Genomic DNA, 57,500 nt, shown 5'->3' on the forward strand with positions numbered 1-57,500 from the left:
CTTGACATAAAGGGATAAACTGTAAGAAGAAAAACCGGAGCAGAAACTTGGTTCCCAACAACACTGCACACTGTCGAGCTTCTGTGTGGCTAATGGTCCAGACGCCTTCTCCATTTATTAGCGCTCCCTCCTGCAGAATGGACATGCTCATCATCCTTTCCCATTTCCATAACATCATGGCCTGTCTCAGAAACAGGCCCCGAGCAGCAGCGGATTTCTGAAAGTGGACATTACGAGGCGTATTCGTACACGGATGTTGTCCAGTGAAGGATGATTTAGTCAGGCACTTTTACCTTTTCTATTACCGCACTCGTTTGTGCTATGTGATTAGTCGTTATTGCTATCTTTAACACACAGATAAGTAATAACCTACACTCCTGTTCATTTCCACGCTGAGTGAAGTGGAAACGGAGGCCAATATGGGTTCTGCGCAAAGCGGAACGCAGTTAGCCTTTGATTAAATACATCATCTCGGTGAGATATACAGGAGTCTATAACACACAAAACAACCGCCAAGGTGTAGTACAGGGAAATAATAAACATCAGGGTGATATGAGCAGGTATACAGGAAGGTGTTTTACATTGGGGGTGCTGCAATTATTATTATTATTATTATTATTATTATTACAATTAATCAATTAATTAATTATTATTATTTTAAAAATCAATTAATCAATTAATCAATCCACCACACCGTCATAAAATGACTGGTCTGGACTCAGTTTGCCATTAACCTTCACACAAACCTGAGCTGAATCGCTCTCCCTCAGTAAATATATAGATATATACAAAGTGTGTGTGTGTGTGTGTGTGTGTGTGTGTGTTATACAACCTCATTTTGCTCTCTTTCTCCCTCCATCTTTTCGACCATCACACTTTTCATTCTTTTTTCATTCCCTATTATTCTCTCTCTCTCTCTCTGTCTCGCTCTCACTCTCTCTCTCTCTGTCTGTCTGTGTCTCTCTCTCTGTCTCTCTGTCTGTCTGTCTCTCTCTCTCTTTCTGTCTCTCACTCTCTCTCTCTCTCTCTCTCTCTCTCTGTCTGTATCTCACTCTCTCTCTGTCTGTCTGTCTCTCTCTCTCTCTGTCTGTCTCTCTCTCATGCACTTTGTCCTCTGTCAGTCTCTCTTTTTTTTCTTTTTGTCATTTCCGATATTTCATATTTTCAACTTTCACTCGTTTCCCCCTCTTTTTCTGTTTCTCTTTGTCTTTCTTAATTTTGTCTTTTTCCCTCAGCATTCTTTTCGATCCTCTTTTTATATTCTTTCTTGTTTCATTCTGTCTCTCCATTAGATGTTCACAGGAAAGAGACAGGAAGAGAGTATGATGGAGTTTAATGAGTGCAGTTTTCTTCTTTTTATTATTCACCCAGCTAATTAAGCTGCATTCTGTCTCTGTGTGTGTTTTGTTCTGTGTTTCATCTGGATGCGAGTTGTATTTATTAAACAGAAGACCTGCGTGTCTTTCAGTCTCTCCCTCTCATTGTTTTTGTCTATCTTTAACACGTGTTCTACAGGGACATGTTTCTGTGATGGGCGCGAGACTAAAGGCTAAGCAAACCTACATCAATAAAACGCTGCATAAACACAACCATAATGAAACACACACACACACACACACACACACACACAGGAGGAGATAAGACACACACCATTATACCATTTCTCAGCCTCTTCTCTGAATTCAGACGTGTTAATGAATGCTGAATGAATGTTTAATTAATGTGCTGTTTATTTATCCCAGGAGCTTCATATGTGACCGCTTGTGCCTGCCTGAAATGATAAAAAACCAAACAAAAAAACAAAAAACAAACAATAAAAAAACAATAGAGCATCTCCTATCTGTATTTGCATTGAAAAAAAACAATACATGTTTGCAGCTTGGAGCAATGTTCTCTCAATGTCCTGTATAACATCTACGTGTTCTGTTGTAATATATCAGACCCCTGCACGCTTCAGTGATCTTCAGTCCCTCCAGCGTCTTCAATTTTACAACTAACAAGCCAAGACCTGTTATTTCAGAGGCTGAGAAAAAAACCAATCCTGGAAACCTTTTACACTTCTGTGTATCTTTCCCATTTCCACTCGATGATGCTGACTGATGCAGTGTCTATGTCTCTCGTTGTACGGTACCAGACGAGGGAGCGGAGTCTTTCAACCCCGTCGGCTGGATGTGAATAATGTCTCTAAAGAAAGGTTGAATTACTAATCAGTGAGTTCCTTCGTCAAATGAACCAAGATGCTTAAACTCTGTTGGGACATTTCCGTAGTCGGGTTGATAAAAGTGCAGCAGGGTCTGAAACACGGCTCAGGTGTCAGGACTTTAAATGCTTTTAACTGAAGTGCCAACATTTATCCAATCAGAGGAGAACCTTTGTTTTTTTTGGTTTCATGTCCGTATTCTGTGAGAAAGCCAGTCATCTGAACTTTCTATGCATATAATGATGATGGAAAGTTTCTGCCGTCTCTGGTTATTATATCTGGATACAGCACTTGATCGGGGATGAACTGGATAAGAAATACTCATATCTGAGGTTGAAAACAAAACTGGCTGGCTTGGAGATGAGCTAAAATTAGTTAATGATGAAGAATAGCACAGCGCTGCTGAATTCTGGATTGTGATTGGTCAGATTGGTTGTTGAGTAGTTTACTATAACAGTGGCTCTGACGGTAGTGCAGCTGCACATCACAGGTTTATATTCATGCGCAGTTCTAATATGTTATCGTTTCTATAGTAACAGCTCATTCACAAGGCCAATGCTCCACAAATAATTATTTATTCATTTATTTTATTCAATGTGTGTTGATATGGTGAGGTTTTCTGTGAAGAGACATTTATTCAACATGTATGGAAGAAGACGTCGGCGTCAGCCGCAACGTTAGGTTTTCAATACCCGATATACAATTTGCGGTTTTGATTTGTCTTACTAACTTCAAGAAAGGAAGAAAGAGCAGCTGGTGATGGAATGACTGTTTAAAGCTGCTATAACGTGACTGAGAACGGGAACTAACTTGTAACTAAGAATGGATAAAAAGTATGACTATCATTCTTTTATAAACATATATTTTAATGAATTGCTGTGGTATAAGAGGAATAAAACACAAGAGTAAGAGAGACAGAGAGAGACAGAGAGAGACAAAGAGAGAGAGAGTGTGTTGTTAAAGGAAAATATTCAACTTCAGAATAGTACCAGTAAATCCATCCATGCATCTTCTATACCGTTTATCCTACAGGGTCTTGGGGAACCTGGAGCCTATCCCAGGGGGCACAGGGCACAACGCAGGGTGCCAATTCATCACAGGGTACATTCACATACACATAAATGGATCCTTTCCCTTTCAGGTATAATACATTTCATATATAAGTTATAAAGATGTGGTTTATTTATTCAAAACCTATGAATAATGGATGCTTTAAGATGAAAGATGCTTTGGGGATGCACAGTACAGAGGGCTTATCGGTGAAGGTGGGATGAGGGGAAATCTTTGGTCTGTTTCACCCGAATAAAATACTAAAAAATGAAAACAAAAATTAACAAAAGATTTCTCTGGATATATAAATAACATCCTACTTATCTGCAGAAATAATAATAATTTGTGCTATACTGTGTTAGTAAAAACAAACAAACAAACAAACAAACAAATAAATAAATAAAAAAAAATCCTGGCAAAGAAACATAACCATGTATTTTTTTTAACAAAAGTTACGTTGACCTTATTTGTCTACAAGGACCTCAACTAGGGCGCACGGTGGCTTAGTGGTTAGTTAGCACGTTCGCCTCACACCTCCAGGGTCGGGGTTCGAGTCCCACCGTGGCCCTGTGTGTGCGGAGTTTGCATGTTCTCCCCGTGCTGCGGGGGTTTCCTCCGGGTACTCCGGTTTCCTCCCCCAGTCCAAAGACATGCACGGTAGGCTGATTGGCATGTCTAAAGTGTCCGTAGTGTATGAATGGGTGTGTGAGTGTGTATGTGAGTGTGGCCTGCGATGGATTGGCACCCTGTCCAGGGTGTACCCCGCCTTGTGCCCGATGCTGGATAGGCTCCAGGTTCCCCGTAACCCTGAAAATGATAAGCGGTATAGAAGATGGATGGATGGATGGACCTCAACTAAGCAGGTGCAAGATCTTCCAAGTATTTACATATATATATATATATATATATATATGAGAGAGAGAGAGAGAGAGAGAGAGAGACAAGAATGTATTATAGAAGAGACAAAAAAATAGGATGCCTTAAGGTGTTTTATTCCTCTTATACCACGGCAATTCACCAGTGATGATTTGTTTATTTATTTATTTATTTATTTTTAAGGTAGCCGTATTGTAATTTTTGTCGGTTTTTAGTTACATTAAATGTTGTAGAATGTCTGTAAAAAAAAAACAATAACCCAGTTTGTTACTGTTATCAGGTACAGTACGTAACAGTTGCTGTAAGAAGTTGTTCCCTCATCAGCCTTTCTTTTTTTCTCTTTGGTCTGCACTTATATAGCGCTTTTTAATCTTAGCGGTTCTACAAAGCACTTTACACTGGTTTCTCATTCACACATTCATGCTAGTTCCTGCCATCGGGAGCAACTTGGGGTTCAGTGTCTTACCCAAGAACACTTTGGCATGTGGGGGTTACGTGGGCCGGGAATCGAACCGTCAACCCTACGATTAGTGGACAACCCGCTTTACCACCTGAGCCTTCGCGTTGATGAACTGGATAAAGAATCTGAACAGTTGGACCATAGTGTTTGAACACGGCGTTTAAGATCTTCAGCGTTCCATGTGTGTACTACATGATCTGAAACGTCTGATGGCTGGTCAAACACACACGGTAGAATCTGACCACGCCAGCATGAATCTTTCTCTTTTTAGGCATTTATGGCCTAAAGTCGTTCGGTGTGAAATTACCATCGCGGAATTATTCTCTCCTCTGGAAATCTGTTCTCGGTTAAGAGACGGTCCTGGTTAAGAGACCTCGCCTCGTGAACTTTCATTTTGCGTCGTTAAAATTCAGCTAAATTGCCGTACTTAATGTATCCGTACTCTCTATGGTCTGTAAACATGCTCGCTGTGATCGTAAATGATAATAATCTCATTATCTGGAGAGCTGGGACTGAAGACAGGCGCGGTCCAGGTGAGCGAATAGGAGAAGTCTTTTGGGAAAGCATGGGCCAATCTGGAATATATCATGTGTAGCACGTCTAAAATGACCGCCATTACACGGGAAACCGGATCGTGACTTGACTGTGAAGATGCGCAGAATGGGCGGCGGTGTAGCGTGTCTCTGTTGTAAGCAGTGTTTGATAAAAGCGTCAGTCAAATGAATAAACATAAGGAAGGAATCTTAACTGAAGTGTGTGGTGCTGCTACAGTAAAACACTGAGTGATGAAGCTACAGTATTACTACTACCCTGAAGCTGGTTATTTTCCAACAGCATGTTCCCAAGTGTTTTATTCCATTTATACCACACCTTTTAAAAACAATTTCGGTCCATTTTAAAAGTGCATTAGATAAGAATGGTCTTTTTTTAAAAAAAAATTGTAGCCTAACTTTAGCTCTTAGATTAGCATCTCCTCCTAGCGGGTGCTGATATATTGTGTTTGGCAATTAATGACATTTATATTTAAATTATTTTGAGGCTTTATCATCTTATCGTGATACAGAAGTACATTTAGCTAAACCCCACTTCGGTGTTCTAGTGATTGAACACATTTAGAGTTTTACGATATGTGGCCGACACCCAGAGTGACTTACTTTATCTCATTACCTCAGCATGCCTTGCTCAAAGGACCAGCAGGTACAGTTTGACAGTGCTGGGATTTGAACTCACGGCCTTTCGATGAGAAGTCCAATGTTTTAACCACTTCCACACCAAGTTCCACACCAAGTTCCACACCAAGTTCCACACCAAGTTCCACACCAAGTTCCACACCAAGTTCCACACCAAGTTCCACACCAAGTTCCACACCAAGTTCCACACCAAGTTCCACACCAAGTTCCACGCCTAACCCTAACCCTAACCCTAAGTTCCACGTCAAGTTCTTTATATGAATAAAAGGGGGTTGGGAATGTCTATAAAATTAACTGATAAGCGGCCCATCCAAATAATTCCAGTTAATTTGCAGTTTTGTTAGCCACATGATACACACATGCTGAGGCCATGGCTTAAATTACTATTATTATTATTATTATTATTATTATTATTATTATGTACTGCATATTGTCCAGGTCACTGTACATTTTCGAAGGTAATAAGACATAGTCATGTGCTTGTCATGTGACTGACTAACCGCAAATCAAACCCTTTTTGTCCTGTAGTCTTTCACACAACAGAAAACTTTAAAATGACAGCTTTACCTCTGAACGCTGCACAGCGCGCACACTGGAGACTCCTTCCATAAACGTTCAATAAACACCTCCTAAGAGAAAACGTCACTGTATTAATGACTACATACGTTTTTGAATCTGTTTGTGTGGAGCATCTGCTGTCCTGTTAATGAGTGGTTGCTATAGAAACGATAATGTGTTCGAATATTAGCACGAGTGCATGATTTGCAGCTGCACTAATCTCAGAGCTGCTGTTCTAGAAAACAAAATCAACACTGATTAGAATCCAGATGTTTGACAGGGCAGCATGAGTTATTAGTTAGTAAAATATAGCCTTACAGTCGTTAGAGTCGCACGTCCGATCTGACCACATGACCTCGAGACTTAGCCTCACATAACTTCGATGACAACAAAGGTGAAAACAAGTCAGTGCTGTGAGAGCCTCCAGACGGAGTTCTGTAAACAAAACCCGCCCCTGTCCCCGCTGAGGAAGTGTCTATGTGACTTTAATAGGCACTAATGTGTAAACAGCGGCTAAATCTGGCTACCGTCGACATTCCATGTAAAATTAATGAGAAGGCGTACGTCTTACAATGGGAGAGCTCTGTTCGTACGGCCTCCAGGTCACGTTTCGAGTGTGTGTTTGTGTATGAGGAGAGTTTACAGAGCATGTCACTTGTTTCCTGCACGGTGGAGGTGGGCTTCACGTCTCTAAAGGGGCACAGATGGAATTTAAGTGGGATTTATTTCTGCTCAAGATAACCGATTGTAACTGGAATTGGCTGGAATCCAAGCTCCCGTGTGTGTGTGTGTGTGTACAAGTGTGTGTTCAGTGTTCTCTAAGTACCCATGATTTATGATCCAGACCTCTTCAGTGACCACGTAAAGTCTCCCAGTGCTGCACATGTTTTAGTAATCATGATAAATCACACACGTCCTTAACCGAGTCACATCTTTATAATGTTATTCATATTTTCTCTTCTTTTTCAGTTCATTAACAAACAAACGAAAAAGTTTGTCACAGCTTATATGGCATGTCCTTGTCAATAAAACACTATGAGACACTTATAAGAAAGCACACACACATACACACACACACGCGCACACATACACACACAACATCAGCGATAATGAATACTTTTGGCACATCACCTACACTTTAAATAACGATACAGTGAGCACCAAGTTTCAACCACATACAAGTCCAAAAGTCCCGAGCAAAGAAGCTTTTTTTAAATTTTTGTTCCTGTTCCCTGCAGCGTTGAGGAATGTCAGTCTCACATATCCATCGGAGAGTGAAGTATTTAAAAAAAATAATAAAATACACACAGGACATTGAGTTTGGATTCTCTCAGGAATGTCTTTCCCATCCTGTGTAATTTATGAACTGGAATGGCACACTGGAGAAAAGAGAGAGAGAGAGAGAGAGAGCATGTGTGTGTGTGTGTGTTGGCATTCATTTCATAATGGAGACCTCATCCAGTTCACAGCATTATGAGGACCTGAGAGGACAAAATCTTGGTTCGTCTTAGGGAAATTTGATTAGGACTAGCATTTGACTTATGTCTTAAGATCAGGAATGTTTTTCTCTCAGGGATGCTGTGAGTGTAAAGGAGTAGCTGCCACCCTTAAAATAATCCCTGCCACCCCTGTTTTCACCCCAATCTCTTCAGGTTAAATACACCTGTGCAATTAAAAAAAAAAAAAAAACAAGAAAAAAACTTACAAGCTGCCAATATACAACGTTATGTCACTATTTACATATGAGTCGGTACTTACATAAATGTTCTGCAATTACATGCACTTTTATATATTCGAGATACTCAATTTAGGGACTCTTTGCACTCCTATTCTTTATTAGCTTATTTATTAATATATTACTACTACTACTATGTTTAAGGTTGCTATGTTTAGTAGTAGTAGTGATTTATAAACTGTTTACCGTCTCGGCTCGTTATGTTCCGCATGGACCTTTTCAGACACCTACCTCATGAGGAGCAGGAACACTGTGGGGACGAAAATGCATCAGAACATAAGGTGGCGAAACTGATCAAGTGATTTATGATCATGATGCATATAAAAAAAATTTATAGAGAAGAGCGACAGCTTTTTTTCTCCTCAAAGCTCTTGGTGGTTACAATTAAACCCTGTACAGCACATACAGTATGTCACAAAAGTGAGTACACCCCTCACATTTTTGCAAATATTTGATTATAACTTTTCATGTGACAACACTGAAGAAATGACACTTTCCTACAATGTAAAGTAGTGAGTGTGCAGCTTGTGTAACAGTGTACATTTGCTGTCCCCTCAAAATAACTCAACACACAGCCATTAATGTCTAAACCGCTGGCAACAAAAGTGAGTACACTTTTGTGTACTGAGTGCTGCCAGCACTGGGGAGCTACAGTTCATTGAGGGAACCATGAATGCCAACATGTACTGTGACATACTAAAGCAGAGCATGATCAGTATGTAGTATTCCAGCATGATAACGACCCCGAACACACCTCCAAGACGACCGCTGCCTTGCTAAAGAAGCTGAGGGTGAAGGTGATGGACTGGCCAAGCATGTCTCCAGACCAAAACCCTATTGAGCATCTGTGGGGCATCCTCAAACAGAAGGTGGAGGAGCACAAGGTCTCTAACATCCACCAGCTCCGTGATGTCGTCATGGAGGAGTGGAAGAGGACTCCAGTGGCAACCTGTGAAGCTCTGGTGAACTCCATGCCCATGAGGGTTAAGGCACTGCTGGAAAATAATGGTGTCACACAAAATATTGACACTTTGGGCTCAATTTGGACATTTTCACTTAGGGGTGTACTCACTTTTGTTGCCAGCAGTTTAGACATTAATGGCTGTGTGTTGAGTTATTTTGAGGGGACAGCAAATTTACACTGTTACACAAGCTGTACACTCACTACTTTACATTGTAGCAAATTGTCATTTCTTCAGTGTTGTCACATGAAAAGATATAATCAAATATTTACAAAAATGTGAGGGGTGTACTCACTTTTGTGACATACTGTACATACATACATACATACATGTCAGTTTATAGCACTGTGGACTTGACCATGATGTCTGAATGTGTGTGTGCGCGCGGACTCCCTTTTACTGTTTACTCATCATGGGCGCCTTTGTTTGGCCAACAAAACCCAAAGGACATTAAAATCCGGTTCTGAAAGGGACTATTTTTTTCCCCTTTGTGTGCAATTTCTGACTGTAATGATGCACCGAGTGTGTGTGTATGTGTGTGTGTGTGTGTGTGTGTGTGTGTGTGTGTGTAGGTTGTGTTTTCATACATCAACCTCAAAGGTACCAGAGACAATTTGGGAACAATAACATATGACCTCATAAATGAAATGCATTAAAACATTACACTAATGAGGTACATCACACGAAGCCAACTCGTTTCCGCTTCGGCTGACGTTTCCATCCATGTGGAAGGTTTGTTCGGGTCCTCGTAACGTCAGCAATACGCAAACGTACGGTATGCGAGGTCACTTTTGAAATCTAATCTTGCTATGAAGGTTTTCAGCTGTCTGCTGCTTGCTTGGGGCAAATACAAAGCCGGTTTCGTCAGTGATGGAAACGGGGGTGGAATGCCAGCGTGAACATCTGTTTGTTTGCTCCAAGTCATCGTTATCGAGTCTTGAGATTTTTCCATAACGCACTGTGAGCGTTTATTGGTTTTAACATTAAGAAATACCTTCGACCTTCGAGACAACTCGTCTGAGCGTGTTGTGACATTTTGCGTACTACTGAACTACATAACGACCCAGCGAGTTACTCAATATCTACTGAATTGTCTACGATAGCTTAAGGTTGCGGCGTTCTCTTTTCTATTTACATCAAGCCACAAGTTTACACGCATATGGAATAGAGACAAGTCGAAATTTACTGCAGTGTGATGGCAAGTGAACGTCAAAACACACACTGTATGTCCACCAGGAAGTCCCTGCCCCCTTGCCTTTTAACAAACTGGGACGCTGTTCACAGTATGCACCATTTTGTTTAAAAAAAATTGTGTATATGTGTCTTTTAGTGTGTGTTTATTGACCACATATTTCATAATTCTATCATTAAGAAGCTGTTTTTAACCCTTTTTTTTTGGAACACGTATCATTAAAAACCTCGAGAGGTCAAAGTTTCCTCAGACGTGACATTCTTCAGTCCCAGCTCGATGGTCCGAGTTGTGAACTCGCTCCTCTAAGCAGATGTCCTCTGTCAGAGAGCTGCAGTTACTGGTACCCTCTTGCAGCCCCGCCCTGCCTGCCCCCTGCGCCAGTCCTGTTCCATTCCGACAGCTAATCACGAGCCGGCGGCTCTCCTCCGGGGCTGACGCTACAGGTTCGGGGGTGTCTGAACGTTCTGGCGGTGAAGCCACGTTGATGCTAGCGCTCTTGTTATGAGCCATTTGGCTGTGCGTGTTGCGGTATTCCTCCTCGATGTCTTTCCCGAGCTTCCAACGCTTCCATCGCTTGAACATCTCGTTCTGTACCTAGACGGAGACAAAGGTTATGGAGAAACTAATGAATTCTGGTGAAAAACGTTGTTCACGTGAAGGTCTTCAAATCGAACGTGGAGTTCTCACCTCTTTGTTGACAAAGCAGTACAAAATGGCCACCAACAAGCCCTGTGTGTGGAGAGATTGACGTTTTAGTCGTTTTAGTTAGTTAGCATGTCAACGTAGTAGCATGTCAGTCAGCTAAGTAAGCTAGCTTAGAATAACCACCTGCAGTAACTCTGGCTAGTTAGTTAAATTGCCATAACCAGTACATTTTAACTTGAGGGCAGATTTTTACAACAAGAGCTACGTCAACATGCCAGGAACCACCTGTGCTAACTTTGTCTGGTTAGCATAATCGGTAAATGTTAATTAAGGGCAGATTGTTACATCGATCTTGAAGTTGCTAGCATTTAAGCGTAATGTGTGTCTGTGTTCTTGTGTGCTCACGGTTCCAAACAGATCCTTCTCACAAACTGAAAAATTTCTTCTCTAATTCCAGACTGCTGGGACTACGGCTGCTCCTAAGGCCATACAGACTTCATATAAATCCATAATGAACTTTTTCACACTATCTGTTGTTACCCAGATGAGGATGGGTTCCCTTCTGAGTCGGGTTCCTCTCAAGGTTTCTTGCTCTTAAAACATCTTAGGGAGTTTTTCCTTGCCACCGTCGCCACTCAGTGGCTTGCTCAGTTGGGATAAATTCGCACCTTTAATATCTGTATACCATGTTGATATTTCTGTAAAGCTGCTTTGAGACAATGTCTATTGTAAAAAGCGCTATACAAATAAAATTGAATTGAATTGAATTGAAAAAATCCCCCCTTTGGTTTCTGACCTGGAAGGAGCTGAAGAACAGGTCATAGAAGAGGCGAACGAGCCGCAACAGAGATTCTCTGTTCACGGACTCATCGATGACGAAGGTGAAGAGGATGGCGTGAATCCCCAACAGTGGAATCAGTGTAAGTGTGGATTTAGCCAATCTGAAAAAAGGAGATTTTATTTTAAAAAGTTATCAAATATAATACGGTATTTATCCTTGAATGTATAACATTCCCGAATCGAACTACACGCGCAACGTGGGACATGGTGAATCCATTACCTGAACTTATAATCCGTGTACCTCATCTGATGACCCTTAAGTTTGGACATCAGGATCTTTATAATTCTAATAAATATAAAGAAATTAATCTGAGAGAAAGAGAGAGAGAGAGAGAGAGAGAGAGAGAGAGAGAGAGGTGGGAGGAGGGAGAGAGTAGAAGAAGAAGAAGAAGAAAAAAGGCTGTTTGTAAGGCACATTATTCATGCAAGCAGAACAAATTGTACTCTTAAATAAAGGCTTTGGCATTTGAAGGCCATAATTAGGTGTGCACTCGGTATGAGGAATAAGTGTGTGTGCTGTGTGAACCTGTTAGCACATGTGTTAGCAATCTGTTAGCTAGTTAACACTGTCCAACTGGCGAAAATTGGAGAACACACACACAGACACTAACAACGGGGGAGCTTGTAACTGGTTATTGAACTGAGAGCAAACTTTTGTTTTCATGCCGAAACGAAAAACCCAATCTGGACGTATCAAATCTGGTATCTGTAGTTCACACCATATTGTGTGTGTTGACCACAGACCCTGGATTTTTTATTTTTATTGAAGCAAAAAGTTATCCAACACCTATCACCCATGTGAAAAACAAATTTAAACTTAATATCTGGTTGTGCCACCTTCAGCAGCAATAACTGCAACCAAACACTTCCAATAACTGGAGATCAGTCTTTCACTTACTTCTAGGACTAGCGCTTGAGTTGCAACTTACAGACTGAAGACCGGACATTCTCCTTTAGGATTTTCTCTTAAAGAGCAGAATTCATGTTTCCCTCAATTACTGCAAGTTGCCCAGGTCCTGAAGCAGTAAAGCATCCTCACACCATCACATTTCCACCACCATGCTTGACCGTAGGTACATGTATGATGATCTTTTTGTAGAATTCGCTGTTTGGCTTACGCCAGATGTAACAGGACTCCTGTCTTCCAAACAGTTCCACTTTCGATTCATCAGTCCACAGAACCTTCTCCCAAAAGGTTTGAAGATCATCAAAGTGTGTTTTGGCAAAATTCCAACGAGCCTTAATGTTCTTCCGGGTTAGCAGTGGTTTTCACCTCGAAACTCTTCCATGGAGCCATTTTTGCCCAGCGTCTTTCTGACCATATTGTGTGTTTACCCGGGTTGCCTTTGTTTTATCTTAGCAATTATGAACCTTGTTATCTTCTTTCCTAGTTTCTCCTACTATTGGTTGCTAGGTCATTGTTCTAATTTTTTGTCGTAGTTTACAAGTTACTTGTAAGTTATCTAGTTTCCTTTTTACACCCCTGCTTGCCTGGGTTCCACGTCAGTGGATGGACATGCGGATCTCTCAACATCACCCATATCTTCTTCAATCAATTTTGCATCTACATCCAACCCCCTCTGAGTCAATGTCAACATAATCAACAGCATTATCATTTTAATATTTCATTTCATACATCACTTTTGGGAAACCTTTCCATTTCGGCCAATCGTATTACACTGCCTACTTAAACCAGTTAATCTCGTGACCAGTAGATAATACATGCCCAAACTGTTTCCATTTACTTTCAGAACTCGTAAAGCAGCAAAATAAAGATATTCTCTGTGTCTTACCAGATAGGCGAACAGGATGGGCGAGCGGATGATCCACCAGTAGCCCATGTTTACATTCTTCTCCCAGCATCTGCACACGGAACACAAACGGATCACAAACTGGATTCAACACTGCGGCTGTAAACACATTCCGCAAGTGACTGATTCCAGATCGTACTCTCGTTAATCATTCCATACACACACCATGGTTCAGGTTCTAAGTACACGCAGGAGAACATGAAGACTTCAACTTGTGCTGGTCAGAATGTAGGAGGTATTGGTAGGGATCAGAAACCTTGATGGAATGGAACGATAAGGAAATAGAAACCTTTGTTTAATTTATTTTGATCAATTTTACGACGATCAACTCAACAAACAAGTCCTTGTCATTCCGCTTGTCCCGCACAAGGAACCTTCAAAGGTTCTATATAGCAGCCTATGACTGATTATTCCTACTAAGAAGGGTTCCAAGTAGAACCTATTTAGGATGCTAGGAACCATTAAACACGGTTAAATGTACATTAAAGACTGTTTGAGCCTTTGAGGGTCTCCTAAGTGTCATTCCACTTGTCCGTTTAGAGAAATCCTTAAAGGTTCTATGTGTTGTAGATCCCTGTAACAGTGGGCTTCTTACTAGCATGGATTTCAAACAGAACCTTGTTAGGAAGATAGGAACTCTTAAAAACCCAAAGAGTATTTCAGGGTCCCTAAGTAATGTTCCACTTGTTCATCTAGAGGAACTTTTAAGTTCAACTATAACATTTCCTTCTACAACAACAATTTTTCCCATGAGAAAGGTTTCAATTGGAAACCTGTTAGACAGCTTGGACACCTGAAAAATCTAAAGAATATTTGAGGGTCTTTTTCAAGCTTCCAGAAAAGGTTCTTTAGAGTGATAATGTTATTTGTAGTGCCTTTCAATGGATGACTGACTATTTTTTGAGGCCTGATCCCGATTCTGTCCCTGTTCACCTACCTACACTCCTGTCCTGTTTCGCACACGTATTCCATATATGCCGAATGTTTGGGTTTTTCGATAGCCTTAATTAATCTCACCTGTTGCTTCTTACACCTGATTAGTCTGAGTCACTTCAGAGTCAAGTTTCCTCAGTCATGTTCATTTCTAGTTCCAAGTTTTTACTTTTTTTTCCCCAAGTTTCTTATTTGTTTATTTATTTATTTATTTATTTATGTTGTCTCCCTATGCCTTTGACTCTAGCTGAGAACCATGAATATGATTCTCAGACTAAACCTACTAACTACACTTCATTCCATATCTGCATGTGAGAAAAACTGCTGGAACTGTGAAGAATCTTCACTGATTCCAAACATTACTGACAAAAACTCGTATATTTTTAATAAATACATTTTACACTTTAAATATGCAACCCTATATGTAACATGGAACTGGGGACTATGAATATGAATAACCGTTGATTCTAGGCTGATATTTACCCCTCGTTATCTCAGTTCAATTAATAATTCTACTTATAGAAAGGTTTCTACTTAAAAAAAAAAAAAACATGCCGGAAAGATTTCTCAGTCCTGTTTGGAACGGATATTATCATCGAATGATGGAGTCTTCATGGATATTCTAACAGAACTAATCTAGTTTTTGATGAACGACAGCTCTTCCTAATGGACCTGTTTGCACATTATTTTATCACCTTATAACAAAATCTAAGCCCTGACACGTCCCACACTGAGCAAAGGTTATTCATGTAGGCGGGAAATGATAAAAAATAAAATCCAATTACTTCCAAACCGAAAAAAGCTCTTATTCATTAGCTGGAAACTGAAGAGAAAGAAAAAAAAAAGTTTTCTTACACACAAATGGAGTTCTGAAACGCAACCATGGCAACCAGATCAGGTGATTATTAAAGTGCAGCGAGTATAAACGTAAAAATTGCTACAACATTAATAATAAAGTGTGGTTTTTATTTATTAATTTTTTTATGCTAACATGCACTTTAAGTTCAATTATACACACAACCTGCGATGTCAGTCAAGCAACTAAATCATGCTTGCTAGGTTAGCTTTCGCTCGCTAGATTAACTTTCACTCACTAGGTTAGCTTTCACTCACTAGGTTAGCTTTCACTTGCTAGGTTAGCTTTAACTTGCTAGGTTAGCTTTTCCTCTCTAGCGCTGTTTTAACGTGCTACATAAGCTTTAAGTTACAAGGTTAGCTTTTGCTTACTAATTCATTTCCATGCACTCTTTACTCAGACTCAAACAGAATGTACAGCTGGCATGACCGGCATTCTGGCACTTATACGAGCGTGACCCGAGGTTAGCCCCGCCCACTTTACAATAAAACGAAGGGAACTCATTGCATATAAATGGTCGAAAGCCAATTGTTCAGAAATCAATAACAGATTTAATTATATAATTTCACTGAGTACTTACAGATCATTTTCATACAGATACTTCAGTGTCACCCAGGGCAACACGAATATCACCGGCACACCTGGAATTAAAAAAAGATGAAATCTATGAATATATAATGTAAACATCAATTCAGCCACAGGAGTCACTTCCAATCCGCATCTAAATATACATAATGTAACATAATGCAGAGGTGGCCACTGTACCTGTCAGTACCAGCCCTCAGTTACTACACACGTGTACACACACACACACACACACACACACACACACACACACACACGCACACACTCGCACTCACCCCAGCCGATGCACAGGTACACGTAGAAGTAGTTTCTCTCTGAGAAGACGGTTATGACCAGGAGGCTGTGCAGGTACAAACCCTCCACCAGCAGCCAGTAGTTATTCGCTATCACGCTGTACTGCATCATCACCATGGCGACCCGACAACCCACAGTTATCTGTCGTTATTATCAAACAACAGTTTCATTCATAATAAATAAGCACTAAATAAACTCTATGCACTTTGGGCAACAAAATTAAAATTGCATCACAATACAATTGCGCACACTAACATTAGATGTCATAGAAGGAATAATATGTTAATAATAATAATAATAATAATAATAATAATAATGTTAAATCCATACAGTGACAGCTGAGAGGGATCGATCATAATACAGGATAGACAGATATGATGACGATTATTATTAATAATAGTTATAATAATAATAAACCACAACAACCCTAATAACAAGTAGCCCAATTTTAACTGATTTATTTTTTATTTATTAAACTTATTTACTTTTCTGTTTTTTTCTGTTTTTTTTTTTTTCTTTCAACTGAGCTTCAAATGAAATGTGAAATTGTAATATAATTTTTTTTTGCCTCAGCTTTGCTTCTGAAAGTGGTCAAGTCCTCTCTCTCTCTCTCTCTCTGTGTGTGTGTGTGTGTGTGTGTGTGTGTGTGTACCTTGACATCGAACGAGCTCTGGTCCTGGTAGCGGTATCGTTCTGTCTGGGAGGTGTTGATCAGATCCAGCAGCGCGTCTTTCGCCAAGATGGACACGGCGCGCAGGATGAAGGAGCCAAACAGGTTCATGTGGATGCTGTTCCTCATGCAGTGTAATTTCCTGTAGAATGGCATCATGGGGAAAACACACATACACACACACACACAAGAATGAGCTGGTAGCACACACAGCATGCCCTGACGATTACAATGTTTTATTTATTAAAGAACCACCAGTCATACCTTTTCATCCAGTTATCATTGTGTTTAATGTGAATCACCGGAGGAACAAGCTACTTCCCGTTCTCACTTACGTTATAGCAGCTATAAACACTCGTTCCCTCACCATGCTCTCTCTGTATTCTCTCTCTTGAAGTTAATTACGCTGAAACAACGCAGCTTGTCGTGTTACTGAGAAACCGCAAAGACGCGTAAACTCCTCTGTCCTGAAAATGGCGGAAAACCTAAAGTTACAGTTTCACCTCTGACACTGGAGACTCCTTCCGTACACGTTACATAAACGTCTCCTCATAGAAAACTATCACCACGTCAATGATTACACACGTTTTCATACGAGTCCCTGTGAATGAACTGTTACTATAGAAACGATAACCTATTAGACCGAGAGCGTTAATATAAACCTGTGACAGCACTGTGGTGGAACAGTCTTTAAAATTGAATTGTGAATTTGAGTCTGTGTGTGTGTGTATGTGTATGTGTGTGTGTGTGTGTGTGTGGGTGTATGTGTGTGTGTCGTGTGTATTTTCACCTGAAGGCTGCGAGGATTCCAAGCGCAAGGACCAAAGCTGCCAGAGAGAGCGAGTAACCCACTGTATACATGACCCTGAATTTACTTATAATCTGCCAATACTCTTCCTACACACACACACACACACACACACACACACACAAACACAAACACAAACAAAGGGTCAGATAGTAAAGAAATAGTTCTGTTAAAAAAAAGACTAAAAGTATATTCCACTAATCCCCAATTTAATCGATCAGCCAGTAGCATAACTCTCAGGCCACGCCCCCTTCTTCAGTAGCACAGGTGTTTATATTGAGCTCGAATTTAGAAATGTGTCGTGTTTTATATATTAGTTTGTGTATTTTGAGATTTACGTAGCTTTATGCTGCCAGTCAGACTTTTGGCGACATTAGTGACATTAGCCTCGTAGCTCCAGCGTACAACTTAAGAAGCAAATGTACTGTATGCAAATGAACCATTTAAATTTAAATTATTATTATTATTATTATTAGTTGTAATCCACAGGGATGTGAATCCACATCATCTCACCAGTCCGTCATCGTTCTCGTCACACTCTGTGGTGTTTTTACTGTCGGCCCATCGACCGTCGACACCACACGCTCGATACACTTTACCCTGCTTAACTACACACACACACACACACACACATATAATAACAACAACATTTCTTCTGTATCGACATTTCAAAAGGTACTTCATGCAATAGGAAAATCATTTTTATTTATTTATTTATTTATATTTTAGTTTTATTCTTCATTCACGGCACAAATCCGGTCTGTTTACTTTCCCCGACTCTCCACTACATCCGTGTGTAGAACAGTGCTGTGACAGTCTGTGGTCTCACCTTTGCGATACCACGGCAGATACCACGGACAGGAAACGTTAACGATGGAGCCAGGCGAGCCATCGGGCCAACACGTGTAGTGATCGAAAGTCCTGTTACACACCAAACCTTAAACAACAACAACAACAACAACATTATATTTAACATAGTTTAGATGGCATGAGTGTACAGAGTCCACTGACAATGCACTTTTCATTATAACATTATAGCTATATAGATCGTTTGTTTGTGTGTGTGTGTGTGTGTGTGTGTGTGTGTGAGTGTATTACCTGTAGCAGGTGGGCTGCTGCTGAAACTCTGAATGCACTCATTCCTGTAGATGGCCCATTGCTCCCGCAACTCCTTCAGAGCCTGACAGACCTGCAGAGACGTCACATCCCAAACTGTTACACAGCGTGCACACACACATGTACACACACATGCACATACACACACACACGCATACAAAAGTACCACAAAAAGTATCAAAGGCATCAAAAAGTACCCTCCAGACAAAACTGGGGGAAAAAAGCAGTTTATAGTTACAAGATTTCTAGTGTGTGGGGTTTAATAGATGTTACTTTATTATCATACAGTGGGGGAAATAAGTATTGAACGCATCAACATTTTTTTTTAGTAAATATATTTCCAATGAGGTTATTCACATGAAATTTTCACCAGACATCAGTATTAACTCAAGAAATCCAGAAATATAAAGAAATCCAAACATTAAAGTCCATAAATAAAGTTATGTGTAATAAAGTGGAATGACACGGGAAAAAAGTATTGAACACGCTAAATGAAGTGTATTTAATACTTAGTGGAGAAGTCTTTGTTTGTAATGACGCTTCAAGACGCTTCCTGTATGAAGAAATTAATGGGTTGCAGTATTCAGGTGTGATTTTGTTTCATTCTTCTAAACATATTGTCTTTAAATCTTGTTCAGTTGGATTCGAGTCAGGTGATTGACTGGACCATTCTAACACCTTGATTTTTTTCTCTGAAACCAATTGAGAGTTTCCTTTGCTGTATGCTTTGGATCGTTGTCCTGCTGGAAGCTCCACCCACGTCTCATCATCATCATCCTGGTGGATGGCAGCAGATTCTTCTCAAGGATCTCCCGGTAAAGGGCTTATCGTGTTCAATGCTTTGTTCCCGTGTCATTCCACTTTATTACACATAACTTCATTCATTGACTTTAATGTTGTGATTTCTTTATATGTGTGGATTTCTTGAGTTAACACTGATGTCTGGTGAACATTTCATGTGAATAATCTCATTGGAAATATATTTACTGAAAAAAATGTTGACGCGCTGTATTATTTAATTCCCCCGCGGTAAATAACAACATGTTAAATGGTATGATGTTAATACTGAGAAAAAACAAACAAAATGACCAGTTCTAAAGGTGAAATATTGTTATGCTTTGGATTGCTGTCATGAACAATGATATATTACCTTAATAATAATAATAATAATAATAATAATAATAATAATAATAATTTTTAATTTTCAACTCAAATTAAATTGAGAGTTGAAGTTATTTTGAGTTTAAGGACTTGTCCAATTACCACAGGAACAATCTCTCGCCTTCTACACATCATCACTAGTTGTATTTGCGTCTCATTTCCCCACAGCCGAACAGCTGCATGTGCGCGTATGATTATATATTATTATTATTTCTTCTTCTTCTTCTTCCATCTCTGATCCGATTATAATCCATCGTTCCTTGATCCTTCAAGACGCATACTGTAAACATGCATTATGTGTTCATGTAAAGAACAATCTAATCTAATCTAATCTAATCTAATCATGGTACAGTCTTTTCTCTGTTGCTCTATTTCTCAATTTTTTCCCCACTTCCTCCCTCTCTTCCTGGTTCACTGTCCTCTTCTCACCAGATTTCAGTGAAAAATGTAACACAGGGTGTAGCAAAAGTCTCCGTACATAGGGGGAAATTACAGTATGACTTTTCAGCAAAATCTAGTCCAAATTTATTCATACTTATAGCTTATATCTTTTTTTTTTGGACATAAGAAGAAGGTATTGAAATCGTTCTCATGGCTGGATCGGGAAGGTTGCGATGGACTTCAACAGGAAACATGGCGAGCACATCACACACGACACTGAGCTACCAAACTTAGCAACAAATTCAAAAAGGCTGGAAGTGTTGCGGACCGACCGAGAAGAAGTGGACGTCCACGAACATCCCCTGACGAAGACACGACCGACGTGGTGCTGCCGAACATACAGCACTCCCCTATATATGGAGACTTCTGGGATGGTATTAGTTTTATTACATGCAACGATCATCGTCAATATTTCTGCAGCCTAAAATTAAACCGATACAAATTTTTTTTTTAATTGTCACACTTTGAATCTCAAAGTAAAATATCCAAAAAAAAAAAAAAAAAAAAGGTTTTTTTTTTTGTACATTTACAATGCTAACAGTGCTAACACTCCTGTCATTGAGTGTCATGTTCCTGCTGGAGGACATTTTGTTGTGTAGAAGCGGGTGACAGTCATGTGGTGTTTCCATCTCTGTTTATCTCGTTAACCATCTGCCTGAATGTGCAGGAACGTCTCACTGACCGAGATCTAAAAGAGGTAAAGGGGGAAGAAAATCCTACATTTCTACATTCCTGTATGTGTGTGTGTGCATGTGTGTGCATGTGTGTGTAGGTATGTGTGTGTGTGTGTATGTGTGTGTGTGTAGGTGTTAGTGTTGGATCCCATGATAGCCATTACTCTGTGTAAGCTGCGAGTGTGTTACTGTACCTGTGTGTGCGAGGAGAAGGTTAGCAGGAGCAGGAGCAGCCGCAGGGACATCCCTCAGCCTGGGAGTCAATTCATCACTCTACCACTCTCACATAGCACCTACAGAACGAGGGTACAGGAGATTAGATGGCAAATTGAACTGATTTAAGATATTTTTTACATTTATTCCGGTTGTGTCATCATACAACATGCGATGTTAAATGTACCACAGCAATTCCCCAAGAATGTTTAGTTATTAAAGAATAATACCATGGCATACGTTTTATCCGTTTATAGTTACATTTAACATTGTGGAACATCATGTTCGCTCTCTGTCTCTCTCTCTGTCTCTCTCTCTGTCTCTCTCTCTCTGTCTCTCGAAGCTATTAAAAAACTGTCATGTAATGATACTGTAAAGGAGCGAAAACTCCTCTGTCCTGAAGATGTCAGAAAACTTCAAAAAAGTCACAGCTTCACCTCTGACACTGGAGACTCCTTCCATACATGTTCAACATAAACGCATTTCTCCTAATAGAAAATGTTTGAGCGCACACGCTTATGCGCTTAATCCGTTTACGTGACGCAAGTCCCTGTAAACGAGCTGTTACTATAGAAACGATAACGTATTAGCATGAGCACGCTAATATAAACCTGGATTGCTGTCAGAGCTGCTGTTTTCACACCTAGTTCGTTTCAGCCTACTCCAAACGCTCTCGGAGCGTGTATATGTGAACCAACCAAGTGATCTCAGACTACCCTAAAAGGACCCAAAAGCCCATATAACCGTACGGTTAAGGGCCTTGCCCAAGGGCCCAACAGTGGCAGCTTGGCAGTGCTGGGGCTTGACCTCCTGACCTTCTGCTCAGTAACCCAGAGCCTTTACCGTCAACCCACCAGTTTTTCTTTTGTTTTCTCAAAAATTGAAGGTTTTCAATTTCAATCCCAGATCATTTATGCGTGAATTTAGCGTCTCCCTTCAGATTATCTTAGGCATGAATGCTATAAATAACTCACCTCAAAACGGGGAGTGAGAGATAACTCACCCGTTAGTACATGCACACCTACAGCATTAAAAAGGCTTGTCTTTATTCCCAACACAGGTCCACGCTAACACTATAGCACGAGTTTAACAAAACCACATATACAGCTTTCCTAAAAAAAAAACACATTCACACACAAGCGTTTTGTCCCTGCGCAACAAGCGCACACACAGCGGGACAACAATGAGTGTTATTAGGAATAAAATGCGCTCATTATTGTTCCTTCGTCCATAAATAAGACTGTATGTGCAGCGTATACGGCGTATAATCATCGTTATTATCCTCGTCATCATATTCATGTAATCTCGGTTAACACGGTAAACAGGAAGCGTGCGAGTGGGCAGGCGTGCGAGAGTGTATCTCTGAGGAAGGGAGAAAGTTTTTCAATGTTGACATGAACCCACACACACAAACACACACACACACACACACACACAGGTCTCCGGGGCAAGAACTGTGCGTCATGCTGGTTCAACTGACAAAATGTCATGTGGCATAAAGACGTATTTTTAGTGAGTTGCGCAGCTTTAAAGACGTGTGTGAAATATTCATATGTTTTTATTAAGAACCCGGAAAAAAGCTCCAGAGATCCTACTTCATTTAATTTCGCTAAAGACGAAATAAAACTGACGTTATTTTCTCAGACATCCAAGAAAACACAATATTATTGGTTATTATGTATATTCACACCGCGGCACTGCTGAATTCTGGATTCTGACTGGTCAGAAGGTGTTGATTAGTTTTCTATAACAGCGGCTCTGACAGCAGCACAGGTTTATATTAACGCGTTCTGGTTATCGTTTCTATAGCGACAGCTCGTTCACAGGGGGACCAGTCCAGCAGTCGCTCCACATAAAGAACAACAACAAAAAAAAAAGTGTCATTGTTGATATGCTGAAGTTTTCCATAAAGAAAAGTTTTTTGAACATTTTACGGAAGGAGTCTCCAGTATCAGCGCTTTGTGATGGTCTTTGTAACGTTTGTACGGTAACTTAAAAAAAAGAGAGAGAGAGAGAGAGAGGCTGGTGAAGGAGGAGCTGTTTATAGCTGCTCTAATGTAAGTGAGAATGGGAACTCATTTCAAACAATATTAAATGTAACTGTAAATGGATAAAAAGTATGACATGTCATAAAAATTAGTAAAGTCTTGGCAAGAGAGGAATAAAACACTCTGGGGTGGTAACAGTAACTGAAGCAGCACCAAATAATTGTCAAAAATAAAAATAAAAATCTCGACATTCTCACACAGATTGATTGTCTTCTATGATAACAATGTAAGAAAGTAAGTAATGGTTTAATGCCACATGTACGCACTACAAGCACAGCTACAACAGAATTACAGACAGACTCTCAGTGATGTAACAGTGAAAGGAAAAAGCATTGACAACACAATACAACACAAACTCTACCAATAAACACAGCACGAGTGGTGTTCACAGGTGCTTGGACCCTGATGACTCGCAGCCAGATTTATGTCTGAAGGTGTAAATGTGTAAACATCCGCGCTGGACGACAGCGTGACCTCTGGTGCCCTGTCACAACGGCGCTGATGGAGGCGATGCTCTCGAAGTCAGAGAACGGAACGGAATCTGAAACGTTTCTGCAAAAAACACCTTGAGCCTGGAAACATTTTTTGGCTAAAACGTTTCAAATTCCAGTCTGTTCCACGTCGCGCTCATGGAGGACCGGGTTTCTTCTGATTCCTTCTCAAGTAAGTGACTGCAGTTTGGATGGAGGGCTATATATCAAACACACATACACACACACACACACACACACAGACACACACATTTGCTTGTTGCAAAATAAGGTGTAACAGTATAAAATGCGTGTGTGAGACACATCCAGACTAATTCTCATTAGGTGGAAATCTGTGGTTCTCACAGAAAGATGGGTCTATTCACACACACACACACACACACACACACACACACACCTTGAAATTAGCCGGGTCCCACTGTGCTAATCTAATTTGAAAGCTAGCATCCTGAAGATTACACATGGAAGCAAATTATCTGCTGTGTTGCAGTAATTAACTTCATCTGATCAACAGCCACTATGATCTCTCTCTCTCTCTCTCTCTCTCTCTCTCTTACACACAAACACACACACACAGTCAGCAGATATCAGAAAAGCAGCAGTGACTCAAACTGTGCAATGCGATTGTAGCCGCCACTGATAATGCAATCGATAATGACCATCACACTCTCGATTTCACTTTACTAATACACTGTTCGCTTCGAGAATACACACTTCAGCACAAACCCCACTCCAGAGAGAGAGAGAGGGAGAGAGGGAGAGAGGGAGAGAGAGAGAGAGAGAGACTCCTCTGGCTCTCTGACTGTAGTGCTCTACTGATTTGTTTTTTGTCAGAAAGAAACAGAAGAAAAGAAAGCGACAGATATAGAAGACACACATTATGTAAATATATTTCTGAAGACGTGTGTGTGTGTGTGTGTGTGTGTGTGTGTATGTGTGTGGTTCTCTCATGAGTACTTATAACTGCCATAGGAATGAACGTGTTCTTGTCACCGGAACAATCTGAAATTCCTGCGCAGCTTCCATCTGCATGTATAATTCACAGTTCTGAGCGCATTAGCACTAATGAAATATGGCACAAAGACCAGGTTCAGCCAGCACGGCTAAGACTTATTAGTGCTGACTCTCTGTGTGTGTGTGTGTGTGTGTGTGTGTGTGTGTGTGTGTGTTTCTTGCTGTGTTGAAATAAAATGAGGTGAGTACAGTGCGAGACAGCAATGCTTCATCTGAATGCCGTTATAAATACTCTCATTAAAAGTGTATTAGCGGTCTGAGTGTGTGATTAAGCGGGCTGAGCTTGTGTGAATTAACGTTAATACTCAACACACTTCAGTGACCTCTGATGCTAGTGGTGCTCGCGTTTGAAATCAGTCGTGTCTGTTAAATGTTTGGGTTCTGTTTCATTTCTTACCGGAAAATAAATGAAATAAAACCGCTGGATGAAACGGCACTGCTGGTACAAGTTCATAACATTGAAGTTCGAATGAATTTAATTATCTTTAAACTTTGTAGAGTTTAAAGAGTGTTGTCTGTAATAATTGTATACTTTCTATGATACTTTAAAAAGTGGCAATTGTGCCATCTAACTAGCTTCTGATTGAAATTTTCCTGATTTTTCATGTTCACGTTGTACTGTACAAGAATCTGAAGGATCGAAATTGTTTTTATGGATAAAATCAACTTATACAATAAATATAAAATCCTACCAACTTAAAGTGAGCCGTAAGCGTAGCTTAGCCGTCGATCTGCAGCCATGTTTTCTTCAGAGTGGCGCGTTTAAAATGACCCCCCTCTCCCCCCGAACTTACAATTTCACTACTTTGACAAGTTTAAGCTGTGAATTAAAAGCGTGATTTAATAAAAGCTTCATCCTGCACACACATTACAATTTCACAATCTTTATTAGCTTTATTATTTTATACCGCACGAGGAAGTGTGAGAGCATGAATTTAAATGTATAAATAAATAAATAAATAAATAGAACGTGCTGGATCAAGCGCTATTTTATCACTGTATCACACCGGACTATTCATGCAGCAGTATATCGGCGATACGTTAGACTTCTATTAAGATTTATCTCGCCTTTTTTATTACCTTGTAATACATTTGATGGCAAAGAAAACAAAAAATTTCCGGCTTCAGTCCGCATTTTCAATCCGTATTTCTTTGCATTTTTATTTTTATTTTTCAGGTTTGACGGCAGGTTTAAACTGCTACTGAAGATGCTACACGCTATTTCAGAACCCCGTCTTGGATGCTTCTACTCAATAATACTCAAAAAATATATTTAAATAAAAATCTGGCAACCTTGGAGGAGTGAACTGTATAACTGCAGGTGACTTGTATAAGCCGAACAAGGAGCAGGTGCGTAACACGGCTCTGAATGCTAGAAACTTTCCCTGCATAAACAGTGATGTGACTTTTGACCTCCGCCTACCGACTCAGAATCCGGCCCTAAGCGTGTAGCTCTCAGCTGATATCGCTGAATAGCGAGACATTGTAAAGCACAGCAAGGAACACAACAGCCAGCCTAAGGGGATCGGGATGAAGTTTTGAGGACTATATAGCATGTTGCTTTTCCACCTTCAAGCCCTTCATCAATCTCTTCCCATGGCATCTCACCTATTATTATTATTATTATTATTATTATTATAAAAATGAGTGGTGGTCTGAGTGGTTGTCCCATTCGCTTTTCTTATTTCCACTCCCACCTCCCACTGTGCTAAGACACATCAGCCATCAGGAGGATCTCTGAGCATGGGGAGATCTTCTGGAGCTCAATTTCCATCAGTAATATTTATACTGCTTCTATCTGAGATATAGAAAAGACATATTGGTGATGAACACAACAGGTAGTGTTGGCTTCTCGAAAACAACTTTTTTTTTTTTTAATAAAGTGAGAATATTTATGAAGAATGCAATTCATTGGTGGCTTTTTTTTGGTCTGAATTCTGGATGTTCATCATCGCCTATAACAAAGCTAATATTTGTCTCTCACGTGTGAAATCGGATCTGATCTTGGCCCTGAGATGCAGTTTGGACAAGGATTGAATCAAGGATGAAAAGAAAAGAAGAAGAAAAAAAGCAACAAAAACAACAACAGTCGAATAATCAAGGGCTTGGCGAACCTGTTGCTCCTCACGAAAAGATGGATATTACCGAGGAGAGACTTTCTCTGGACTTTGTCAATGCGGTCAGTGCTCTTGGACACTGTGACCATCCAGAGATGCCGGCCGAATAATAATTAGTAAAGATACGTGATCACGTATAGACAAGAAACGGACCTTTGGGTCTACTGTGATTTATGCATTGGGAAATTCGACTTGATTCGATCGTATATCTCTACATCAGTCTTGTACACAAGAGGCTCTCATCGTGAATTTCAGATCTGTCGATCACACTCAGTGAACTTTTGTTCCAACTCCGTCAGCATTATTCACTGTTATTCTTTTTCGAAATTGTACTCTCAGAAACGCAAAGAACACGTCACATTATTGCTATAATTTGGTCTATAATTTGGTATAATTAGATGTAAATTGGAGGGCAGACTGGAACGAATGACCAGTGAGAAATTTACCTATGACCCCATTGACAAACCAGAAAGAAAACCTCCGTCCTAGAGCACCAGCAGCTGGAGACTGAAAATCCTTTGCTGGAAAACCGTTTTCTGTCATAACGTGACATATTTCCAAAGGAAACAGCACATTACAGGTGAACCTGCCTATTTGGCTTTGGATTGTGAAACATTATATTGGATAATATTATTTTTTCCCCATATATTAAATTTTTTTTCAAAATGTTTAACTGCATTTTGTGGAAGATTACAGAAAACCAAAATAACCGCCTTTTGTAAAATGACTGATAAGCGACAAATTGTGCACAATAAGACCACGGAACGCAAACAAACAATGGTGGAAAACAGTCAAGATTAAATTAGCATTTTTTAAAAAGACAAACACCTGATGTTGTCACTAAAGCCATATAGTGGGTTTATATATACAGTATAAATATATATGTGTCATGTAATGGAGGATCAGACGGACGCAAACGCAGGTAAGCCAGCTTTAATGAAATATCCGAAGCCAAATTGTGGCGCAGAATCAGATAAGGATGGGCGCTAAATTGGAGTCGGGAACAAACAGAATCACAAAGCAGAGAAGCAATAATAACAATGGCTTGGTATCGACAGAGACACATGCTACTGAGCAGATACTTCACAAAGTCTTTGTGAATAACCATTATCGTTTAAAGGGTGGTGTATGTGTGTGTGTGTGTTTAAGAGTTAGAACTCCTGAGATTGTGAACGTGCCTGTGTGCTGGGTTGGGAGTTGTGGTCCGTGGTGGCCGTATTTCTAGGCTGTGGCGTATTATGGGAATCGGAATCCCTGGTTAGTTGTGATTTGGCAATATGCGACTTACTTCCACGTCCAATATTTCACACTTTTAAAAACGGTGGATATAAAATGAAATAGTGACGTTTAGCAAAAGCCTTTTTTAGTTTATCAGCCACTATTTTGCTAGCATCTTTCACTCGAAAGAGGAAATCAAAAACCCTAAAAGATTCATGATGCCTTACTACACCAAAACTGTTTGAAATTAAATTTGAAGATTACAGAGAGACACCTAAAATGAACTAAAAAAAAATTAAAGCTCAAAGGCATAAAAAAATGGATTTGAACAGATATCTGCTCAAGCAAAACCATGTCACAAATATTCATAAACGTTTCGCCACTTACTGCTAATGTTAACCAACAATTGGAATGAATTCATTTAAGTACCAGAAATAAACAGAACACAGTAAATCCTGCTCCATTCATATGAATGTAATAGTAGAGTTTGGTCTTTTTATTATTATTATTATTATTGTTATTATTATTATTATTATTATTATTAAATGATCCAATTATATATGGAAAATAATTGATTATGCTTCTATTATTCTGCTGTCGTCGAGTCAATTTACAAGCAAAATGGACCCGGAAATTATAAAGAATATCCCTGGTGGATATTCAGCCGTGTAGCAAAGAGGAAATTATTCTCTACAGAGGAAAAAATGTTTATATAAAAACATTACAGTGACGAATGAGCGCGCTTATCTCTCTATGATGTGCTTATATTTATGGACCAAAAGCACTGGAGCCATTTTTATCCAAATGTCTAATCGAGTTTGAGCAATTTATTAACATTATTTATTGTACATTTCCAAGTTTCTGCTAGATGATGCAGTCTGTTTCATTATTTTTTGTTTTATTTTATTGTTTCAATGCCATGGATCTAATTTGAACAAATCCAGAATTATTAGCAGCACTCTGGATAATGAACAAAAATGAATAGATACAAATAACACATGCAACAGTGTAAAGCTTTATTTTAATTACAATGATTTTAAACAAGATGAGATGATTTTATGGAGAAAAAAATATTGTGTTTTAAAATTATTGGCACTCCACAATCTGTGTTTGAATGTGGGCATCTTTTCATATCTTTGTGGGAACCAAATGTCCCCACAAAGACAGGAATATCCGAGTGAATGTAAGTGTGTGTGTGTGGGTGTGTGTGTGTTTCTTTAGTTCTTTGAGTAAAAAATGTTGAGTCGTTGTGAATAATGTTTATTTTGTTGATGTTAATATGTTGAGCGCCAAGTGGGGTGGCGCTAATTCTATGTAGTTTATATTGGTGAAGGATGAGGCTGACTTGTTTGAGAAATCAAGCCTTATCCCCTGAAGACTGAAATAATTTTCAGCAGAGGACTTCAGAACGTTTCAGTCGTTCTTTTTAATAGCAGTTTTCACAAAATATGAACTAAATTAACTAAATGTCAAGTTGATAAGTTCCAGGACAACAGACACGCATTAAGTGAAACCCTTTACGTGATTGTTGTTATTTAAGTGTGTAAAGTTAAAGTACATTATAAAAAAGGTTAAAATATATTTGTGTATATGTTACATTAATAAAAAATGATTTTGTGTTATTTATAACTAAATGAAACACGTTTTAAATGCGCACGTGACTGGGGTTAATAAAGAATCTGTGCACACCATTAATTACATCTTGGTGGTGTTGTATCTACAGTATGCTTACATTTGCGCCAAGAGAAAAAACTTCCTTGTACATCACATGCATGGGGAAAACTCTTTTCCAGCATATCCATATTGCAATACATGATCGTTTATATGTTTTGTTCTGGCATAACATATAGCAGCGCTGACGTAGCCATCATTGAGGAGTCATAAACAAAGGAAGATGGAAATAAAAAGAAAGAAAAATGCTTACATCTATCAGCTATCAGCTTTGCTAAGAAATGGTGTGTGTTTGGTGGGAGTTGGGTGTTTAAACATTATGAAAAAATTCGGTCCTCACAAGTACTTTAAAACCTGAATGTGTGTGTGTGTGTTTTTCTTTTCTAAATGTGACCAGGCGATAACAGAATGAGAAACTTTGTACGCTTGTGCTCGTTAGTTATTCATCTTCACGTAAGCAGCCTAATAATGCGGAACATACGGATGATAAACACGGACCGAGGAAAAACAGCTCGGATAAATGAAGATAAAATGATGAGGAAAAAGAGATCTGGGAAATGAAGTGATCGAGCGAACAAACCGACAGAGTGTTTAAGTACGTGGGTTAATGAGCTGATTAGGCTGAGCTTCCTCTGGTGGTCATTTAGTCAGGCAGACTTGTGTTATTCTCTACGCTTGATGTACGAAAGAGAAAAACGTGAAGTGCCGGGGATCTGTAAAAATTGATAACGTAAAATATGTTTGATGAAGTTGCATGTAAATGGCTCGCTGATCATTTTCCATGCTACTGGTGTTGATTTAAACCTAAACTGTTTTTACACTTGGATAGTTTGATGGTAATAATTGCCTGTACATAAACTGCTGTTTGCAGGAAGGTTTTACAGATCGTTGCCATCATGTTGGTGTTATATATCAATGCTCAACAGTGCATTAGTGTAAATTACCATAAACAGTGGGTTTTAGTGAAGCCATAAATCACATGTGAGAGATGAAAACGTGTGACACAGAGTTAAGCAGGCGACAAATCGAGGAGAGAAAACAGACAGACAGTGATGGGAAGACTTTCAAAAGAATGTCAAACAGCCATAAATCAGCAGTGTGTGTGTGTGTGTGAGAGAGAGAGAGAAAGAGAGAGAGAGAGATTCCCAGCTGGACTGCGTTCTGCCTACAGCAAATGATATCACACTACCATCTGCATTGCTGCATAGTACTGTGTATAAAACAACCTTGGATTTGTATAAATTATATCAGAAATCGGAATAATCAAATTCGGACGCGACTGTACTGTTACTTTAATTATTCATGTGCTTCAACATGTAAAGCAGGAAACATTCAAAACAATAAGCTTACTAATATCGTAAGCGTTCAAATTGAAAGCAAAACAGTTTTTTTATGCCACGCCCACTTCACTGAGACTGAAAGAGGCCACGCCTCATTTTCATGGGTTTCATATTTGAGAACTGATTGTATAGACGGGCTGTGCAGTGTGTACGGTGTTGAGTAAATCTGGTATGTGTGTGTGTGTGTGTGTGTGCGTTGGGTGGTGTGCAGCTGAAAGCCATAAAATCTTCCCCAAACATCCCCTTCACTATTTCTCTACATATGTCCCTATTTCTTCATGGAGAACTTCAGGAATGTCCTGCTAGAACCTTCTGTTCCTGCCCCCCCATGGATCTAGATGCACCCCACTGTTACACACACACACACACACACACAAACACACTGCCCTCATATGTAATGGTTGGGTACAGTCTCCATATAGAAGACATTTTGTTTCAAAATATGACTTATTCTGACTGTGTTGTAAACACACACACACACACACACACACACACACAAACACACACACACTTGAAAGTGTGATGTGTGAAGGTCAACATACATTAAGTGCATTTGTGCTATCAGATATAGGCAATGACACACACACACACACACACACACACACACGCACCTACACAAAGAATGACACATGACCATATGGGCGGATAAACACACACACACACACACACACACACATGCTAGTGCAAATGTTTTTTGGAACAATTGCATGTATTATCTTTAAAGCAGGAGAACATTAAACACACACACACACGCACACACACACACACACACATGCACACACGTATATAGGGAATGTGCTGGAGTGTGCGCTTTAAGAGGGATCACAGAAATTTGAGCTTTTACCACCTTCCAGACTTTTATGCTCTTTTTTCCCCCTGACACACACACTTACACACACACTTACACACACAGATCTGCCTGCAAACCCTGTGGTGTTCTTCATGTGTCCTGAGTGCGTAAACCTACTCCTTATTCCATTATTCATTGTCAAAATCCTCTCACACACAATTTTTGTTTACCTCGCATATTCACTATTCAACCTCATATTCATTAGTTTTTCTTCACACTTTTACAATTTCTACCAGTTGTTTTTATATCAATTTCGCTATTTTTTTTTTTACACACACTGTTGTACCTCATACACTAACTGGGTTTTCATCATGTTCTCTGTTTGAAGTCACATCAAGTAGTTTACCTCCACTGTACCTCAGAGTTTTACCTCACATATTCACTAGTTGTAGCTCACAGTCACAAATTTTTACCTCACAGTCACTAGTTTTATTTCACGTTCACTTATTTTAGCTCTCACTGTGTCACAATCACTGGTTTAGACGTGGACTAGTTGTATCGTAGACTCAATAATTCTACCACATACATTCGCCAGTTGTAGCTCAGAGTCACTAGTTTGCTTTCACAGTCACTGTTATTACTTCACAGAAGCGCTGATTAAAAATCACTAAGAAACTCTAATTTTACCTAAAAATTACTTATTTTACCTCAAAGATGCTAGTTTTACCTCAGACATTCACCTGTTGTAGCTCACAGTCACTAGTTTTACCTCATAGTTCGATGTTTTTTCCTTACAGTCACTAGTTTTACCTCACACATTCACTAGTTGTACCTCACAGTCACTCCTTTTACCTCATGGTTAGACATTTTTTCCTTACTGTCACTAGTTTTACCTCATAGTTAGATGTTTTTTCCTTACAGTCACTAGTTTTACCTCAGGCATTCACCAGTTGTAGCTCACAGTCACTAGTTTTACCTCATAGTTAGATGTTTTTTCCTTACAGTCACTGGTTTTACCTCAGACATTCACCTGTTGTAGCTCACAGTCACTGGTTTTACCTCATAGTTAATGTTTTTTTTCCTTACAGTCACTAGTTTTACCTCAGACATTCATCAGTTCCAGCTCATAGTCACTAGTTTTACCTTATAGTTAATGTTTTTTTCCTTATAGTCACTAGTTTTACCTCAGACATTCACCTGTTCTAGCTCACAGTCACTAGTTTTACCTCACACATTCATTAGTTTTAAGTCACTGTACCTAGTTTGATTTCACAGTCATTGGTTTTTCCTCATAGTCACTAGTTTTACCTCAGATATTCACCAGTTGTAGCTCAGTCACTAGTTTTACCTCAGACATTCACCAGTTGTAGCTCAGTCACTAGTTTTACCTCAGATATTCACCAGTTGTAGCTCAGTCACTAGTTTTACCTCAGACATTCACCAGTTGTAGCTCAGTCACTAGTTTTACCTCAGACATTCACCAGTTGTAGCTCAGTCACTAGTTTTACCTCATAGTTAGATGTTTTTCCTTGCAGTCACTAGTTTTACCTCAGACATTCACCTGTTCTAGCTCACAGTCACCATTTTTACCTCACACATTCATTAGTTTTAACTCACAGTACCAAGTTTGATTTCACAGTCATTGGTTTTACCTCACACAGGCTCTGCTTAAGAATCACCAATAAACTATAATTTTACGTCAAAATCACTCATTTTACCTTGAATCTTGAAATGTGTGAATTCATTTAATTTGTTCTTATACAGTTGCCATGCTGCTGTGTTTTATGGCTACGCTACTCTAACAGTAATGCATGTAAGCCAGTATTGGATGTGACAAATGGGAGAGAGATAGAGAATCTCCGATCGCCTCAGGAAAGAGTGTGTGTACAGGGAGGAATGCACTCCAGCAGCACTAACACATTTACTTTCAAACCCCCTTAATGCCGAACATCAAAAGTATTTTTTCTCTAAAATTTCATTACAGAAACTGAGTTACGTGAGGAATTTACAGGGAGCATGTCACCTCCAGTGAATTCATGTTTATTAGCCTTAAACATAATCAAGCACAAGATTTAGACCCAGGGACAAAAAAACACCCCGGCTTTTATTTAACCAGTTATGAAAAACTGATATAGAATTATATTTTATTTTAAAATGACTTGTCACTAATATGTAAATGTTACTGTAATGTTGTATATTAACATTATGACTTGCTTGTTTAGTAGTTATTAAATCAGTATACATACTGTATACTCACCCAAATTAGAGGCTAAATCTTTTTCCATGCACAGTGTGTCCTCTAAACTTCATCAAGATCAGTTTCTGATTGGCTGTCGGCTGGAGATTAATATTGATGGATTAGGTAGTGGGGTGCCAATACTTTGTGCAGTGCAACAGATGGGATGCAGATAGTGCCTTACATCATAGTAATTTGATGTAAGCATTAACTGAAGCTCTTGACCTGTATCTGCATGATTTTATGTATTGTTCTGCTGCCACATGATTGGCTGATTGGATTTGTTTTCTTTCATTCATTCATTCATTCATTAATTTCCCTTTCTGTTGGGGATTGCGATGACAACAGACTGATAATGTCAATCCAGACTTCCCTATCTCCAGCCACAGGATCCAGCTCCTCCTCTGGGATCCCCAGATGTTTCCAACTTTTATATATAATCTCTCTAGCAGGTCCTGGGTCTGTCCTAGGCTCTCCACACAGTGGGGTAGGTTTGATACAGCTGAACTGGGAGGCCACAAGGGGGCGTCCTAGTAAGGTACCCAAACCATCTAAACTGGCTACACTCAATGCAGCGTATAACAGCATAACCTGTCATGTTTTACACATTACATGTTAAAATCATGTAAACTCTAAACAAAGGACTTTGATAAACAAGCATTCTCTTTATACAGAAAAGTCTACACACCCCTGTTAATTAAAAAAAAATCCCTGTTAAAAGGAAAAAAAACTAATAATCAAATGGTTGCATAAGATGGGGCATGTGTTCAGAGGTAACCACAAACAAGACACCCAAAGAACACCATACCTACGATGAAGCATGGTGGTGGCAGCATCATGCTATGCGGCTTTTCAGCTGAGACTGGGGGGTGTAGTCAAGATAGAGGGAATCATGGATAGCTCCAACTACCTATCTAGTCTGCCACAAAACTAGGCCTCTGCTAGACAGCTGAAGAAGAACAATATCATCTTCCAGTACAAAAATGACAAAAAGCACGAATCCAAGTCATCAAAGGAACAACTTTAGAAGAAGACGATCAGCGTTTTGGAATGGTCCAGTCAGAGCCCAGATATAAAACCTACTGCAAAGTTGTGGAATGACGTGAAGAGGGCTGTGCACAGGCGATTCCCTCACAATCTGATAGCTCTCGGGCATTTTTGCTCCAGAAGAGTGGAATAAAAATAGACACTCACCCCAAAACACTGAGTGCTGTATTACTAGCAAAAGGTCCTTCAACAGAGTATTAGTTAAGGGGTGTGTGCACTTATGCAACCAGGTTATTGAAAGTTTTTTTTTTCTTTTTTCCCCCTTAAAACATTTCTATTTGTTTTTCACTTGGATTTTCTACAGTGGTGTGTAAAAATATATCTCTTTAAATAACCACTGTACATTTTTATACACATTTCCACCTGCCTCACTCAACTAACTCAACCCAACTCCCTACTTAATGTAAAACAGCGCACGTATGTGTGTAGGTCGGAGACTAATGAGCTTGGAAAATGCAAATCATGTACAGATTGTCACGGTGATCATTGCCAAGGCAACAGGACACAAACTGTGTCAAGCAGGTCAAGAGGTGTCAATATTACTAATTACCAAAATGTGATCGATGTGCTTCGACTGCACAGAAATTCACATTCCTCTTCTCTGTAATGATCTCTTTAGAGCTAACTACGATCCAAAAACTACACAGAAACATCAGACATCAACACTTTAACCGCTCCTACATACACAGTAATTGAAAAGTCAAGTTAGGGAGTGACGAGACGGTTAAACTTTGACCCCGAGCCATCACTGTATTCAAACTGCTATCCACAATATTCCTATGATGCCATCCATGGGATGTGCAAAACATGCTGTAAAGTGTAAACACAGGCCATATAGAAAACCAAATAGGAACTCATTACTACATATCAGGGCTATACTGTAGATAATATCATATAATCGATTATACTCTGGTTACTCTGCTACATATATTGCTAACCTAATGCTTTTCAATGACAAAAGACACTCCTTGTAGTCCTTGCTGTATCTGCCATGCTGCTTTGATTTGGTACTATCCAACTCAGAGGGCTTTGGGTAAGAGGCTATTGAGTCCACATAGATGCAGGTTTTGCCAGTGACACCCATAAACGGCAAAATGAGAAACACAGTGTGGCTCTTATGAGTGGGCAAATGAGGCTGCGAGTGAGACGAAAGGTGCAGTTATAGTGTGTCGACCCAGTCACACATCATAACAATACTTCACTTGAGCTGATAAGGAACGTCACTTAAGATTCAAGCAAGAGATACAGTGGATATAAAAGTCTACACACCCCGTTAAAATGGCAGGATTTTGTAATGTAAAAAAATCAATAAATGAAACCAAGATAAATCATATCAGAAGCTTTTCTACCTTTATTGTGAAATTTTAACCTATTAATTAAAGTGAAAAACAATAAGAATCATTTTAGGGGGAAAAAATGCAAATAAAATAAAAAACTTCAGATACCCAGCTTGCATAAGTGTGCACACACTTTTACAACTGGGAATGTGACAGTGTTCAGAATCGACCAATGACATTCAAACTCATGTTAAATTCTAATTACTATTGAACTGCCTTCAATTAAAGTGACTGATTAACCCCAAATAAAGTCCAGCTGTTCCAGTAGGATTTTCCTGACATCTTCTTGGTAACATCCAACTGGAAAAGCCATGGGCCACAAAGAGCTTACAAAGCAGGTACAGGATCTCAGTGTTGAAAAATATCAATCAGGAGAGGGTTATACAACAATTCCAAGGCATTGGATATACCATGGAACACTGTAAAGACAATAATCACCAAGTGGAGAAAGTATGGCATGACGGTGACTCTAAAATTGATGAGAAGATGACGAGAAAACTGGTCAGGGAGGCTGCCAAGAGGCAGGGTGGTGGGAATAATGAATATGTCCAAATACAAGTCAATTTTGGCACAAAACCTTAAGGCTTCTGCTAAAACACTTCAGATGAAGAAGAATTTCACCTTTCAGCATGACAACGACCCGAAGCATTACAGTAGATGCGCCACAGAACAGATTAAAAAATTAGGTTAATCGTTGGTCTGGTACCATTTTCTGTGAGGAGACATTTATTTAACTTTATGGAAGGAGTCTCCAGTGTCAGAGCTTTGTAACACTCAGAAGTAAAGCTGTAACTTGAAGTTATCTTCAGGACTTCAGATCTTCAGAGGAGTTTACACTTGTAACATGACAAGCTGCGTTTTTTTTATAATTAAAAAAAATATATTATTGATTACAGAGTTCCAGGAAGCACAAACATGCTGTCAATCAGACACTGTCACTGTGCACATGACCTACTGCCCTCCAGAAGACAGCACGAGCCAATCAGAGAACAGTGTTCTCTGACCGCTGTTAGGGTCGAGTGACTGGAGGGTCCCATGAGGTCAGCTGAGTCAGTGACATGTTGAATAATCGTTGTAAATGATCAATGATTACCACACACACACACACACATACACACACACACACACACACACAAAACATACAGAAGGATGTTTCAATTCTCTCTCCTACAATGACTCAATATCAACAAGTAAACACACTCTCTCTCTCTCTCTCTCTCTCTCTCTCTCTCTGTGTGTGTGTGGTTTAATAAATGACTCTTGTTTTTTTGTAGCGTACTGGAATTTAGTACTGGGACACACACAGTTGTCCCTGATAACACACACACACACACACACACACACACACATACACGCAAAATCATTACACAAGGCCTGGGGGAATATCAACATCATAAGTGTATACACACCCACCCACCTACACACACACACCCAGCCACCCTAAAACAAACTCATTACACGGGACCAGAAGGAACTTCAGTGCCGCATAAACAAACACACACACACGGTTAATAGTGTAAAGTAACTCCTGTATTTGTGTTTATCATGACTTGGAGTACTCTCTAAACTATACCAGTCAGCAGCTGTCATGGCAACGGTTAACAAACATGCACGCACACATGTGCGCACACACACACACACACACACACACACACACACACAAAAACAGGTTTTTCGGACCGAGTATGGGAACATGTTTTTTGGTACTTCCTTTAGTATTAATCAATCAGGGGCATCATGGAACATATGTGTTTATTTATTTGTTTGTTTGTTTGTTTGTTTATTTCTGTGTACATTTCCCCAGTTTAAATAGCAGCCATGAAACATGCACATGTGTGTGTGTGTGTTCATGCGTTTAGGCTACTAGACTTTATAAAGCCAGCAGGTTTATTTGAAAGGAAATGTATTAGCGAGCTATGTGAGTGGGCGTGGACGAGTGGGCGTGGACAGAGTCAGACTGCAGTGCAGAGGTCGTGTTTTATTCCAGCGTTCCTCTAAACTGGGAGTAAAGCTCCTTTCTGTTTTCACCGCATCAGACGCTAATGACCGATACCAACAACTCTTCAACAACATACTGGTTCTGAGCTGGCTCTGTCACTCAGCCAGTGTTGTCTGTAGGCATTTCCCTCACCTCGTCAGTGTTCGCTGCTAGCGATGAAGAAATCTGATTGCTTGCACCGTAGGAAGATCCTGTAATTCCTCCTCCTGATCTTCTCCCTGAGCGCAGTATTACAGCCTGCGTTGCTTTGATTATTAATCCTGAAACACGTCCAGATCGCCATCGCGTCATCCGAGTATCCCCTGGTACCACGTGTTCGTATCGGATAACTTTTTATACGAGGAAATGAGCACGATATCACGTCGAGACCCGATACCAGCGATGTCGTTGACGCAGCCCGATTACAATCTAAAGACCATTTACTTCAGATCAGTGAAACTATTACCAGCTCAGCCATGCGGGATTTCACCCCTTTAACACTTTTAGAGTGAAATTATACGTTCGAGACGTTATTTTTTAGGCTTTAATTATTACTATATGTACTATATGCATTTGGAATGATTTTTATTCTAAATATCATGTCTATATATATCTTCAATAGTCGTAGAGACCGGCCATTGATCATTAAATATTCATATGGGAAACCTCCTAATTCATTAACGTTGGTAAATGGTCTGCACTTATATAGCGCTTTTTTAACCTTAGCGGTTCCAAAGCGCTTTACACTGGTTCTCATTCACCCATTCACACACACACACACACACACACACACACACACACACACACATACACACATACACACACACACACATACACACATACACACATACACACCAATGGTAGCAGAGCTGCCATGCAAGGTGCTAACTTGCCATCGGAAGCAACTTCGGCACTTCGGCATGTGGAGTCATGTGGAGTCACATGGAGTCATGTGGAGTCATGTGGGCCGGGAATCAAACTGCCAACCCTACGATTAGTGGACAACCCGCTCTACCACCTGAACCACAGCCGTAAATGTTCTTTACTTTATTAATTAGCTTGTAAATGAAAGAGACCGTGACCCCGTGTGTTTTTATGATTCGGATTATTGGCGTCGAGGACTAAGAAGAATCGCCAACTTTCTGCACTGCTTCACGGAGAATTGTGTTACACCGTGTTAGGAGAAATAGATGATGAGATGTATTAACGAACCACCGTACGGGACAAATGGCTCGTTCCTCTAGCGCCTTGAGTTCACTGGCTAGCGTTACACCCCAGCGCTGCTGAATTCCAGATCCTGATCGGTCAGAAGGTCTTGAAGGCGGTTTAATTTAATACGTTATAGTTTGTGTAGTAATGGCTCGTTCACAGGGACTAAACGGGTTAAAAACCTGCACGATCGTTGATTTCTGACAAAGAAAGAGAAGAAAAAAGAAAGGCTGGTGAGGGAACGACTATCTACACGCTCTTAAAAATAAAGGTTCTTCACGGGTTCTTCTTGTCAAGAACCATTTTTCATCGTATAGCCTTCTTGAGCTGAGCTGTACGGTTCTTCTGGGATTACAGAAATTCTATATGGTTCATTATTGGTTCTTCAAAGTATCATCGCTTAACAGGTTCAAGATTCAACCCTACTGTATAAGGTTCTTTGTGGGACTGGAAAAGGTTCTCCTGGCAGGCATCACTCTTAAGAACCTTCCTTTCCTTGTTTCCTTAAAGCACTAACTAAGAACTTTTGATAACATGGTTCGTTGTGGCACTGCTGTTCGTTGTGGGTGCTTTAAAGCACCGGTACATAGATGGTTCTCGAAAGAACTTGAGAGTAAAAGGTTCTTTGTGCAACTTACAGGGCTGAAAAAGCCTTTTTGGTTCTAATTGGAACCTGCCGCTATGAGATAAGGAAATATCTTGTTTCGCGGACGTACCGCAACATTTGAATGTAAGTATAGCAGGATTAAAAAGTGCATTCTGTCAATCATCGATCAGTTTTAAAAAGACGTAACTGGTGTTGTTGGAAAAGAAAGACGTCACCTCTGAGTGGTAAGAGTGGCACGCCGTGCTGCGGAGTGATGAACGTCAGACGGTTTCTTCACCAGTGCTGTTACGGTGTCGATATCAGCGTCAGAATGATGGCATTGTGACATCACTAACAGATAATATGCAAATAAGTCTGTGTGACAGGTGAAGTCTGAGATTTAAAAACAAAACACTGAACTGTTGTTTTACGCTATGAATGAAGTCCTCTTGGGTCTAGTGTGTCTCTGCTGTATTTACAGAAACACCACTACAGCTCATTTTACTCAGCTGGAGTTAATTCAGCTTAATTAATGTTCAACTCTGTACAGGCAAATGTGTGAGTCATTAACTGACCAGGTCTCGAGACCAGCGCGCGCGCACACACACACACACACACACACACACACACACACACACACTTTTACCTCTGTAGCCTACCTCAGAGGCACTGCGGCTCCTGAACCCGCCGCGTGCGATCGTTCATCGTCCTCCTCCGTGCGCGCGCCAGACAGAGAAACTCCGGCGTTCGTAATCCAACACACACGCTCTCACTCACTCACACACACACACACACACACACACACACACACACACACACACGAAAAGGAAATCTTCCAACAAAAAAGTTTAAAAACAATAAATCAGAAAGTTCAACGCGGGAAGTTTTCTTTCTTTCTTTTTGTTTTGTTTTGTTTTCTTCTCTCACTGGGATTGAGTTTCGGCTCGTGGGCTTTTGGGTAAGCAGCGCGCGCCGCTGAAACAAGCGCGCCAGAACATCGACGACAGCGCAACTCTTTTACTAAACCACGCCCCCTGTGCGTGTCGTCACGAGAGAGAGACTGAGTGAGAGAGAGTGAGAGAGAGAGAGAGAGAAAGAACAACACACAAGAACTCAAGTTTTTAAATCGACTAGACCGACCGGTTCAGAGGTCCAGCAGGTCACGTGCACAGAGAGAGAGCGAGAGACCCACACACACACAGAGAGAGAGAGAGAGAGAGAGAGAGAGAGAGAGACACACACACACACACAGAGAGGGAGAGAGAGAGAGAGAGAAAGGGAGAGAGAGAGGGAGAGAGAGAGACACACACACACACACACACAGAGAGAGAGGGAGAGAGAGAGAGACACACACACACACACACACAGAGAGAGAGAGAGAGAGAGGGAGACACACACACACACACACACAGAGAGGGAGAGAGACACACACACACACACACACACAGACATTTAAATGAAAGAGATAGCCAGAGATGGACAGACACTGAGTGAGACAGAATAAAGAAGAGCGACAGGCGAGAGACAGAGCCACGTGGCTACTAATCCCCTGAACCACATCCACAACTCTGTGCCCTGATATTTGTTTCTTCCTCATTTTCCAAACACACAATATGGCCAAAAGTTTGTGCACCCCTAATCATCACACTTGTATGTCCTCGTTGAACGTTCTGTTCCAGATTTATTCCCTCTCTTTACTGTAATAATGCACTCCACTCTTCTGGGAAGGCTTTCCACTAGATTTTGGGGCGTGGCTGTGGGGATGTGTGATCATTCAGCTACAAGAGCGTTAGTGAGGTTGAGGTCAGGTACTGATGTTGATGTGAGGAGACTCCAGTTCCAGTTCATCCCAAAGGTGTTCAGTGGGGTTGAGGTCAGGACTCTGTGCAGGACACTTCTACCTTCACACACCACGTCTTCACGGAGCTCGCTTTGTGCACAGCGGCATCGTCATGCTGGAACAAATGGAAGGAGACCTTCTATACAATTGTGTGCTTCAAACTTTGTGGTACCAGTTTGAGGAAGAACCACGTACGGGTGTGATGGTCAGGAGTGCACATAGTTTTGGTTATATCATGTGGCTAGCTTAGCTGTTCCAGATACAATGTTAAGCAGGACTAGAATTAAGAAGACTACTTTTGATGGAAATTTCAGTCCAAGATGAAATGCTGAAAGGAGAAAAACCCCAGAAACCCACAAAGCACCGCTCTACCAGTGAGAACAGATTCTCCAACTGTGTTCACTGTCCGAAAAGGGCAACCTCCCTCAACGTTAGCATCGAGGTTCAGTCAGTGTTTGAGGAACGCATGAAAATGAGACGGACAGATGATTTTATTTAAATAAAATCCATTTATATTCTACACACACTCATTCCAACATTACATTATTCATTAGTGATACAGTGTTCTAGAATATTAATCATCTTCTGACCAGTCAGATTTGAGAACTGTTACAGCTGCCAGGATACACCTGTCCTTACACTCATACCCCCCCACACACACGCACACACACGTATTTATATACGATGTACTGCTACCACCCTTCTGTAACAGTCCTCAATGTCGGATATTATTTCTCAATTCATTTAACAGTTATTTAAGAAAGCGTGTAAAGTGGACCTGAGTGAGTTGTGGATGTGCAGACTCAGATGAGATCATCACCTGTCATTCCTTTGTGGTATGTGGGCCTGTGTGTGTGTGTGTGTGTGGAGTGCGTGAGGTGTGCGTGGGCCACCATTCATTCGCTGATTTTATCAATCTGGAGTGTTGGACCTGTTTGACGTGTTTCTGCTGTCAATCAGGAGATAAATTAAACCATCCGTATAAATGCACCCTATACACACACACACACACACACACACGCACACACACACACACTCCATTCACACACACACACACACACACTCCATTCACACGCATGCACGCACACACTCCATTCACATGCACACACACACACACTCCATTCACACACACTCCATTCACACGCACACACCCACACACACACACACACACACACCCTCTCCATTCACATGCACACACACACACACACACACACACATAATGACCCCCATCCGTAATAGTTGTGTACAGTCTCCATATAGAAGATCTTTTGTTTCAAAACATGACTGATTCTGACCTTGACTGTGACTTTCAACAACATATTACCACAACACAGTGACACTGATTCATTGCTTATTGCCATTTAATTTAAATCTGCGGTAAAGTCTCCATGACCTTTCTCCTTGTATAGAAGTAAGAGAGAGAGAACCTAGTGTGTGTGTGTGTGTGTGTGTGTGTGTGTGTGTAGGAAAGCACCGCAGTGACATCATTAAGGGAGGAAGAGGGTCAATGATCTGGTGTGCTTGTGTAAGAAGTCACAAAGCCTCTCGAAGAATCCCTCTATCTGTCTGTGTGTGTATGTCTCTCTCTCTCTCTCTCTCTCTCTCTCTCCCTCTCTCCATCTCAGAGTTCATGATTTGCTACTCATCTGTCCATATCATTTGTTTCTCTTTCTCACTCCTTCCTGTCTCGCTCTCCGTCTCCTCTATCTGACCATTTCTGTCTGTCCTTATTTTGCTTTTCTCACCCCTCTCTATACACCTCTCTTTCAGGCTATCTCTCTTTCTCTCTCTTTCAGTCTTTCCTCTCTATACATCTCTTTGTCTTTCTTTTGATGTCTTTCTGTCCTTGATTCTCTTAGACACACACACACACACACACACACACACACGATTTCATTCTCCTCCTCATAATTTTACACATCACTGACCATGCCATGTTCACACACACACACACACACACACACACACACACACACACACACTCAAAGGTAGAGAGAGAGAGGTGGGGGGGGGGGGTAAATAGAGAGAGAGAGAAATAGAGAGAGAGTTAGAGAGGTAAAGAGAGAGGTAAATAGAGAGAGCAAGAGGTAGAGAGAGAGAGAGAGAGAGAGAGAGAAAGCGAGACCTCCACACGGCAACACTACTACTGTAAGATTAAACCAAACATTACATTTACACTTTTATATGTTATTTTCTCAGTAGTAGTGTGTGCCTCTGTCAGTCCGTACTCATCATTATTTATATTGGACCTTGAAAGCAATCAGTTTAAATTCAATTCAGTTCAATTCGGAGATAAATATATATTGCCAATTTTGTAGTGTCATTGAAATGTAATGACTTGTGCACGAATACATTTACACTTTTAATTTTTGAGGACCGAACACTGTTTTTGTAAAATATAAAGTTTCTCCAGGGGTTCCTCTTGTCAAGAACCATTTTTCATTGTACAGGGTTCTTGAGCTGAGCTATATGGTTCTTTGGAGATTAAAGACATTCTTTATGGTTCATTTTATAGGTTCTTCAGAGCAGTGTATTGGATCTTCAAGTTATCATTACTTAACAGGTTAAAGTGAACCCCATAAGGTTCTTTCTGGGACTGGAAATGGCTCTCCTGGCATCACTCTTAAGAACCTTACTTTGGTTCCTTTTTTTTTTTTAGGGAGAGAGAACTTATGATAACATGGTTCCTTGTGGCTCTGCTGTGAATAACTATTTGTGGGTTCTTTAAAGCATCGGCAAATGGATGGTTCTCTAAAGAATTTGAGAGTAAAAGGTTCTTAGTGCAACTTAAACTGAAAAGGGTTCTCCTATGGCATCAGGCTGAAAAACAATTTTTGGTTCTAATTGGAACCTTTATTTTAAAGAGTTTCCATCTTAATTCCATGTGTAATTGTGTGTTTTAGTGAAACATAGACTGTACTATATGAAAATGACTTCTCATTACATATCTTGTGTAGAATTGTGTTAAGGTGGCTAACGGCTCGGCTCTGGTTATAAGCGTATATGACTACACACTGGGTAAGGTGTAATAGGGAGTAAATGTGTATATTTTTTATGTCACACATTAGAGTATCTTTTCTCCCCCTCAGATGCACTGTGTGGGTTTACGAACGTACTGTACAACAATATCTCTCTTACACACACTCAGCTCTGTGAATCGTTCATTAAAGGCATCGGTGAGTTCGCTAACCCTTCTGGTGTCTTATCACTGTATGCATTAGGAACTAATGAGGAACAGACTTAACCACATGAGCCAAGTCGTGTGCGTGTAAATACGCTGCCTATCCAAGTCTGACTCCAAGGACCATTTAACAAAAATTCCAAAATGAAAACCTTGACATAATTTGGACAGTTTTGGGGTTCCACTCAGTATGTAAAACTACAGTAAATGGAATGATTTCCACCATTCTGGATGTATCGAAAAATCTAGCAATCTAAGCAATTTATATAATAAAGAACTGAAAGCCCAAAAACTCTGGCCTGAACCCGTTCACATTTTTCAGTCAGTTCTGAGACTAATTATCCCCCTAACATCCATCAAATAGCTGTAGTACATGAGAACCCGAAGCAGCTTGATGCACAGTATTTTTAAATTAAGCTTCTCAAAGAAGTAACGGCATTATCCAGACAGGATTTCAGATCGGAGACAAACACGGCCATTAAAGCCATAGGCATGGTTCATTCATGCATTCAAACTGGCATGCTAGGGTCAAAGAACATCCAGGAAAATATGACACTGGAGAACTAGGAAATCAGGGAGAATATAAGTACACACAAGACTTCCTAAAGCACCCAGACAAACCACAGTGGGCGAGCAACTGTGAGAAGAAAATAAACAATCAGCAGGAGCTGTCAAAAACCAGGAAGTACAACAGGTGGTAAACACAAAATTTGCTATGCCCCACATCACTTATCATGCAGTCCCTGAAAGACTGAGAAATACATAGAAATCAGAAGGGGGTAGACCTAATAGGTAGCACAGACAATGCAAATGCACCATCCTGAAACACAGAAAGGACCACAGGCAATGAGACAAAAATGTGCTGTTTCTGGACCTGAGCCCATGATTGGGGCTGGATCAGGAACTGAGCCAGATAAAAGGAGCAGTGACCTGAAGCTGAATTTGATCAAGCTGGTCAGACTTCAGACTGGGACAAGATTGACTACTGATATTGGGGCAAGATCATCAACTAATAAAGGATTAAACTCAGTAACTGATACTGGGGCAAGTTTGGTGACTGATATTGGGACAAGATCAGCAGATGACACTGGTGCAAGGTGAATAGATCAGCAACTAATACAGGGACAAGATCAGTGACTGATAATAAGGCAAGAACAGTCACTGATATTGGAGTAAGATCAGTGACTGAGACTGGTGCAAGATCAGCAACTAATACAGGGGCAATTCAGTGACTGATACTGGTGGAAGATCGGGGATTGATACTGGTGGAAGATCAGTGACTGATATTGGTGGAACATCAGGGATTGATACTGGTGGAAGATTGGGGATTGATACTGGTGGAAAATCAGGGATTGATACTGGTGGAAGATCAATGACTGATACTGGTGGAAGATCGGGATTGATACTGGTGGAAGATCGGGGATTGATACTGGTGGAAGATCAGTGACTGATACTGGTGGAAGATCAGTCACTGTTACTGGTGGAAGATCAGCGACTGATACTGGTGGAACATCAGTGACTGATACAAGCATCCTGAATGACCCAGGATTCAGATTTGTGCTTTAGACTGGGACAATATCACCAACTGAGAGTGGGAATATAATTAGTGTCTGTGATTAGTTATTGGGAAGTACCACAACCTGTGAATGAAAGAGTGGAAGTAACAGGGGCAGAGGTTGAGAAGGCTCAGTGACAAAGTCCACTCATGACAGTGGAAATGCATCAGTGGCTGGGACTGTGGGCAGACATAGGGTCAGCAGCTAAAGCAGGCACAAAATGCAATACAGAGGCAGAGACTTACACAGGACAGAGCCTGAGCTGAAGATTCTAGCAGAGCCTGAGCCAAGCCTTGGAGGAGAGACTGCGCCAAGACCAGTAGCAGAGACTGAGCCAGGAGACATGAGTCACGCAGTCAAAGACTGAGCAAGGAATGTACAATAAGCCAGAGATGGAGCAAAAAAAACAACAACCCATCAACAGGGACAATGGCACCAAAATACATACCAGATGCAGAGATGCATAAAATGGACAAACGGAAAGACATAAAGGAGAAAAGACAAGGTTGAGACAGAGCTATAGTTTCTCCTTCACTGTGAAAAAAAAGTAAGAACCAAAGCAAGCTGCCAAATATTCTTACAGATGCTCAGGAGCTACAAATCATTTTAGGACAGGTCAATCATACACACACCATGGCTACATCACACACTGATGAGAGATAGTGTGTAACCAAGCAATAGTGCTTATACTGTAGATTTATTATATAGTACGTATTTTATTTTTTTCTTCGGTCTGTTGATATGCTTCAATGTTATTGTTTCTGTTTGATATTCAAATTGCTTTAGAACCATTAACACTAACTCTCTCTCTCTCTCTGTGTGTGTGTGTGTGTGTGTGTGTGTGTGTGTTTGTGTGTGTTTGTTGGCCCATGGGAGGTTTCAGAAATCCCACACAGAAATAAATGTGCTATTACATACACTGACACCCCCTGAGACTCAGTGCTGTGCACGTACACACACACACACACACACGTAGCACTGATGGTAACTTGCCATCAGTGATCATCCTGCCTAATCCTATTCACCAGTGCATTTTGTTCATCAGTGCATTAACAGTGCAAACTGTTAATTATTGCCACGTTCACACATAGAAAGATACACACATAGTGTGTGTGTGTCAGAGAGAGAGAGAGAGAGAGAGAGAGAGAGAGAGAGGGAGATGATGCAGCTAATTAGCTAATTGAATCAGGAGATGTTTTTCAGCACTTAATTCCTCCCCATCACTGAACGCTGATGTCATTAATACATAAATATGGATTTCTATCTTTCTGTCTATATTTTTGTTCTCTGTCCTTCATTTGTCCCTCTGTAAATCCTCTATCTGTGTTCTTTACACTTCCCTTGCTCTCCACGCTGTTTCATTTCCACCTCATTTTAGTAAATAAATAAAAATCCCAAACCTTCCTCAGTGAGTACTTAGTATTTAAGGATGCGTTACGCATAACTGAGACCCGCCTGGACGCTCCTAACACGCGCTTGCTAAAGTGTCAACACGTTCACGAAAACGCCATACCAATCTAGTAGATCTATATTGTGCATAAACAAAATAGCCACAAAAAAGATAAATAAATAAAATAAATAACACTTTTTGTGTCTGGTTTATCATTTGAAAAAGTTCTTTTATTTAAATACGATTTAAAAAAAAAAAAAAGTGAAATGATAATTACACCACAGCGCTGTTATGTTCTGGATTCCTATTGGTCAGAAGGTCTTGATACAGTGTCAGTGCTTTGTAACAGACAGATATAAAGCTGTAACCAAGTTTACTGGCATCTTCAGGATGATTTGCGGTTTCTTTCTAGCACGAGAAGCTGCATTTTTGTCTTATTAACTTCAAGAGACAGAAAATAGAGAAGCTGATGAGAAATGACTGCTATAATGAACAGGTAAAAACTTATTCCAAAGACACTTGACAACATAACAGGTAACTACAAACAAATAAAATGTACGATGTGGTGTTACAAAAACCGCTGACAAATTGCTGTGGTATAAGAGGAATAAAGTCCTTGTGTTCTTATGGGAAAATAAACAGCTTTAGGGTTGTAAAAGAGTATTTTATTACACATGTTAACAATAGAACAATTTTTAGCTCTCTGTATGTTGTCGTACCATCCTACGGATGTTTTCTCACACCTCAGTACTGTGAAAGTTCTTTGTCTGCATCTTTTTAAACGAGCTTGGTGAAAATTAAACAGTTGAGGTCGTTCATCTTCTCTCATTTAAAAGTGTCAAGTGCGTGTTTTTTTTTTTCTCTTCAGGTTAACACATTTTATGACAACAGGGTGAAAACCGAAGAGCAGAAACAAACTCTGGCACGTATGAAACGTATTAAAGCGCAGTCTCATACAGCCCTTTTCCAATAAAAATCAAAAAAAAAAACCCACAATGTCCTGTCAATGCACAGTATTTTAATGCACACACTCTGATGCATGTTGATGCGAGTGGGCAATTAAAGCTGAAATATCGTCGAAGGGTTGAACTACTACAAAGGCATAACACGTAAAATAATTGGGGCGTTTTACATTTGAAAAGTTGTTAGCGGATAAAACTGGCATGCTGAGTCACACGCACAACCTGCGTAGATCTACACACATACACAAAGTACCATCCTGCTTTTATACCACTATATCCTACATTCAAATATATTTCACTTCCAGAGGTGCTGTAAACTTTACGATTCCTAAAACAGCTAGACTCGTTTGGTTCCTCAGAGCACGATATGTTCTGAAGTGTGTCCATATTTATGAAATTCATTTCAAGTTTTATTCAGCCAAATTCTAAACACTGACTCTTGACCATTCGGTGTAATTATAACGAAATTCAAAAAACGGAGATATGCTTCATTTATTTATTCACCTGAGAAAAAAAACGTTGTCCTGTAAGGCTTTTTCCTTAGCAAGAAAAATAAATAATTGCATAACCTTGAAAAAGAGGAAGATACGAAAGTGACGCAGAGTGCTGGGGCTCGCGTGGGAAGCTCTGGCTCGATGGGCAAGTGGGTTTAAATCCCAAGAGCCACTGTTTATTGTGTGGTTTTTCCTAACCTTGGTGTACCTAGCATACCCCATACACTGCACATCTTTCGGTTTCTTTTTCCTACTCAAATGCACGCACACCTACTCAGAAACACTCATTTACTGAGCTCATTAAGAGCACTGATAAACAAGCTGGGAGCTATTACCTTAAAGGAACTAATGGGTAAAAAAAAATACAAATAAAAATTCTAAATGTAGTCAATCACCAAAATTTTTTTGGCGTATTTATTTTCCCACTAGAGCTACCAGGCTACAGCAAGTAGGAGAAGTCGCTTGTGTTGATTGTAGTATGTCTTGTTTTGGCATGTAGTGATGGTACTATTGGCTCTGGTGGGCAGGGCCTATCCAGCATTTCTTTCAGTTCTCTAATGAGAAACAGGAGTAGCTATGAAGAGCTTCTAATCCTCAATAGTTACACACAATTGGTTGTTTGATTTTGGAAGATTAACAAGGCGATGTCCTGTACTAGCTGAACGCACTCACAAGGAAAGAAAATCGGGTTCGAGAGACTTCTCTTACTCTATTCTAAACTAATAACCTAATGATAAATTACATTTAGAGTACGGGGGAATATAGGAAATGTCATATTTCATTTTTTTTTTAATTGATCTATTTATTAACATTCACCCCCTCGGCTCTTTGCTTGGAATGGACTCTGCATTATTTATTCTGAAGCACAAACAAACACACAATTAGAAATGAACACATTCAGAGACCTAAATTAGTCAAAGAAGCTTTTCACAAGTCTCGAAAAAACTAATTTGCTAAACCAAAATGACCTACTGGAAAGTCCCTTTAATGCTTTAACGAACTCTAATTAAAAACTACAAACGGGTTCGTTAGAGGGTTTGGAAAGCTCTCCGTCGTTGTGTTTTATCGAGCCGTAAAAAGTGTCATGCTTGATTTATTTGATTTTTTAACAAGTTAAATCTCTTAAATGTGCACCTACTCCTAGCATCGTCACGGGGCGAATCTAAATTCCATGGGCGTAATAAATTAAATATGTTTTTTGTAGTTGGTCCAGAACCAGATTAAAAACACACACACGCACACACACACACACAGACACACACACACACACACACTGGAACATTTGCATCTGCTGCCTAAGACAGCTGTAAAGGAAAAGAAGGGGGAAAAGAACAAAAATGAACGGTCTGATTGAAGAACTTTCGTTAAAACCAAAATCTCAGCAGCAGATGTTTTTCTCAGACGCACAGCTCGATCACAACGGGCTTTCATGGTACTGGATGCCTTCCAATACTGTTTTTGCCTGCATTGCCTTCCCGTCATGACTTATCAACGTGTACCACGTGGCACTAGTGCGAACTCGCCGCACACGACTTAAATCTAACGTGACTCCTGTGGACATTTACACACTCAAGTGACTGCCAAAGCTTTTCAAAGACACACATATTTGAAAGCAATGCTCATCTGCTTGGTCAGAAGGTGTTGACTAAGAGTAGCAGAGCTCAGAATGACGTTTACGTATATTAATGTGTTTCTATAGTAACAGCTCGTTCACAGGGACTTGTATGGCGGACGCCATGTTACACGCCTTGACGCTTGACGGCGTGTTTTGTGAGGATTTTGACATTACTTGCAGCACGACACCGTGGATTCAATCACTATCTGAACATGTACTGTGGTTTCATCTCGACGGCAGGTGACTGTTAATTGCACAGACCTCATTAATTATGCAAATTGCTCCAGTAATGCTTCAAAGCCGACATGCAACGCGGGATGGATTCGAACGATTCATGTATTTCCCTCACAGCTGCTAAATGATTTATCAGTGAGTACAGATGTGTGCTTCTGTGAAACATCGACAAACATCCGCATGAGTATGTGGCACGGGTAACTACCTACAATGCTAATGAAATATTTCTGACCCATATATATTATTAACATGTTATCACATCTCCTTACAGAAAAACGCACTACATCAATGATATAATCTATTCATGTGGCACGTCTCCTGTACCTGTGAATTGGCTGTTACTATAGAAACGATAACGTATCAATAAAACGGCATTAACATTAACCTGGACTACTGTCTGAGCTGCTGTAATAGTAATCTAATCACCGCCTTCTGAATAATCCCGATCCATAATGAATAATCGTGATACGGCGCTGTGCCGTAATGATCAGCAGCCTAGCAAACAGTTCATTACCAATGTTAAACCATCTTAAACCTACTGTAACCAAAAGTAGGTTTACGTGATCAGAAGTGCAGGTGGCTTTCTCGCGTCTGGACTCTGAGCAATGCCCCTCCACCAATCACAATTCTGGTTTATTCAACACGTTCCTAGGGTTCCCAAAAGCAAGAAGCACCATGGATAACACACGTACATCATTTATAGTGCAGATCAATTAGGTTTACGGGCCTAGCTGTCGTGAAAGGACAACCCAAGAAAACCCAGGGGGTCCATTTACATGTAGAGTAGTGCTTGGAAGAAAAAAAACAACGCATTGATTTTGGATCATAGCCAGGTTTTATTCCCCCGCAGCAAAACCTGCATTTTAGCTTGTATTAGCAGAATCTTGCGGCTCTATGAAAGATTTACGATTCTTTCCTTACACTTTTCTCTATTTGATACTTTCTCTCGCCTTCCTCCTCCCACTCGCTTATATCCACATGCGCTATCACGGTTATCCACCTCCCCTCCGTCCAATTGTAGATTTCGTTGTACAGACTCACACAAAATTGCCCCCTCATCCAACACCCCCACACCTAATGACCTCAAACCCCCCCTCCCCCTCCCTCACCCATATGCTCTCTCTGTAGAATTAAGAGCACACATCGGTAAAAGACACAGCAGGTCCCTGAGCGTTTCAGCCATAAAATATGCTGTCTGTGTGAGACAACTCTTGAGCGATCACAGCGCGGAAAGACCTTGAGCAGAGAAACGAGGCTGATTATGCGTCAGAATCGAGCGTCGATCGAACTCTCGTGTGTGATGAAGGAGAGCAGTGCCCACTGAGGCCTTGAGAACTCGTTAAACATTTTGCAAGAAATATGCTATGCATAGAAGCTAAGCAGCGCTGTGAGAAATACAACATCCGATTTGAAAGACTGTTGTGGACAAAAGACTGTGTGTGAGTGTGTGTGTGTGTGTGATACGATAGCAGAAAGTACTGCCCATGCTGTTGAGAAGTAACACACCAAAAAATCCATGCATTAGCTCAGCAACAAAACAGCAATCCATTAATCCCCTGACTCACACGATTGATGAAGCTGCACATTAGAGGGTGTATGGGTGTGGGCGTGTAATTGATGCTGTAATCTCTCCTGTGACTGAGAACGACAGAACTGTAAAGAACATGGACTTACATATACACAAACGTACTGAGACTCTGAGATGGTTATCTTTTCAAATGAATATTTTGAGGCCAAATGTTAAGTTCCTCTAACTCTATTTTGTAGCCATTAAATACTTCATTCGTGGCAGCTAATGCATTTTAAAAAACGAGTTAAACGCTCAAAAACCAATTTAGACCACTGTGGTCTCAATGGAGACAATTGATGATATTATACTGGAACTTCTTCCCATTACTACTAAATAATCAATAGGAGGCCATGGATTAAGAATTATGTTCCTACAATGTATTAAATGTATATTTATTCCCCCACCCACCATGAGATATGAGCTGCCTTGAAAGATGACGTTGTAACCTTAATATTTTCATTCCTGGCCAGAAGATATGAGCAGAATAAAAGTATTAAGTTGTAGCCTTTCTATATAATTTGTGGCCTCCAGATATTAAGTTGTATCCTCAGAATGTTGATTCCTGGACACAAGATACCAAGGAGAGGCCTCGACATATGAAGTTGTGGCCTTCCTATATACCTAGTGGCTTCAAAATATTACATAGTCTGTATATTGTTGTCATGTTGCTAGAGCCATTTCACCCTGCAGCTCTCACCTGGTTTCCCACTGAAGATAAGCAGCGTTGAGCCTGGACAGGACCTTGATGGGAGACCTTCTGGGGGAAAAGTAAGGTTGCTGCTGGAAGTGATATTAGTGAGGCCAGCAGGGGCACTCACCGTGTGGTGTGTGTGGGTCCTAATGCCCCAGTATAGTGATGGGGCACAATACCCTAAAGATAAACAACAACAGCACTGTCTTTTATATGAGACGTTAAATCGCGCCGTGGTCATTAAAAATCCCAGGACACTTCTCGTAAAAGAGTAGGGGTATAACCCCAATGTCCTGGTGAAATTCCCCTATTGGCCCTTCTCTATCATGGCCCCCTAATAATCTCCATCCCTGAATTGACTACATCACTCTCCTCTCCGTCAATAGCTGGTGTGTGGTGGGCGTTCTAGTGCACCATGGCTGCCGTCGCATCATCCAAGTGGATGCTACAAACTGGTGGTGGTTAAGGATATTCCCCCACCATACAATGTAAAGCGCTATTTAAATCTAAGGAATTAATTATTATGTTGTATTAGCTTGTGGCCATGAAATACAAGCAGCTAGAAATATTTACTTGTAGCTTCAGTATAAGTCGTGTCCTTGGTATATTAATTCATGGCAACAGGATACAAGTGTAGTCTTGCTTCAGGGAACTACATTTGCATTGGTGATCATTTCAACCTGACTGAAAAAGTCAAATAAAAATGTATTGGTATGACTGGTATATGGGTTTTTAATCATGATGAAGTTCTTGTCTACCGTCCTTCAACATTTCAGATCTTCTGAATAACTTTTCAATACTCATCAGAACCAATAAAGAAAGCAACATCCTTGACATCAGCCTCACAAAGAAAAGCAATTCTTTGTTTTACTCTCTCAGCATTACTCATTCCCCCACCCCTGCTATGGTTACATTCACAAGACAGCTGAAAACCTCTTCTTCTCTGTACTTTTATTTCAACAATTCCCACCAGAATTGACTGCTGATATTGCCATTCTGCACATCACCGAACTTGCTCTGGTCTCTCACCTCCAACGCCACTACACCAGAACGTCCAAGCCCCTGACTGTTTGACATTCTCTGAACAAAGGAACCATTTTCAATTCCAGCTTGCCCACCTCAGAGACGCTTGACTCCGCTGACTCTCATCCTGCTGATGATGCGCTTTGAACAGAAGGTCAAGATCTTTCTGTCATCCTTGGTGGAAGCCGTGGTGGAGTAAGAGCATGCACAAATACTGTACAAACTCAAGACCGACTTCATTAACTTTGCAGCCACTCACTGAGGAAGTCTTTGTCCACAATCTCCAGTGACCTCCCATCATAACCGTGTTAAACGTGTTGTTATTGAGCAGTCTGGTTCCTTGCAAGTTGAAGTCTGCTCAAGTCACACCCCTAATTAAAGCACCTGTCAGCAAATTCCTATAAAGTACCCCACCTCAACGTGCAAAACTAATCCCGTCCAAATAGGGCTCGATTTTCACTCGTGCTGACTTTCGGCCTGGCTTTTTGGAATTGATCTCCAGACTAGAGAACTGCAGGTCACACAGCTTCTCTTATCATCGATATGCTGATGACTCATAAATTCTGTTTTCCTCCGCTCACCATCCAAGTCCGAAGATATTAGACCCACAGTCTGAAATGAAAAAGAACCGATCTACCCTGCGGCTACCCGAGGCTCTATTGATGGCTGCAATATTCCTGGACTTTGAAAACTCCGGTTTAAATGACAGGTTGCTATAATGACGTTCGTTGGTATAAATGAAGACACACAGATGAAATATGTGTCAGAGCCGCTGTAAGAGAGGAGATGCTCTGAATGGGGTGATGGGGCTTGGAATGTGTTTTAAAAAATTTTTGTTTTAAAGAAGCTGAGTGTAATATTTTCTTAGGGGGCCAAGGATTCCTATCCTCACCCCTGCTGATTGTAGCTATAGGTTTCAGGACTGATGTTATTGGGTCCCCATTTGGTTCTGCTCGTGGCATTTTGCACAAGAATAACAAAAATAAATCAAACTCGTGTCATATTTTGACATGTAGTATGTTGAAGGCTGCTAAAAGAATTCTTGAAGTCATCACTTCATTTATTATTCATTTACTGAACTTTTACGATCTGTCTCGACATCTGTGCAATATAAGTTAAGCGATATGCTTATTGTACGTATTCACCGATTTATAATAACGCACTCACGTTATCGTTTCTATAGTAACGGTTCATTCAACATTCATTCAAATAAACATCCGGAGATGTTTATTTAACATTTATGGCAGGAATCTCCAGTTAGGTAAAGCTGTAACTATGTTTCAGGGTCGAAACCACACTACCCACACTACACACTACCTAGAGCCTCTCCTACATGGTTCATAAAAGCTGACTTAATTCAGCTTGCATTTCCTCATATTTACATCCAGATGTGTACAAATTTTTTGAACACGCCACATTTTGTTTGAACCCACCTGTTTTTTTTTCAAGTGATCAAAAATATTGGAACACATGACTGACGTGTGTTTCTTGTTGCCCAGGTCTGCCCTGTTAAACTCATTGTTTAAAAGAATTAATTGCTCTGAACATCTACTCTTGGTTTTAGCCCTAAGTCTCACATGTGAAGAGTGCATTTGTTGAATTGTTAAAAAGGATAAACCAACATGAAGGCCAGAGAGGGGTCTATGGGAGAAAAGCGATCCATTTTGAAGTTGAGAAAAGATGCAATTCTATCAGAACCATTGCATGAGCATTAAGGATAGCTAATACAACAATTTGGAATGTCCTGAAAGAAAGAAACCGCTGGTGTATTAACAACCAAGGGAAACAAGAGCAGCTGATGATAGAAACATTGTGAGAGCTGTCAAGAAAAACCCCAAAAATAACAGTGAGTGACATCATCAACAGCCTCCACAGGGCAGGGGTGAAGGTATTACAATCCACCGCTTGAAAACTTCAAGATCAGAAATATAGATTCCATACTGCAAGATGCAGACCACTCATGAGCTGTAAGAATCGGAAAGCCGGATTGGAATTCGCAAAAAATACAGAGACGAGCCACAAAAGTTCTGGAACCAAGATGAACCTCTACCAAAGTGATGGAAAAGCCAACATGTGGAGAAAGAAAGGATCTGCTCGTGAAACAAAACACATGAGCTCATCGGTCGAGCACGGTGGAGGGAGCGTCATGGCTTGGGCTTGCGTGGCTGCTTCTGGAACCTTTACTCGTGATGGAACTCATGGTGATAACAGCAGAATGAATTCAGTAGTTTACAGGAACATTCTGAAAACACACCAAGATAACACAACAAAAGGACATCATCTGGGGAGAAAAGTGGAAGGTTTTAGACTGCCCAACTTTCATCAACACGAGAAAGAATTGGACACAGCATGACGCATTTAATGTGTTCATTCACATTTAGTAAACACTTCATCCTGATCAGGGTCAAGATGATTTAAACCACTAATTTGTTCATATTTCAGGACACAGTACTGACTAATTAATTTATATATATATAAAAATATGTGTGTATATATATATATATATATATATATATATATATATATATATATATATATATATATATATATACATACACATACACACACACACACACACACACACACGCGGGT

General features: G+C 40.3%; 1 protein-coding gene across 5 annotated transcripts; it reads right to left on the minus strand.

The window, feature by feature from the left end:
- Positions 1-10,351: 10,351 nt before the first annotated feature.
- On the minus strand, positions 10,352-41,406 carry gcgrb (glucagon receptor b). 5 transcript variants are annotated; one of them, XM_053615365.1, is made up of 15 exons: positions 41,012-41,406; positions 40,589-40,703; positions 21,252-21,350; positions 18,764-18,854; positions 18,495-18,602; positions 18,179-18,273; positions 17,648-17,754; positions 16,840-16,999; positions 16,169-16,328; positions 15,889-15,949; positions 13,502-13,571; positions 11,929-12,017; positions 11,665-11,809; positions 10,911-10,952; positions 10,352-10,817 (listed from the first exon to the last, which is right to left on the minus strand). In XM_053615365.1, exons 3-15 carry the CDS (start codon positions 21,300-21,302, stop codon positions 10,470-10,472), a joined length of 1,527 nt encoding a protein of 508 aa, XP_053471340.1. In that variant the 5' UTR covers positions 21,303-21,350; positions 40,589-40,703; positions 41,012-41,406; the 3' UTR covers positions 10,352-10,469. The 5 variants fall into 5 exon arrangements, with proteins under 5 accessions (XP_053471340.1, XP_053471341.1, XP_053471342.1 ...); XM_053615366.1 differs by having other exon boundaries at positions 40,999-41,406; XM_053615367.1 differs by lacking the exon at positions 40,589-40,703.
- Positions 41,407-57,500: the final 16,094 nt, after the last annotated feature.

Source organism: Ictalurus furcatus, chromosome 26 (genome assembly GCF_023375685.1).
Source record: "Ictalurus furcatus strain D&B chromosome 26, Billie_1.0, whole genome shotgun sequence".
NCBI classification, from domain to species: domain Eukaryota; kingdom Metazoa; phylum Chordata; class Actinopteri; order Siluriformes; family Ictaluridae; genus Ictalurus; species Ictalurus furcatus.

What these genes read in the sequence shown, in the direction of transcription:
- gcgrb (XM_053615367.1), bottom strand. Translation starts at nt 21,302, where the DNA reads ATGTCCCTGCGGCTGCTCCTGCTCCTGCTAACCTTCTCCTCGCACACA. An exon ending in ACGAGAACGATGACGGACTG is followed by an intron (nt 17,755 to 18,178) that starts GTGAGATGATGT and finishes GTGTGTGTGTAG; the next exon opens with GAAGAGTATTGGCAGATTAT. An exon ending in TATCTGTATGAAAATGATCT is followed by an intron (nt 13,572 to 15,888) that starts GTAAGTACTCAG and finishes TTCCGTGTGCAG; the next exon opens with ATGCTGGGAGAAGAATGTAA.